Source organism: Nuphar pumila, chromosome 9, assembly GCF_984573655.1.
Source record: "Nuphar pumila chromosome 9, dmNupPumi1.hap1.1, whole genome shotgun sequence".
NCBI lineage: Eukaryota > Viridiplantae > Streptophyta > Magnoliopsida > Nymphaeales > Nymphaeaceae > Nuphar > Nuphar pumila.
The window spans coordinates 21,015,009-21,087,097 of NC_143257.1; positions in this window are offsets into that span (position 1 = coordinate 21,015,009).

The window sequence follows — 72,089 nt, forward strand, 5'->3', positions numbered from 1 at the left end:
ACTGTATAAAAATCAGAGGTTTTGAATCTCAGGAACCCTGTCAAAAAAATCAGACATCAAATCGGGTTTTTAAAGCTTTAAAATCGTGGTTAAAATCAAGAAGGTAACTTGCTGTTATGATATTTCTCTCATCTTATATCCGATTTTAGATCTGTAAAGTGCTATGGATTCACATTGAGTAGATCTGTCTGCTGTGAAATTTTCGGATTTTTTGATCACAGTTTGGTATTTTTCCTATTTCAGAGAATCTGTTTTTAAATTTAGAACTCGTTAGGGTTTACCAAAACCCTAATCAGACTTGTGTTAGTCATAAATCCCAAACCACAGATCCGATTCATGATCTGTAAAAAGTGAGTATTGCTAATTTTTTGTCTACTGTTTACTATTAAAATTTCAGAGATTTTGTTTAGGTTTGCTATTTATGTTTGTATTTGCAATCTGAAACAACTGTTTTAATCCCTGTTAAAAGTGATATATTTTAGCTCAGATTGCCGGAAGGGTTTCTCCCTAACCGGAGATGATTTTTCCGATATGTAAATTGGGAAATCTCTGTTTTTCTTCTTAGTTAGTTTTTGTAAAATTTCATAAATTTTTATGGAGATTTGACCCCTGGTTCGGGTCTTGGACTGAGACTGGTTGGTGAACTAGGTCAAAAATAGCATATTTTTAGGGTTTAATGCAATTTTCGGATTAATTTAATGTCAAAAAATTATTTTTATAATTCCAATTCGACATTAGGATTATAACAAGTGCAGGTAATGAATTTTATGAATTTTGGAATCCATTTGATGTCTGAATTAATAAAATTGCAAAACAGGGTACCCGAAGAATTCCAAAAACACTGTTAAAATCATATCTTTTGTGATATTATTGAATTTTCGTGCATAAGCATGTAGTTTTAAGGTTTTATTATGTTCATAAGCATCTTAGGATACTTTAGGTTTAATTTTGTAGTTATTTGATTTCATTTAGGTCATAAAACCCAAATTTTTACCAAAATCTATTTCATAAAACCCTGATTTCAAGGCCATAGTCTTGCTATCGGGGGCAATTTGGTCATTTGACCTCAATTTCGAAATTCCTAACCCTAATTTCCATATTTTTAATCATTTCACATCATATTTAGCTTAGTTTATTCCATTCAAATTTCAAAACTTGCATTTTATCAAAATATCTTTCTAAAAACCCTAATTTCAAGGCCATAGTCTTGTTATTAAGGGTATTTTGGTCATTTTGACCCCAATTTCGAAATTTCATATCTTCTCTTTCATATTTATTCAATTTTATTTCATATTTTATCAATTTTGATTTAAGGGAATCATGGCAAAAAGGCTTATATCTAGCAAAATCCAACAATTTCCTGATATTGCTGGATAAATCTAGAAAAGCCAACATATATTCAATAACAAAGTTTTCTAGTTTTGCAGGTACATTGAAGACTTTATTTTTCATGTATTTAATTTTCAATAGTGATGTAAACTAAATTAAACTTTGGAATAAGAATTTACATTTCCTGCTTAGCTTAGGCAGCATTGCATAGAGTTTATTTTTTTAAATAATGTTAATGTATGATGGATGATGATTCATGCATATTCAAACTCACTATGGTCTACACAAATGACACATACACTAGCTTCTATGAAGTTTATAAACTTGGTGGAATTTGTATTTATGGCCATAGTCAGAATACGAATGATACTTAGATTTATGATCTTCACATTAGCCACATTCAGCCTACACTCTTAGGCTAACTTCAAAATGCACTGCATTTCTCAAAATACAAAAAAGTATTTCTCAAATCCTCAAATTCATATTCATTCATTTCATGCATTTGCCCACTCCAATTCAAAATCCAAGTCAAGGAAATTGAATTCCTCAAAATCTCCTAAGTCTTATAGCGAAATCGATTTTCCCAAAAGCATTGAATTTCAAAGAATATTTCAAGTATTTCCCAAGCTCCAAATTCAATTTTTCTAAGTTAGAATTTCAATTTCAAAGTTTGAATTCAGAGAAACCAAGTCTCTCAGAATCGATTTTCACCAAATGTCAAGGATTCCTCAAAATCGATTTTTACTTCTCTCAGAAGTACATTTCAAATCCCATTTCACCATTTTTCATGTGATATCATTTCCAAGATTTACATTTTCTAAATATTTCAATCATTCAAAGCAAACATCATGTTTTCAAATATGCATTTTCTGAAAATTCATAGCACATGCCTGATTCTATGTGCATTTAGAAATTAGAATATGATTTAGACAAGTTGAATAGAGTAGAGCATAAGATTGATCCTTGGTTCAATTACCCCTGTTAAAGGTGGCAGGAACGGTTGAACCTCGTACCGACAGGCGAGTCCCATTCTATGGAATTTTCTCGCATTTTAAAAATGGAGGCGAGTTATTTTCAAAATCTTTTTCAAAGGTCAGTTTGACTTGCAAAAGTAAAAATTTTGTGATGATAACAGGTTTGGCGACCGTGATGGGACCTGTCTTTGCCTGATCAATCTAATGCTCTACTTAGTTCAAATTGTCAAAATCGATTTCCATGGAATGTCAGCTTTGCTTTATGATATCATGTGAACCTAGGAGCCTAGACTTGAACCCAGCTGACATGGAATGCATATAGACTAGGTATGATTTGGTAGGACCATATTGAGGAGAATTATTCATGCTCACATAGACTTAGGTCTAATACAACCCTCCTCAATCTAGGTTTGATTGAAAACAATGTTTACTTCTTCAAATATTTCAAAATTCTATCTCTTTAGGACTTAGAGCCCTCTGTTTTCTTGCATGTGCTCATGTTTTCAAAAACCACCCCCACCTATATTGTCCTGGTGTTCACGTTGCTGGGCTCTCTTCCAGAACCATAGTTCGGGACAGAGCCTCACAACTGGGCCACCTATTTGGGTGAAAACCCCCCTGCCACGTACCAAGGGCCATAGTCCAACGTATATCGGCAGGTGCTCAAGGATGTTGGAAAACTTGAACCTAGAACCGGAGGAATTGATTTTATGCCACGTACATCGAGCCTTGGCTTGAGTATATAGGCATAACTAGATTGGATACAGTTGATCTGAACCTTAGAGTTAGGATTAAGGTCCTACAACTATTTCAAAATTTGTGCATCTAGAGTCAGCTTTTAGGGAATGCTGTATGTGCATACTTGTTTATGCAGAATGTGATTGAATGTGTTATTTCCTTTTTATTTTCCATATTTTCCCAATTTTCTAAAATACTGGACGATTTTCTCAAAATTCCTCAATCTATGTCCATGTACTGTCCATGTTTTAAATCCTGGACGATTTTTAAAATACTTCATTTTATGAAGTACTTCCTTATATTTCATTAAACCCTGGACAATTTTCATAAAATTCTTCCATTTTCCTCAAAACTCCAGGTGATTTCCCATCCTTCCTGTCTTCTGGATCTCGAATTTCCTGCTTTATTTTTATCCTGCCTGCATTTTTTTCAAAGTCTCTATATTTTCCCAAGTCTTATTCCAATTTTCCATGTTTTCCAGTCTGATGGCATCCAGTCAGCTTGATTCAGTCTTCCCTGAGGGTCACATCTCCTACGAGGTGCGACAAAGTCTTCCCGAACATCGAGTCCTCAGCACCGGATCCTTCTTTCCCCAGTGGTACTATTTATGGTTCAAGAATTTCTCTCATATGTTTCCGAACCACTTGGACGATTGTGGGTTAGAAATGACATCCGCAGTGGGAAAGCAGACAGTCAACGGCAAATTGATCCATGCACTAGCATGGCGGTGGAATCCGAGCACTTCTACCTTCTGGTTCCCGTGGGGTGAGATGACAATACTGATGGATGAATTTTCAGAAATCATGAGATTGCTCGAGCCAGCCGGTCAGCCCGGAGATCCATTAGAGAAACAGTTTCTGATTAATGTTAAGGGTCTGGACCCTAAGGATGCCTTAGCTCGCATGACAGGACGCAAGTCTTGGCCATTGATAGAGGAGGATGGAAACAAATGTGTGGACCTGATCGAGATCTACAAACAGTGTGAGACATTCGTAGAAGTCAGCTTGTTGTCCAGGACAGCTCGAGAGAGAATTCAGCACGCGATGGTTCTGTGCACGGTGGGATTAGCTTTCTTTCCCGATGGACGGAATTACATGGATATCAGAATAGTTCAGCTTCTAAGGAGATAGAGAAGTCGACAGACCAGCCGCCTCTCGATAGCCATGGTCGCACTCGCCTTTCTATACCGAGGGTTGACTCGTTTCGCACTCGGAGAGTCGATCCTAGTCGAAGGGTGCACCTATGCCTTGCAATCTTGGTTCCTCCGGCATGTGCCCGCCCGAGCCAGTTCATTCAGATACAATGGAGAGAAGCTTCTTCCAGTTGCGCGATACCGGTTCTTGATGGACAACCTTCAGGAGGAAGAAGTCGTATGGGACTACTTCGATCGTCAGGAATCACCTCCCAGATATACTTACGCTTATGGCAAGCGGTTCAGGCTACTTGGCCCGTTCTTCTGCACATACTATCATCCAGAGCGGTGCGTCAGACAGTTCTCTCAGAGGCAGAAGCGCGTAGAGATTCGTCCACTATCAGGGGTTCTGCCAGAATTCGACCTCTCATCAGATCAGTGGTCCGGAGCATACCATTCTGCCAGACATGACTGGGATTCCTTTGTCAGTCTTACTATTTTTCCTGGTCCTCGTGTATCTTCTGATTATCCGGAGTGGTGGAAAATTGTCTGTCCCTCTCCCCTCTGTCAAGTGTATTATTGATAAAATCATGTTTTTCCCCTCAATAAAATTCCTTTATTTTACATTTCACTTTGGTTTGACGACCTCGCCTAGGTAACAAGGCATATTTCCAGTTGTTTATTTTGCAAAGAATAGCAGCGCAATTGTCGTAACTCTAGCGACGACTCAATCCCTAGTAATGGGATATTATTTCAATTGTCTACCAAAATTCTCAACAAATATTTTCCTCCAACCAAACTTCCTTCAGAAGCCTAACCATCAGTTCTACCTTGCAAAGAGCATCAGCAATATCCAAGAGAACATTTGTGATACCCGATGGTTCATACAAGATCCGAGAAGAAAACCTCATCAATCGAAGGTGTGGCATACTCGATCGCTTCAGAAGAAGAGATGGACTCCCCCCGATCAGCTAAAAATCAGGGACAGCAGGTTGAGGATGACATTGATCCTCAAATGTACGTCATGTTCAAGAAAATGATGACCAAGATGCTGGCAGAGCAAGCTGAGGCCAGTACTGAGCAAATTCAGACCAAACAGAAAGATAAGGGTCATGACGCCAAGAATGTGAAAAGTATCAAAAAGCAGAGTCGTCATGAGGACGTATCTGATGAATCAGAATCAGCAGATGATACTGACAAGGAATGTGAAAATAAACATGAATTCAAAAGGTCGACTCAGGGCCAGGGGTCGGCTTACAAATCCAAAAATCAGTCTGTTGACGACCCTACTCAGTCACAGCTAAAAGACATGATGAAAATGGTCAAAGATCTGCAGGCCCACGACAAGGGCAAGAAAGTCTTTACCAGCGAAGACTTCTATGATGGTTTAGATGGGGACGACAATCTGAATAATCTCCCCAGAAAATTTATCAAGTTTGATGGTTTTGGCGACCCTAAGGCTCATCTCGCCATGTTCTTCGCTGAATGCTCTAGATTCAAGCGAGATAATCGGGCACTCTTCCTTTGTTTCCCTCGCAGTCTGGAGGGAACAACAGCCAAGTGGTATTCAGAGCATGTCAACCCAATTGAGCTGAAAGAATTCGATAAGGTGGTGAACATGTTCATCAAGCGATTCCTCTTTAATGCCGAGGTGCTCCCGACCCTCAGTCATCTCTGCGGCCTAAAACAGAGAGAAAATGAAAAAGCTAGAGACTTCATCCACCGCTGGAGGTCGGCTTGTAATAAAATGAGAGATCCCATATCAGAGGGGCACGCTTTGTCCCTAATTCTGAGTAACTTCTCACAACCGCTGAAAGGCCTCATCTCCACCGCACCGTCCAGAACCTTTATTGAATTAACAGAGCGAGCCGAGTGGCTCGAATTGAGCATGGAGAATGGTTTTTATGAAGGTTTCACTTTCACCAAGAACAACGGCCAGAACGAGTCAAAGAAGAAGACTCATTTCACTAATTCTGTCAATAATAATAAATGGAATCATCACAAGGGGCAAAATAGAGACTTCTGTTATGGGGCAGAAAGTTCAAACAAGAATGATCAGAAAAGAAAGTCGATCCCACAATTTAGCAAGCCGCTTCAGCTAGAGCAGGGACCAAAACCCCGAGAGAAAGTGAAGCACGAAGGATAGAGCTATGAGAGGAAGTTCACTCCATTAGATTAATCACTCGAGACTGTGCTCGAGTACCTGTTGACCAAGGAGATGGTCAAATTGCCCAGGCTGGTCGATCCTTCCGCTCCTATGGGAAAATTCAAAGACCAATTCTGCAAATTTCATCGAACAGTGGGGCACAATACTGAGAATTGCTTCGTTCTGAAGAACATTGTTCAGGACCTTATTGATAAAAATCTTCTGGTAGAAGGTGCGGAAGATGAAAATATAGATATTCTAAAAGAGCCATTTCCTCGTCATTCTATAGTAGTCATCACCGAACAGTCGCTTCAACCACAGGAGCATATCAGGCCATGCTCTGAAAATGATATGCAAGCTCAGCATCGGGTCCTGGTATTGCAATAGGCTCAGTCCAAGGCCCAGAAGATGAACCTTATTTCAGCTTTCGGCAAAATGAAAGTATCTGACAAGCCCGCTGGGGTATCTCCCGAGGTGGCCAGAAGTATGTCATGGCTCCCTAAGCATCTCATTAAATCCGTCCCAAAGAAAAGTGAGACATCCACTCTAAAGCCTATTACAGCATTATCCAATGTCTCAATTTTGGACTTAACCCAAGCTTCCGCTAAACATCAGCAAGTATTAAATAATCTGTTGTAGAAAATCAAGGTGAAACCAAGCATAACTCCGGAAGACATGGCCCACATAGTCAATCAGGCCATGACTAATGCTCCAGTTACTTTCTCCGATGAGGATCTCCCTAAACCTCATGTATTTCACAACAATGCCTTGTATGTTGTGGTTCGAACCAGAGAGATGACAGTTCCTCATGTGCTGATCGATGGAGGCAGCAACCTCAATATATGTCCGGAAATGACCGCCAAAGCTTTGGGCATTAAAGAAGAAGAATACATTCCAGATCCAATCACCATTTATGGGTTCGACAATCATGGCCAAACAGCGAAAGAAAAAATCTTCCTAGAGATCTTCATTGACTACTCGGTCCATTCAATTCTCTTTCACGTGGTCAATGTGCCGCCCACTTATAATCTGCTTCTCGGGAGACCATGGATTCACAACGCAAATGCGATACCATCTACTTTGCATCAGTGCATCAAGTGGTCAAAAGGTGGTATGATCACGACAGTCTTGGGCGAGGATCCTGAGCAGAGGCTGGCACAACCCATGGTTCCCAGGCCCTCTTTCACTACTGATATCCCTAGCATTAGGGGTATTGAAGAGGTCAGCTTTGAAGAGAATTCGGGAATAATACAAATGACAAAGCAACCCGAGCATACGGTAGCTACGACCCGATGGGGAGGTCCACAGTTCTTCAAGATTGGAGGACGAATTGATTACAGCACACTTAAGGATCATCCTCTATTCTCCCAATTTATGAAAGCTAAAAAGGGATTTGATTTACTAGTAAAGCACGACTACCAGCCTTTTCAAGGCCTAGGCAAAAATGAAGATGGTCGTCTTGAACCAGTGATTCCTCAGCATTGCCCTAAAAGGGCCTGATTGGGCTTTAATGGCCGAAGATCTCGGAAGGGCACTGTTTTCATTAAGGGAACGCATTAGAAGAATTCATTTGTCTTTCCTTTTCTATTCTTTTGTCGGGATGATATCCCATTTCATTCTCATCATTGTCATTTTGATTAATTCTATCTTTCAATAAAGTTGCAAGTTTCCTTTGTCTATCTTGGTGCCATGTGTCTCTTTACTCCTCAATATTAAATCTTCACAAAATTGAAATCAGTTTGCTCTTTTATCTTTCCAATTATTTTCAATAAAAGCAATTTATTTCATGATGAGCAATTTCCCTAAATCAATTCATCCTCCAATTTTCAGAATGTCTTCCCGATCTATCAAGAAGCTCGTCTTTAATCCAAAAGCCTGTTCGAAATCAGCAATAATTCATCAGGTGAGAATAAGAACAAAATGTAGTCAGACTGCAAAGCAGTCAGAAGAATCCGCAGAGTTCGATTCAGCTCTTCAAGAACTGCCAGAATTTGCATCGGTGAGCCATCAACCTTAGTTCAAGATCCGACTGAGGATATCAATATCGGATCAGAAGACGATCCTAGAATCCTCAAGATTGGCAGTGGTTTGAATCCAGGAGAGAAAAAAAGGCTCACTAATTTCCTCAAGCAGCATGAAGAAGTATTCACATGAACTTATGAGGATATGCCAGGTTTAGATCCGAAATTGGTGGAACATCGCCTCGTTCTGAAGCCTGAGGCGATACCAGTCAAGCAGAAGTTGAGAAAATGGATCCTCGAATCGAGCAACAGGTCAAGGAAGGACTTGAGGATCTGCTTAAAGCAGGATTCATTCGAGCAATTGATTACCCGGATTGGTTGGCGAATATCGTAGCAGTTCCTAAGAAGAATGGTAAAGTGCGAATCTGTATTGACTTCCGTGATCTCAATAAAGCCACTCCGAAGGATGACTATCCGCTCCCAAACATTAATCTCCTAGTCGATATCACAACCGGGCATGCTATGTTCTCCTTTATGGACGGATACTCCGGATATAATCAAATCAAGTTGGCCGCTCGTGACCAATCCAAAACATCCTTTACCACGCCATGGGGCACTTTCTGTTACACGGTTATGCCTTTTGGGCTCAAGAATGCTGGAGCCACTTATCAGCGCGCTATGACCGTTATTTTCCATGATCAGATGCACAAGACTATGGATGCATATGTCGATGATATTCTGGTGAAGTCCAAAGAAGAGGAAGATCACATCGAAGCTCTTAATCAAGTCTTCAAACGACTCATTCTTTACAAGCTAAGACTCAATCCACAAAAATGTGTCTTTGGAGTCGAATCAGACAAGTTGCTAGGCTTCTTGGTCAGCAAGAAGGGGATAGAAATGGATCCCGCTAAGGCCAAAGCTATCATTGGCATGCCGCCCCCGACTAATCTCAAAGAATTGCGTAGTCTTCAAGGACGTATGCAATCAATTCGGCGATTCATTTCTAATTTGGCCATGAGATATGAGCCTTTCAATCATTTGCTCAGAAAAAGAGTGAGGTTAGAATGGGGACCAGAGTGTCAGCAGTCATTCGAACGCATCAAGAAATATCTTCTCAATCCTCCAGTGTTAAAGCCGCCAGAATTAGGGAAACCCCTATTGCTATACATTTTAGTTAATCAAGTTGCTTGCGGCAGATTCTTGGCGCAATACGAAGAAGACAGCTTGATAGAACATGCCATTTACTATGTGAGCAAGACCTTTATTGATTACGAGAAGAAATACTCTCAGATAGAGAAGACGTGTTTAGCTCTAGTATGAATGTGTCAAAAATTGAGACATTAACTATTGGCGTCTGAAGTCAAGATTCTATCTAAATTAAATCCTCTCAAGTACATTCTTGAACAACCATTTCTCAGCGGACGAATCGCCAAATGGCAAGTCCTATTAATGCAATACGACTTGGAATATGTCTCTCAGCAATCTATCAAATGCCAAGCAATTGCAGACCAATTAGCAGATTTTCCTCTAGCAGAGGATGTTAAAGCTGAGGATGATTTCCCCGATGAGCGGATCTGCAATATTCAACAATCCCCAATTTGGAATTTATTCTTCGACGGTTCCAAGAATATGGCAGGCATAGGAATCAGAATTATACTAATCACACCAGAGAAAGAGATGATTCCCTTTTCTCTCAAACTGGATTTTCAGTGCACTCACAATATGGCCGAGTATGAAGCTTTGATACAAGGTCTGAAAATTCTACAGGATTTTAATGTCAGAAGAGTGCATGCTTATGGCGATTCTTTGCTCGTCGTCAATCAAGTCCTAGTCGAATGGCAAGTAAAAGATCAGAAATTACTTCCTTACCAGAAGATTGTCTCAGCTCTTGCCAACAAATTCGAAGAATTCCAACTTTTTCATATCAAGAGAGACTTCAATCAAGTTGCAGACAACTTAGCTAATCTGGGATCCATCATGTCTTTCAAGGGTGGAGAATCTTGTCGCTCATTTGAAATTGGCAGACTTGATCAACCCGCTTTCGTCCCAGTAGAGCAGATAAACCAGGCTGAGCAAAAGAAGAAGCCCTGGTATCATGATATCAAAAATTTCATTAAAACTGGCGAATTTCCTCCAGAATTATCAAAGAGAGAGCAACAAGCAATTCAACGCATGTCTGCTCGATATTTTATTCTTGCTGACGTCCTTTATCGTCGTGGATTCAGTTCTGAGTATTCCAGATGTTTGGACGAAGAAGAAGCCAAAGAAGTTATGCAAGAAGCACATGAAGGCATTTGCGGTGGTCATGTTGGCTATCAGACTCTCGTCAAACAAATCATCCGAGCAGGATATTATTGGAGAACTATGCAACAAGATTGCTATCATTTTGTGAAGAAGTGCGTTCAATGTCAGATGCATGCGCCTTCCATTCATGCGCCAGCGACATACTTGCAATCTGTCATCTCGCCATGGCCATTTTCCATGTGGGCTTTCGATGTTGTAGGCCCCATCACTCCTTCAGCCTCCAATGGTCATAAATATTTTCTTGCTGCAACAGAATATTTTACTAAATGGGTAGAAGCAGTCACTCTACGCACAGTAGAAGGTCGACACATGGTTTCTTTCATCCATAAGAATATCCTTTGCCGTTTCGGTATACCGTATGATATTGTGTCGGATAATGACAATCATTTCAAAAATGAGAGAATGAGGACATTCTGCTCAAAATTCAGAATTCATCATCATTTTTCCGCTCCTTATTATCCTCAAGGGAATGGTCAGGCAGAGGCCACCAACAAGATTCTGATTCGAATCCTGGAGCGAACTTTAGAAACGGGCCGTGACTAGCATGAAAAGATTCATGATGCATTATGGGCATACAGAACCACCATTCGAACTCCAAAGAATGCTACTCCGTCAGAACTTGTCTACGAAACTGAAGTAGTACTGCCTCTACATGTTCAGAAACCTGCTCTGAAATTTGCATCACTTCTAGAATTACCTCTTGATCAGTATCAACAACAGCGACTGGTACAACTTGATTTGCTCGATGAAAGAAGGCTCAGAGCAGCAGAGCATGCTCAATCCTATCGCCAGAGGATAGCCCGACAATATGCAAAATCTGTCATTGAGAGAAAATTTCGGGTCAATGATCTAGTGCTCAGATCAACAGCTTATCTCAGGCACCGCCCAGGTGGCAAATGGTCGCCAAATTGAGAAGGTCCTTATGTTGTCAAAGAGGCACTACCTCGCAATTCATATCGGCTCATCAATGCTGATGGAATAGAATTATCAGATCCCATTAATGCTCGACATTTGAAAAAATTCTATACTTGAACAATTTCCTATTCTTTGTAATTCTTCCAAATTTTCTTCAATAATGATCAAAATTCTTTTTCCCAGTTACACTGGGGCATTTTAAAATTTTGTTTTTATCTACAAATACCCTGTATGCAGGCAGGATAAACAAATCTCTCATTTCACGCACTTGTGCATTCATGTGCATCAATTTGCATTCATTTGCATACAATCGCATTAATAACGATCTGGTCAGTATTGAGATTTCAACTATCAATCCCATCACAATTCCTAACGATTCAAGATTGAAAGACAATCACCAGAACTGAACCAAAATCCAATATCCAAACTGGTACATTTTTAAACCGGTATGCATACCGGTATCCTTTCAAAATCGAGCACTCGTGTTAGTGTTCCACTAAATGGTCATGTCAGTCGACCTCTTGAGTTCAGTCTTCGTGCTGATCACTCATCAAATTCCCAATTTCTAATTTCCAATTTCCAAATATCAATTTCCAAATTCCAAAATTCTAATTTCCAATTTCCAAATATCAGTCTCCAAAATTCCCAATTTCTAATTTCCAATTTCCGAATATCAAATTCCAAACTTCCAATTTCTAATTTCAAATATCAAAATTCCAATTTCAAAAATTCAAAATTCAAAATTCCAAATTTTGACCTTTTGGTCACCCAATACCCAATTCCAAAAAAAAATTTCTCTTGCGAGAGACCCTTTTTATAGGGAGAGTTCGAGGGAGCTCGCTCTTTTCACATGCTATCCAATTCGTTCACTTAGCCCCTTTTTAGGGAGAGTTTGAAGGGACTTGTGCCTTTGTGAACCGTTTGCAAAACAAAATTCCAATTTCATACAAGGAACCCTTAGGTCAGGGAGAGCTTTGACGGAAGTTCGTTTTTCTTGTAACCATAATTTCAGACTAGGCCATTTCATCATGAAGGACCCTCTTTTTAGGGAGAGTGTGATGAACTCGTTCCTTCATGACCAATTTACCAACCTCACCAATTCCGGCCCCCTTTTCATAAGAGAAGCCTAATATTAGGAAGTTTTGACGAAAGCTTAATTTCTCTTCGAAAGTTCGTTTTGCAAACACCTCCTCTTCAGGGAAGAGAGAAGTAATTCCCAAATTCCAATTTCTGAATCTTCTCCTTTGGGGAAAGGAGAAGAGAATTTCTGTCATGGATGTGTTGCGTTGTGCTTCAAATGCTCGCTTTCACAAAAGGATTTCAAGAAAATTTTGCCAATTTGTCATTAAATATTTGTAGATTTCAAAAATCTTTATTGCACAAAATTATTACTTCAGAATACCTCCACTATTACTTCCGAAAGGACAATGCTTTCGCGAAAAAGGATTCAAAATTCAAAATCTTTCTATTAGCCAACCAAAAGGATGAAGAATAAATCCGCGATATGGCCAACAAAGAAAATTCAATGTTGTTGCAAAGCCATGAGTGATTGATATTGATCGCAGTCAATGGCACATTTTTAAAGACCATTCTTGAAAAATAAAGCAGTCAAAATATCCTGGGTGATACAAAAAAATCCACTCAATTTTCATATCTCCTCAATCACCTAAGCTGCAATTAAATATCTGCAAAAGGGATCTCTCAATTGTCGTCAAGATGAAAGCGAATTAAGCGAGTCGACCCCCGGGGCCAAAGAAGATTTGGATCATCTCCAAGATGACGGAGTTTGTGACGGATCCTTCCAGGGAAAGTTTAGATCACCGTCGAGATGAAGGCGAGTGTGATGAGCCTACCGACAAACCCTAAAAGATATTTAATTCCAGCTATCATCAAGAGATTTCTTACCAAAGAGCTAATAATCATCATGATAACCCCTGAGAGAAAAGAAGGATTGGAACATCTCTGAGATGAAGGAGTTTGTGACGTACCCTTCCAAAAAAAAAGAAAGAGAGAGACAAGTCAGGATATCTCCAAAATGAAGGATGATGTAATTCCCGAAAAATCCAAGAGAGCTCCAATCTGCTAAAAAAAAAAAGAGTGCAGAAAGATCATCATGAGAAAAGAATCCCAGGATATCAAACTTCCAAATCTATCAAGAATCTTCTTTAATTTTGTGAAATTCTTTTATCAATATTCTTTCACCAATAGCTCTCACAATATCAAGAATACTTTCTTTTCCGTCCATATCAAGGAAATTGATAGCTTCCTTGAAAGAAAGTCAATCGCAAGCAATTTGAATTCGAATCTTGATTCTACGGAGTTAAGCTCAGACGGAGGTAATACTTCAGGTAGAAAAGAGGGAATACTTTCAAAACAATGTGCATCATTTTCAATTATTTTGAATCAACAACAATTTTCAACATTTTGACAATATTTTCTAGCTATCCTGGCATGAAGCGAGAGCTTGAGGTTCATCATTGGCGCATCTTGACACCATCCCTTTTTAAGGACTTGATAACGGGAGTTTTCAAGATTCTTTCCCTTCTTTGGTATAATCTGAGCGCACGGGCTCTCAGATTCGCACACTTTCCTGTGTCCCCACTGTCCCACCATAGACAGTCCAATTTCGGCTTGAGGTTAAGCCACCAATTCCAGCAAAAGGCAATTTCAAAAGTTAATTAGTCTCAGCAATAAGACGCCCAAAATCAATCACTTTTCAAACTTTAGGGACCCCAATTTCCTTCCTTTTGCAAAAACCCTATCGGATTCATTGTGCGGAAATCCGAAGGTTCCATCACGGTCTCTTCTTTCGAGGATTCCGTCCATTTTCATTGCCCAATCAGGTTAAGGGTACAAACCTAAGCCTCACGTGATGAGGTATTTCATTTTCCAATCAGGTTAAGGGTTAAGCCTGAACTTCGTTCCATACGAGGTATTTCCCGTCCCATCCAGGTTAAGGGCAAAACCTGAATCTCACTTCTTTTGAAATAAAATTCTCCATTTTATAACTACCATCATCATTTAAATTAATTCTTTCATACCCAGTCAGATTTATCTAACTGGGGCATTTTTATGGTTCAAATTTGGTATGTTTTCTTTGCCACTAAGCTTGGCTTCTAACCGGCTTAGCAACAAAGAGGGGCATCTGTAAAAAACCCAAATTTTCACCCTCATCCAGTGTTTGTCCATTTCATGTGTCATTGCATATCATTGCATGTATTCTGCATATCATTCCATGTCATTGCATGTCATTGCATTTCATTTTCGAGATCCAACACTCCTATTTCAAAACATTCAATCCAGATTTGAATTTTAAAGCTTTTATTTCAAAACTTGGGTTTTTATTCAATACTCTGTCATTTTCCAACCCCAGGACTTTATATTTCGAAATATTTTATCAAGGAAACAATCTAGATTCATTTCAAAGTCAAATTTTAATCGATTTCAATTCACAGATGAGACCCATTGAGGTGGTGTCGCTTCTGAATTCCTCTATTCATCAAATTTCTCAAAGTTTTGAAAGTTTCAGTCCGATCAGGACTCTGTGTCAGAGTCCTAATCCGGTCAGGAGTCTGTTTTAAAATCTGTTTTACTTCCATTTTCAGTCTTTTTCGATTATTGTCAAAATTTAGGTCATTTTACAGAGTCTAGTTAGTTCAAAACTCTATTTTAGAGTTCGGTCGAGTTAGGAGTCTAACCCTGACTGTGTTTTCTGACTTATTTCATCATTTCTTGGTAAAATCTTTCAAAAATTTTTACATTTGAATTCTAAAATTTAAAATCCCAGACTCATAAGAGTTCAGGACTCTAACTCGGAGTTCCAGTTCGCTTGAGACCCTATTTTCAAAGATCTTGAATTTCAAATGTCGATTTTAACCCTTTTTCAAAGCCATTTTCAGTGTTTATTTCAAAATTCTTCAAAATTCGATGTGGGCCCACTCAGTTGGCACCATATCCAGAGGAGTTTTGACTTGGTTAGAACCCTATGCCATTTCAAAAATTCTAATTTTAAGATTGCTTTTGAAAATCCTTTTGAAAACTCCTTCAATTTCAAGTTTTAAAATCGCTTTTTGAAAAACTCAAGTAGGGCCCACTCGGGGTGGTGCCATATTCGAGTCAGTCAGGGATAGACTAGGGTTAGTTGATGTCTTGGTTAGTGTTAGAGGTTTAGAAGAGTCAAAACCATTTTGAAAAACTCATTTTTGAAAGTTAGTTTTTAAAACTAGTGTTTTTAAAGGTTTTTAAAGGTGTTTTAAAAAGCCAAATGTAGAAAATGCCAAGTGGCATTACATTTGGGGATTTTTTAGGAAAGTCTAGGGGTTAATTAGGCACTAGTTTAGATAATTTAGGCTAGGGGTAGTTAGGTCTTTCCACCCAAAAATTGCCCCCCCTTGTTAGAGTCCAAAAAATTCAAAATTCCCAATTTTTAAACCTAAAAAAAATTCTATAAATAGTCTCCATAGGGGGGTCGATTTTTCCAACTTGCTTTCCTTGGGATTCTTGGAGCTTATCTCTCCTCTCCAGCCCTTCCTCCATTGCAGCAACCTCAAGATAATTATTTTGTTTAATTTTTGGCTTTTATTTCATGTTTTTAATAGTTTTAAATCAATTTTAGCCATTAATACGTCCTATTTCATGGATTCAACCATGGTTTCACCTCAAGAACCATCAAGAATCAGCAAGAACGATCCAAGAAGGTGATCTAACCCTGTTTTGGGTGATTTACATGGATTTTAATCCATTAGAATTAATTTTAATATGATTCTTTACATTATTAACCAATAAAATATATAATTTACCCTTTTAATGGGTTAAATCTATGTTTTAAAGGTGATATCAAATTCCAGCCATTGATTCCCTGTTTTTATTTTATTTTCATGGTTTATTCATGTTTTTTTTACGTTCTATAGCATAGAAATAATTTTTATTTACTGTTTTATGGTTTATTTTATTGATTTACATTAGTTAATGCATGGTTTTCCAAGTTTCTTAAATTTCTGTGTGTTTTAGGTTTAGAACAGTAAAGATAATGTTATTTCGGATTGAAGTACTCATTGTTTATTTCTGATTTTTTTATATGTGATGCATGCATGAGTTATTGAGTTACTGTATAAAAATCAGAGGTTTTGAATCTCAGGAACCCTGTCAAAAAAATCAGACATCAAATCGGGTTTTGAAAGCTTTAAAATCGTGGTTAAAATCAAGAAGGTAACTTGCTGTTATGATATTTCTCTCATCTTATATCCGATTTTAGATCTGTAAAATGCTATGGATTCACATTGAGTAGATCTGTCTGCTGTGAAATTTTCGGATTTTTTGATCACTGTTTGGTATTTTTCCTATTTCAGAGAATCTGTTTTTAAATTTAGAACTCGTTAGGGTTTACCAAAACCCTAATCAGACTTGTGTTAGTCATAAATCCCAAACCACAGATCCGATTCATGATCTGTAAAAAGTGAGTATTGCTAATTTTTTGTCTACTGTTTACTATTAAAATTTCAGAGATTTTTGTTTAGGTTTGCTATTTATGTTTGTATTTGAAATCTGAAACAACTGTTTTAATCCCTGTTAAAAGTGATATATTTTAGCTCAGATTGCCGGAAGGGTTTCTCCCTAACCGGAGATGATTTTTCCGATATGTAAATTGGGAAATCTCTGTTTTGCTTCTTAGTTAGTCTTTGTAAAATTTCATAAATTTTTATGGAGATTTGACCCCTGGTTCGGGTCTTGGACTGAGACTGGTTGGTGAACTAGGTCAAAAATAGCATATTTTTAGGGTTTAATGCAATTTTCGGATTAATTTAATGTCAAAAAATTATTTTTATAATTCCAATTCGACATTAGGGTTATAACAAGTGCAGGTACCAAATTTGATGAATTTTGGAATCCATTTGATGTCTGAATTAATAAAATTGCAAAACAGGGTACCCGAAGAATTCCAAAAACACTGTTAAAATCATATCTTTTGTGATATTATTGGATTTTAGTGCATAAGCATGTAGTTTTAGGGTTTTATTATGTTCATAAGAATATTAGGATACTTTAGGTTTAATTTTGTAGTTATTTGATTTCATTTAGGTCATAAAACCCAAATTTTTACCAAAATCTATTTCATAAAACCCTGATTTCAAGGCCATAGTCTTGCTATCGGGGGCAATTTGGTCATTTGACCTCAATTTCGAATTCCCTAACCCTAATTTCCATATTTTTAATTATTTCACATCATATTTAGCTTAGTTTATTCCATTCAAATTTCAAAACTTGCATTTTATCAAAATATCTTTCTAAAAACCCTAATTTCAAGGCCATAGTCTTGTTATTAGGGGTATTTTGGTCATTTTGACCCCAATTTCGAAATTTCATATCTTCTCTTTCATATTTATTCAATTTTATTTCATATTTTATCAATTTTGATTTAAGGGAATCATGGCAAAAAGGCTTATATCTAGCAAAATCCAACAATTTCCTGATATTGCTGGATAAATCTAGAAAAGCCAACATATATTCAATAACAAAGATTTCTAGTTTTGCAGGTACATTGAAGACTTTATTTTTCATGTATTTAATTTTCAATAGTGATGTAAACTAAATTAAACTTTGGAATAAGAATTTACATTTCCTGCTTAGCTTAGGCAGCATTGCATATAGTTTATTTTTTTAAATAATGTTAATGTATGATGGATGATGATTCATGCATATTCAAACTCACTATGGTCTACACGAATGGCACATACACTAGCTTCTATGAAGTTTATAAACTTGGTGGAATTTGTATTTATGGCCATAGTCAGAATACGAATGATACTTAGATTTATAATCTTCACATTAGCCACATTCAGCCTACACTCTTAGGCTAACTTCAAAATGCACTGCATTTCTCAAAATACAAAAAAGTATTTCTCAAATCCTCAAATTCATATTCATTCATTTCATGCATTTTCCCACTCCAATTCAAAATCCAAGTCAAGGAAATTGAATTCCTCAAAATCTCCTAAGTCTTATAGCAAAATCGATTTTCCCAAAAGCATTGAATTTCAAAGAATATTTCAAGTATTTCCCAAGCTCCAAATTCAAATTTTCTAAGTTAGAATTTCAATTTCAAAGTTTGAATTCAGAGAAACCAAGTCTCTCAGAATCGATTTTCACCAAATGTCAAGGATTCCTCAAAATCGATTTTTACTTCTCTCAGAAGTACATTTCAAATCCCATTTCACCATTTTTCATGTGATATCATTTCCAAGATTTACATTTTCTAAATATTTCAATCATTCAAAGCAAACATCATGTTTTCAAATATGCATTTTCTGAAAATTCATAGCACATGCCTGATTCTATATGCATTTAGAAATTAGAATATGATTTAGACAAGTTGAATAGAGTAGAGCATAAGATTGATCCTTGGTTCAATTACCCCTGTTAAAGGTGGCAGGAACGGTTGAACCTCGTACCGACAGGCGAGCCCCATTCTACGGAATTTTCTCGCATTTTAAAAACGGAGGTGAGTTATTTTCAAAATCTTTTTCAAAGGTCAGTTTGACTTGCAAAAGTAAAAATTTTACGATGATAACACATAGGAGGACCTTCAGAAAAGTAGGAGTTTGAATTTCAAACTCCAAGAGAACACCTTCTGAGGTGGCGCAATTTGGGAGCCTCCTGCAGAGAAAATCAAGCCACCATTTTGAAAATTTTCAAACTCCTCTGCTGAGGTGTCTCACCCACAAAATTCCTATTTTATTTTCTCAAAAAAATCAAAATAGCACCTCCTGAGATGGCGCCACATGGAGGGCTCAGATTGAGCCTGTTTAAAATTCGAAATTCTCAAAGAATTCTACAAATACAAGGGCTCACGCCCTGCCTAGAGGACTCCAATTTTAGACTCCAATTTTGATCTTGAATTTCAGCTTAGATCCTTTTTAGAACACAAGAGTGTCTCTTTGAATTCACGCCCCCCCCCCCCCTTGGGCTCAGTGGAGAAGGTGCAGTGAAGCACATATATTGCTCGTGCCGTGACCGATTTGACCTAAGCATAGGTCGATCTTCGTGAATCGTTTGAAGCCCGAATCGAAGGACGAAAGAAGCCATGTGTAGCCGTCTCTTTTGAGAGTTTCAAAGCTGCAAAACGACGCAAGGTGCACCTCATTTCCTCTTGATTTCATAATATCATGATTTGATTCACGTGTCGTTTGAAGAAAGAGCTCATCCGAGGGATAGATTGAGCTATTCTCATAAAACAACATATATAAAAAAAATACAATTATACTTCCTTGATGATTTCTAGCATTCATGCATCTAGTTAAATTTAATTTATATTTTATTTCGTTAATTTAGCATGTTTCATAAGTTAATTAGGTTTAATTTGGCATTTATTTCAATTCTGCTCAGTTTCAGTAACTCTCTATTTTTGTCAGTCATTCCACACGTCATTTCATGCATTTAATTTTTGTTAAAAATTCTAAAAACATCGTGGTATTCTCCCTTGGGTGTCCCTAGAAATGTGCCAAAAATTTGGAAGGATTTGAATTTTTTTACTGCGGTAAACATTCAAAATGATAAGTTGGGTTTTGTTACCCGGGATGCGTTTTAAAAACTCATTTCTGACTTGTAAAATCAAGATCTCTCTCATGTGAAGTCCGATTTTCAATTCGAAAGATGTTCTGAAGTCGAGAGAATGTCTAGCTTTTAATCTGATTTTTTGAGAGTTTTATGATTTTGTTTGATGTATGACAAAAATCTGAGAGTTCTGGACACGTGTCAGTGCCTGATTTGGGCCTCTGAAACTTTGGATCGACTAAAGGCGATGGGTTCTCTTTGGGTATTGCTTGAAATCCAAATCTTGAAAAGGTGAATGTCATGTTAGAGATGTTCTCGGTTTGCATCTGAAAGATTATGATTTTTAGAACAGTTTTGATATCTGTTTCAGATTTTTCTTGTCAGTCTCCTGTTTTGTCACATTTGTCTGTTCTGTCAATTTAGGCAAGTAATGTCATATTTGTATCTCTGTTTCTGTTGATCAAATGCCAAAATCATAAACATGAAAGTTGTCCCTGTATGTGTTGTGAGTTACTCAGTTAAATATCAGAAATTTCCATGGTTTTTTTCTATTTTCTTAGCATTTTTATATTAGATTAGGTTGATTTTGCCTCCGTTAGAACCAAATTCTCGTTACCGAACTCACCGTAGTTCAAATCCCGAGTCTGTAAAAGCCAAAAGTGTTTAATTTCGGGTCCTTTAGCAGTCTGAAAAATATCAGATGTTTCTATGGTGTAATTGTTGCATTATCATATTAAGTATTGCATTTGGTTCGGGTCTGTAGGCGAAATTCTTCCATTTTAGGATTTTCTTTAAATTTCAGTATTTAAACCATGTCATTTCTTGATTTTTAGAATTCTAGGTTGTTTGTCAAGATAGGTAGATGCTCCATACCGAATTTGACAGCATTTGGAATTCATTTGAGGCTCGGTTTAGCCGTATCATCAAAACAGGGCCCCGCGGGACCCTGATCCAAGCGAAAAACAAGCGAAATTCGTTATTTTGGATAAATTGCAAAATGTCAAATTCTGATTTTACAGTCCTAATGTGTTTATCAGCATGTCCTCATGTCTCATCATGCATTTCATCATCATTTGTTTCAATTTGAATTTTGAAATCTCAATTTTACCAAGTTTTCCTTCAAAAAACCCTGATTTTAAAGATATAACTTTAATATTAGGGGTATTTTGGTTATTTTGACCACAATTTTGAATTTCAAACTATTTTCTACTGAATTTCTTGCATTTTCATCATTTCAAATATCAAGGAAGCATGAAAATAGGGTTTATATCCGGTTAAGTCCAATAATTTCATGATATTATTAGAAAATCTTGGAAAACCCCACATATTTGAGCTAACCCCATTTCAAGTTTGGCAGGTACATTCAAAAGAAGTAACTGAAGTCTGCAATTTCCCTTTATTTCATTTACTTAGTGATGAAATAATGTAAATTTTGGAATAAGAGATTTAATTTTCTGCTTAGACTAGGATGCATATCATATAGTTTAAATTCCTGCAATATCTTGTTTATGTAATTCATGCATTTTATTTCAAAAGCACTATGGATATACATGAATGGCATGTGCACCAACTCTTAGGGAGTTAATGAACTCGGTGGAGTCCATATTTACGGCCCTAGTCGGAATATGGACGAGACCCAGATCCATTATCTCTCTACCAGTCACATTGAGCCTACACTCTTAGGCTATCTTAAAATGCACATCATATTTCCAATTTTACAAAAAAAAATATTGTGAATTAAATCAATTAAACTCTGAACATATTCATGGCCACAGTCAGAATATGTGAAGGATTTATTTTGACTTAATACACATTTTTCCAACAAATTTCTTAGAAAATCTTTCAAAGTGCATTCATTCACTCATATCATTTGCATCATGAAATCATCTGCTTTTCCCATGATTTCCTCAAGAAAAATCCATTCTCAAGAAAATCGATTTTTCATGAAACTCTAAGAATCTTTCAAAATCGGTTTTCCCAAGTCAAAATTTTCCACAATTTACCCTGGAAAATGTTATTTTCTTAAGATTTTCAAAAAGAGTTTTCCAATCTTCGTCAAGAATCAAAAATCAATTTTTAAGGGCTTCAAGGCTAAGATTCCTAGGATTTCAATTTCCCGAGTTTCAATTTTCCTTCCCCAAATGAGTTTTCTAATGAATTTTAATCATTTTCCAAAGAAAGTTTTCAAAACTTGAAGCTTTTCCTGACAAGCATTTTCCCTTCAAATGTTTACCCTTTTTTCAAGAATTCTTTCCATTTTCTCAGGATTTTCATCCATTCATGATTTTCCCACACCTTTATGAACTTTTTCGTGATTTCAAAACCCCTTTTATCTGAGTTTCCTGAGAAATTGATTTTCCTTGAGAAATATCTTTCAACTCCAAATATTTTCCAAGCATACATCATGTTTTTTCTGCTTCCATTTTCCAAAATCTTATAGCACATGCCTGAATTCTCTGTGCATTTAGGATAAAACACAATTTCGATGATTTAGCTAAGTCAAGCACAATTTTGGTCCTTGGTTCGATTACCCCTGTTAAAGGCGGCATGAACGGTCAAACCTCGTACCGACAGGTCGAGCCCCATCCCATGGATTTTCCTGCAATTTTCAAAAAATGGAGGCGAGTATTTCAAAACATTTTCCGAAATCCGGTCAAGTTTGAATCGCGAAAGCCATTTTCCTCTCTCTTCCGCAAGGAAGGGAAGATGGGAAAAATTTTGCGACGACAACAGTCAACCAGGCCATGACCAATGCTCCCATTACATTCTCGGATGAGGACTTGCCAAAGCCTCATGTATTTCATAACACTGCTTTATATATCGTGCTTCGAACTAGGGGAATGACTGTACCTCATGTACTCGTTGATGGAGGCAGTGGCCTCAACATTTGCCTTGAGATGACCGCCAAGGCTCTGGGTGTAAAAGAAGAAGAATATGTGTCAGATCCGATCACCATCTATGGGTTCGACAACCATGGACAAACCGTGAAAGGCAAGATCTTTCTAAAAATCTTCATCAACTACTCCGTCCATACGGTTCTTTTTCATGTTGTCAATGTGCCACCAACATATAATCTTTTATTAGGGCAAACGTGGATTCACAATGCAAATGTGGTGCCATCCACTCTACAACAGTGCATTAAGTGGTCCAAGTACAGTATGATCACTACTGTCCTGGTAGAAGATTCAGAAGAGAGGCTGCCACAGCCTATGATTCCCAAGCCAACCTATAATGCTGATATCCCTAGCATCAAGAAAAGTGAAGAGGTTATTCTCAGTGAAAGGCTCGAAATGCTAAAGCTAGAAGCAGCACCAAAGACAAAGCACACCACTGTAATGGTCTGATGGCAAGGACCACATTTCTTTAAGATCAGAGGCCATCTTGATTACAACACTTTTAGTGACCATCCTTTGTTCCCACAGTTTGTAAAAGCCAAGAAAAGATTTGATCTTTTACTGAAGCACAACTATCAGCCTTTCGAGGGCCTAGGCAAGAACAAAGATGGTCGGCTGGATCCAGTAGTCTGTGACCATCATCTGTGCAGGGCAGGATTGGGATTCATGGGTGAGAGATCTCATAAGGATACTGTCTTCATCAAGGAGATCCATTAAAATCATCTGCCATCATTCGTTTTCTCTTTCATTTCTTTGATTTCTGCAGTTTGTAGGGACATTGTCCTATTTCATTTTATTTCCTTTAATATCATCATTTCATTTAAGTCTTCAATAAAGTTATTGATTTTTCTCGTCTATCTGGATGCCATCCTTCTCTTCTCTTGCTACAATTTGTCTTTGAAATTCATTGTTATTATCTTTTCTATTTCGCGCAATTTGTTTTATGATGGGCAAATTTTTCTAAATACTATTCCTTTCCCAAAATTTCAGAATGTCTTCCAACTCGATAAAGAAGCTCATCATCAATCTTTCAATCCTGTCGAAGCACGCAAAGATCTATCAGGTTAAGGCAAGAGCAAAGAACACTATGGCAACAAAGCAGTCAGAGAAACTCGTAGAATTTGATTCGTCTCTTCAAGAATTTGCAGTGATTCAGAAACAAGACGAGCCATCGTCCTTAGTTCAGGATCTAACTGAAGACATCAATATTGGTTCAGAGGACAATCCAAAGATTCTCAAGATTGGTACCAGTCTGAGTACATATGAGAAGGAGAGGCTCATTGATTTTCTCAAGCAATACCAAGAAGTGTTTGTATGGACCTACGAGGATATGCCAGGTTTAGATCCCAAATTGGTGAAGCGTCGCCTCGTTTTGAAACCCGATGTTAAACCAGCTAAGCAAAAGTTGAGGAAGATGAATCCTCGAATTGAGCAGCAAGTCAAGGAAGAACTTGAGGATTTACTCAAAGTTTGATTCATTTGAGCAATAGATTATCCAAATTGGTTGGCAAATATTATAGTAGTTCTCAAGAAGAATGATAAAGTTTAAATTTGTATCGACTTTCGTGATCTCAACAAAGCCATTCCAAAGGATCACTATCCGCTCCCCAACATCGATCTCCTGATTGACAACATGGCTGGTCATGCCATATTCTCCTTTATAGACGGATATTTTGGATATAATCAGATCAACTTGGCCGCTCGTGACCAATCCAAAACATCCTTCACCACGCCATGAGGCACTTTCTGTTACACGGTTATGCCATTTGGACTAAAGAATGCTGGGGCAACCTATCAACGTGCAATGGATGTCATTTTCCATGACCAGATGCATAAGATTATGGATGCATATGTTGATGATATCCTGGTCAAATCCAAGGAGGAAAAAGACCATATTGATGCTCTAAGTCAAGTTTTCAAGCGACTCATTTTATTCAAACTGAGACTCAATCCTCAGAAATGTGTTTTCGAAGTAGAGTCAGGCAAGTTACTTGGCTTTATGGTTAGCAAAAGGGGAATAGAAGTAGATCTCACTAAAGCAAAAACTAGCATTGATATGCCACCCCCGACCAACCTCAAAGAGTTGCGTAGTCTTCAAGGACGTATACAGTCAATCCGACGATTCATATCCAATTTGGCCATGAGGTGTGAACCTTTCAATCATCTACTTAAAAAAGGAGTAAAGTTCAAATGGAGATCTGTAAACACCCAAATTTTCCACACTCATTTCAGACAACCCTCCTCGTGCAGTGCCAACCCTATTAGGTCCATGTAGGAGTCAAGCCCCAAGTCAGTTTAAGAAAATCACCATTTTGCCCACTTTTATTAGGAAAATTACCATTTTACCCCTAGGTCATCCCAGACCCCAGTCAGTCGGAGTCAACCAAGCTCATTGGTTAGTTCAAAACAGTTAGAATATCAGTCATTTCAAGCTCACCTGAGCTCACAGCGAGAAGGCCATTTTCATTTCTGACCATTCCTGCCAAAATGGGATCATTTCTTCAGAAATGAGCTCATTTCTCACTTAAATCTAAGCCAATTGTCTTTGAGTCAGTCATACTCCTCAAAGTCTAACTTGAGCTTATCAGGAGTTCAAGTGCTCCAGTTTTAGTTCAAAACCATCTCCAGGTGTCCATGAGCCCATTTTAGCCCATTTTAGCTCTTTCAGCTGAAATTGAATTGAATTCAGTCAGTTGAGCTAGTGTTCGAGCTTCGATTTTAGTTTATGCCAGTATTACTGATCTTTGTTTTAGCTCAAACCCAGCTTAGATTCATAATTCACTTCACTCTAGTGACCATTTCGTACCATTTCTCTAAAAATGACAGTTTTTCTTAAAAATTTAGTCGAAAAGGTCAGATGAGTCAGTGTCTTGTCAGTTCATTTGAGTTATGAAACTCTAAAACCTAGCTTATTTCAGTTCAATTCGGCTAAAACCCTAATTTTCAGTGTCACTCTAGCTCAGTAGGGCCTGAAAACCATTTCTTGAATCATTTTGCAAATTTTATCAATTTTAACACTTTTTAAACTAGTACAACTACCAATCGGGGTCTAACATCCAAAATTCTTCATTCAGGGATTGCATTTTGCATAGTATTTCATGTCATTTCTCATCATTTCATATTATTTCTCAGCATTCATAACATTTTATCACATTTCATTTCATTTTCGAAGTCCAGAACTCCAGTTTAATAAATTTCAATCCAGATCGAGTTTTAAAAGTTTTCAAAAATCAATTTCAAACCTCGGGTTTCCAAAATTGACAGTTTTACCCTCGGGAGTCTAAATTTAGAAATATTTTCTCAAGAAAAACAATCTGGATTTATTTCAAACTCAAATTTTCAAATTCTATACTAGATTTGCTTCGCAACGGGGTATTGAACTTCAAAATCCGAGCTCGTTTCAAAAACTGCCAAAAATAGCTCATTTCATCTAGAAATTTTCTGAAAAGACTATTTTACCCCTCTAATCGTCAAAATGCATTTCAAAAGTGGAATTGGGACCTGCTCTGAGATGGCCCATCAATTTACATTTGTCTTTTAATTTATATATTTAAAAAAAGAAGAAGAAAAGTTTATTTTATTTTATATTTTTTATTTTATTTTTATTTATTTATTTATTTTTTAGGTGGGACCCACAAGGGGGTCGACCCCCCTAGCCACTCTCTTCCTCTCCATTTCCTTTCTTTCTTCTTCTCCTTTCCTTTTTTTTTTCCTTTCTTTTCTTTCTTTCCTTCTTTCTTCTTTTCCTTCTTTTCTTCCTTTCTTCTTCTTCTTTCTTTTCTTTCTTTCTTTCTTTTTCTTCTTTCCTTTCTCCTTTCTTTCTTCTCCAGCCCACTCACGTACATCACCTCTCTCAGCCCTCGTTCTTTCTTTCTTTTTCCCTTTTCCTTCCCCTTTTCTTTCTTCTCTTCCTTTTCTTTCCTTTCTTTTCTTTCCTTTCTTTCCTTCTTCCCTTCCCTCCTTCCTTCCTTTCCCTCTTGCCCAGCCATTCACGTAAATGGTTATCTCCCTCTTTCATTGTCTCATTAAGCCCTAAGTTGATAATCTTTTTTTTTCTAAGTTCAATAAGAGAAAAAAAAGAAAGAAGAGGGAAACCTTGGGCTCTCACGGCTGCACCCCTTTTCACGCTTCTCTCTCTTCTCCCTAACTCCAGCTCTCTCTCTCTCTCTCTTCAACATCCTCCTTCTCTTGCACACCCAACCAACATGTACCAGCCATATTGCAGCACCATCTTCTGCTACCACAACCTCCAGCGGACCAGCTCCATTGCTGCAACCTCCAGCAGCAGCCCTCCATTCAACCTTAAATCAATTCATGTTAAATATGCATTTTAGGCATTTCATTAGTTTAGTTTTATTAATAGTTTATTTAATGTCATTAAGATTCGTATTAAGGTCTGTAGAAGTTAGTTTTAGCATAAGTTACAACCATTATTTTACGTAGATTTTTGTTCCAATAAATCCAAAAAAAATCATGGTGGTTAGGTCTGTTTGTCCATAATCTCACATTAAAATTCTGGATCAAATTGTATTTCAGAACCTTCTTTAATAAATTGAATCCAGAACTAGGATTTTATCCTTCTGGAAATCCCAGGTTCTGTTTTAGCAAACAAGAGCATCCGAGATCTCCCAGATGAAAGATCCGAATCTTTCCCTAAAAAATTCAGTAGATTCACGGTAGAATCTTCTAATTGTATTAAAATTTTTGGATCTTTATAGGTAGATTTTTTTCTGTAAAAAAATGATTTTTCCAGACCTCTTGGAAAATCTTGATTTTTCTTTGTCAGGGTATAGACCGACCCTAATGTGTTGTGTCCGTTCAATCCATGAGTCGTTTGTCAAAACTTTTAACATAAAAGTTGTTTCTAACCCATTATTCTGTCATTTCCCAAAATTTAGGATTTTTTAAGATTGTCCAAGTATTTTTCCTAAAATTATCTTTTCTGTCTGACAGATTCTTATATCCAAAATTTCCAGAGATTTAGGTCTCTGATAACAGTGTGCCCATTTCCAAACCGTAACCCAAATCTCAATTTTGTAAAAAGATTAAAACTTACTATGTTTGTCAAGGACATTTTCCCATAATTTCAGACATTTTACCATCTGTTTGCTATTTTTCCCACATTTTCTCCTAAAACCTGTCTGTTTGCCCTAAATCCTAGAGTCACCAGATTCCGATCCGACTTGCCGGAGCTGTACAGCTCCGACCATAGGTCAAAACCAGAATGTGTAAAAATAAAAAATCCCTTACTAACTGTCCTCTGTCACTCCATAAAACTTGGGAAATTTTTATGGAAGTTTGATATCCAAAATCTCATTTAGAATCAACATTTAAGGCAAAATTCTGATTTTTTAAGATTTTTAGCTATTTTCCATATTAATAAAATACAAAAAAATTAGATTTTCGAGCTCCATTCTGTTTTTAGGGTTAGTGTAGGTGTCCATGCAAAATTTTTCTCAATTCCAAGTTCATTTGCTTTGTATGTTAGTTTATTTTTAAATTCAGAAGCGAAAATCAGGCGAAAATCAAGTTAAATTTGATAATTTATGATATTTTCACCATTTTAGGGTTTTATTTCATGTAATTAAGCATGTCATGTCATATTAGGGTTAATTTCAATCTCATTTGCATTTCAATTTTCCCTTTTTGCAAAATTTATTTCAGAAAACCCTGGTTTCAAGGCCATAGTCTTGTTATCAGGGGCATTTTGGTCATTTTGACCATAATTTCGAAATTTCAATTTCTAATTCCATAAATTTTCATTCATATCATCATATTTCATCATATTGTGTTTGATTTATTTCATTTGATTTTCAAATTTCCAAATTTTACAAAAATTCTTTCAGAAAACCCTGATTTCAAGGTTATCAGGGACATTTTGATCATTTTGACCCCAATTTCAAAATTCCAAGCTTATTTTCAAAAATTTTTCATTATTTATCATGTTTATATCAAAGGGGATAGAGTAGTGAAGAAGGTGGTTCGGTTGGAGCAAAGGATGCTGGAAGCAAGAGTTGCTATTGAGGATGATAGTATCGATTGGAGATGTTGTGGCTGCAAGGCTAGTTTTGTTGTTGCCTTGGTTGTAGAGGAGCTACTTGGTGGAGGTGGTTGTAGCCAAAAGGATCGATTAGAGAGAAGCAGGATCATTGATGGGCTTGGAGCTAATAGAGGTAAGTGCTGGATCGAAACCTCAAAGGGGCGGATGAAGGTGGTGGTGTAGAGAAAGAGAGAGAGAATGAGAGAGATCAAGAGAGATGGGAAGAGGTGAGAGAGAAGGGCCAAAGTGCCCAGCCGTGTAATGCCCTCTCAATTAAAACCTAAAACTTAGGTTTTAATTGAGAGGTAGAGTTAGGTTGAGAGAGGCTAATGAGAAGGAGAATGCAATAGGCATGAATGGGAGAGCCTCCAGGGATCAACCATGTGATGTCTTTCTTTTTTTCTTCTTAGGAATGGAAAAAATGGGTAATAGTTAAGGTGGCTGGAACATGGAGAGGGGAAAGAAAGAAAGGAGGGAAAGAAGGAAGGAAAGAAGGAGAAGGAAGAAAGAAAGAAAGGGAAAGAGGAGAAAAGGAAAAAAGAGGAAGAAGAAAGGAAGATGGTTGTACGTGAATGAGAAGGAGAGGGAGGAAAGAGAAGGAAGAAAAAGAAAAGGAAAGAAAGAAAGAAAAAGAAAAAAGAAAAAGGGAAAGAAAGAAAAGAAGAAAAGAAAGAAGAAAAAGAGAGGAAAGGAAAGAAAAGAAGAAAGAAAAGGAAAGAGAAAGGGAGAAAGAAAAGGAAAGGAGGGAGAAAGAGGGGCCGACCCCTTTTTGGGTTCCACTTTTCAATAAATAAAATAAAATAATAAAAAATGGTAAAATAACGAAAAACATAGTAAAAGAAAAATGTTTATTTTTTTTTATTAAAAGGAAATACAAATAGGTAAGCCATCTTAGAGTGGGACCATTTTTAGTTTCGAAATTTAGTTTGAAGATCAAAGGGGTAGAATAGTCTTTTTAGAAAAGATTTTCGGACAAAATGAGGTATTTTTGGCTTTTTTTGAAACGAGCTTCGAATTTGAAATTTCATATCCCGTTGCAAAGCAAATCCAATTTAGAATTTGAAAAACCAAGTTTGAAAAGAATCCAGATTATTTTCTCAGAAAAATATTTCCAAATTTAGAATCCTGGGGGTAAAAATGTTAATTTTGGAAACCCAGGGTTTGAAATTGATTTTGAAAGCTTTAAAACTCAAATCTGGATTGAAAATTTCAAAAGTGGAGTTTTGGATCTCGAAAATGAAATGAAATGTGATGAAATGATGGAAAATGATATGAAATGTCATGCAAAATGCTAACCCTGAATGAAGAAATTTGGATACTAAACCCTGATTGACACTTGTACCAGTTCAAAAAGTGATAATTTTGACAAAAATGCGCAAAATGGTTCAAGAAATGATTGTTGTCTCTATTGGGCCAGAGTGACACTAAAAATTGAGGTTTGAGCTGGTTTGAACTGAAATAAACTAGATTAAGCTAGGTTTTAGGGTTTCAGAACTCAACTGGACTGACAAGACACTGAGTCAACTAAATTCCCGAACTGAATTATCTAGAAAAGTTGCCATTTTTAGAGAAATGGTTATTGGAGTGAAGTGAATTACAGACCAGAGCTGGGTTTGAGCTAGAACAAAGATCAGTAATACTGAGATGAACTAAAATTGAAGTTCGAACACTAGCTCAATTGACTGGACTCAGCTCAAATTCAGCTAAATGAGGTTAAATGGGGTCCTGGACACTTGAAAGTGGTTTTAAACTAAAATTGGAGCACTTAAACTCTTGTTGAGCTCAAGCTAGACTCAGAGAAATATGATTGACTGAGAATGACTGACTCAGAGACAATTGGCTTGGATTTGAGTGAGAAATGAGCTCATTTATGAAGAAATGATCCCATTTTGGCAGGAATGCTTAGGAATGAAAATGGCCTACTCACTGTGAGCTCAGATGAACTTGAAATGACTGATATTCTAACTGTTTTGAGCTTACAAATAAGCTTGGTTAACTCTGACTGACATGGGTCTAGGATGACCTAAAGGTAAAATGGTAATTTTCCTAATGAAAGTGGGTAAAATGGTAGTTTTCTAACACAAACTCGGGGTTGGACTCCTGTACTGACCTACTAGAGTTGGCATCTACACGAGGGGGGGTGTCTGAAAATGGATGAGGAAAATTTTGGGTGTTTACATCACCCTAGTTCTTGGTTGAGCCCTCTAGGATACTTTAGGGGTGGCAATTTCTGACACGACCCGCCAACCCGACCCGCCAACCCGCCTCTTAGGCGGGTTCGGGTTGGGCTTAAGCCAACCCGTTTAATAAACGGGTCGACCCGCGTAACCCGTTTATTAAACAGGTCGGGTTCGGGTTGGGGGTATGCCAACCCGCCAACCCGGCTGACCCGTTTAATAAACGGGTTAGGCGGGTGGGTCAACCCGCCAACCCGCCAACCCGACCCGCCAACCCGTCTGCCCGACCCGTCAACCCGCCAACCCATCAACCCGACCTGCCAACCTGCCTACCTACCAACCCGATCTGTCAACCCGCCAACCTGAAAACCCGTTTACCCGACCCAACCCATTTATTAAATGGGTTGGCGGGTCGTGTCGGGTTACCCGTTTATTAAACAGGTCGGGTTCGTGTTTGCCACAGCCGACCCGTTTAATAAACGGGTCGGGTTCGGGTTGAGGTATGCTGACACGCCAACCCGCCAACCCGCCAACCTGACCCGCGAACCTGAAAACCCGTTTACCCGACCCAACCCATTTATTAAATGGGTTGGCGGGTCGTGTCGGGTTACCCGTTTATTAAACGGGTCGGGTTCGGGTTGAGGTATGCTGACACGCCAACCCGCCAACCCGACCCGATTGCCACCCCTAGGATACTTCAGTGTTCATTTGCTCGCCTTATAACTATCGTTGGATGCCGATTCTCGCATATATTGTCTTGAGATTACTGTCGCGTCTTATATCGCCAAGGCTTCTGCTTAAATGTAATTTACCATTTGTCATCGCGTCGTATGATGCCAAGGCTCCTTGCTTTCTGCAATTACCAATTATGCCTTTAAATTATGCATTTTGTCTTGCCGTTGCGTCGAACGATGCTAAGGCTTCCCTACTTTTTGCAAATATATATGTAGAATATTTCATTCGGTTGCACACCTCGAAAAATAAGTATATACATTCCTTTACGCCACCGCTATATAAGACACAGACTTCTGCTTATACTAAATATATGGCGCGTAATTGAGCGTTCAAATAGAGATCAACTCCAAATTGTCAATGCGATTTTATTATCGCTCATTGATCAAGATTGTGCTTGACGAATGAAGCCTCTATTGGAAAGGCTTTGCCTTTGCGCAAAACTGTTTTTCGTAAAGACTAAGTCATTTGCGTATGGTCTGGCTATGGCCCAAGGTTCCAATCAACCTTGATTGATGCAAAGTACGTACAATGGTGCACATCCATTTTTGAGTTAAAGCGTAGGGATTTCCCCATCAAAGAGGGGAAGTGTTGCTAGAAATTTTGAAAAGATGCTCATCGAGCTTAAAGGAAACACACACTTTCTCAGTTAAAGAGAGGGAGTGCTGCAAAATTTTCTGAAGAAGCTCAACCAAGCTCAAAAAGATCATAGCATGTTACTCCATCATGCAGAGGAGGTGTTGCCCATGCCCTCAGTACTTTCTACAATGTAGAAAGGTTAGACTCACTTCTGCTGTCAAAGAGAATGAAGTGTTGTCGAAATGGTTGGCAGAAGAGCTGCTGGAACCAGTTGAATGGCATGAGGATGCCCTGTTGTTGAAACGCTGCCAGAATAGCCCGTTTCCATTATTTGCCTGTAAGAGCACTTCACTCGTAAGGGCCGCTAAGCCAAAGTGGTTGTTGTGCCTTGACTAGACCACTGCTCGTAAGGGCCGCAGAGCCAGAGTAGTCGTTGCACCTTGAATACGTCAACTGCTTGTTGTCGTGATTCATGTCGAGCAATCGATCCGTTTTGATCGAGTCATATGCATGCTCATGGATACTGTTATACAACTAGACTCGTAAGGGTCGTCGTGTCAGTGTATATTGTCCACCCAAAGAGGTGAGATGCTTGTGATGGCCGAAGAGCTGAGAGCTTAGTTAAGCATGCATATGAATAAAACTTAAATGTCTCATGAACCCCGTAACTGATGGTCATGTTAGGGGGGATTACTAAATGGGGTCAGGTACATATATCCTTAGTGCGGGAAGCACTGGCTTGTCTGAATGACAAGATCATATTTGACAAGTAACGGTTAGATCGACGAACCCCTTCAGGACTTGCTCATCGTGAAAGACGGTGATGGTACAACCCGAGTAACATATATTTGATACTGAACCTGACAGAGTTCAACGAGACCTCAGTCACTCAAGGGGTTTGAGGTCGTGGTTATCCTTAAGATCTAAGGATTGAACCCAACTACTGTAGTAGCAGGATGCATCTGAATTGGCATGTTAGGGTTCTCCTGGTACGAGAATACCGCCCTAACATGGATGGGGTCATCAGGCATCTGGGGTATCTAAAATACATAGAATAATCCACCCTCAAAACGTCGCGTTGATGCCTGAACAAAGAGTTCTCCCATGTACCAGGGAGTGAAATGTTAATATTGAAACAATGCATTAGCTCTAGGTTCAGCGATGTATTGAATGTATGAGTAAATAAACATTGTTGTGTCAAGTTCTGCATAACCTTATCAAAGGTATCATGGTCGGTATACTACTGAACCGATTGGGCAAGAATTCATATTGTATCCGCACGACTAAGCAAAGCTTGAGAAGCTTGTTCTTAGATTTGTGGGATACAGATGTACAAAGTATGAAGGCTTGAGTTTGACATCCCTTCGAGACCCAAAAGACGTCAATGCTAAGTCATGGAGACTTGAGCTAAAGATTCAAATCATAGCTCTGAAGAGGCTTGCGCTAAGTCATGAAGACTTGAGCGAGGTGTTCAACTTATAGCCCAAAGGAGGCTCTTGCAATATACACTAAGTCATGGAGACTTAAGCGTCGTTATTGCGAACTGTGACCTTGAGTGGTCAATGCATTTACTTGAGTTGAATGGATATATGATTGCTTGCTTACCAGACCATCAGTGGTTCTGACCCCATTTTATGGGGATTTTAGGTGTTGGACCTACGTTGCGATATGCAAAACAAGGCGGCATCGAGTTTGAGGGTTTCTCTAGACAAAGTTGTACTGCTTCTTTTTATTAAACAAATACTACTTTTCCAAGCAGTGATGTTTGTAATAAACAAGTGGTTTTGATAAATGGAACACCTTGGTGGTCAAGGGGTGCTTGGCCACATACCTGTGATGTGCCCGGAGTTTTCTAAAACTGATGACTCATTATCGTCTGATTCCGCTGCTAAAACCTTTTTGAAGTTCCGATGCAAAAAAAAAAAAAAAGAAATTCATGAAAAATTCAACTTAGCTTTGTTTTGGAAATCTGGTGTGTTACACAAACACTAGTCTCACATTAGGGTTCAGGCTCAATGCCAATCTTCAAGATCTACGAGGCAAACAATTTTTATCAGACCTTCGGGTCACTCTAGTCTATTAATCAGGCCTGCGGGTCACCCGTTTCATCAATTTTGTCAGTCAGACCTCTGGTCATCAATTTTTATCAAGCAAACCTTCGAGTTATCAAAGTTAATCACATTTTTCTGACCTTCGGGTCGCATCCAACAATCATGGTCTTTCAAGATTGGACCTTTGTGTCGAACTTGTCTGCCAATTAGCTCAAAATCAATTATCAATCTTTTTTCTTGCGAGGGACCCTTTTTACAGGGAGAGTTTGAGGGAGCTCATTCCTTTTGCATGTCTTTATTGTTCAATCGTTGAACCCCTTTTAGGGAGAGTTTGAAGGGATTCGTGCTTTACAAACAGTTTGCAAAATAATCTTTATTATTACACATGGAACCCTTTTTCCAGGGAGAGTTTCGACGGAAGCTCGTTCTCCTTGTGACCCCAATGTCTTTTGTTAGGCCATCTCGTCATCAAGGACCCTTTTTCTTGGGAGAGTGTGATGGACTCACTCCCTTATGATATCCTTTTCGACCTTTGTCATCGGCCACCTTTCCATAAGAGAAGTCTAGAGATGGGAGTTTTGATGAAAATTTTATTTCTCTTCGAAAGTTCATTTTGCAAACACCTCCTCTTCAGGGAAGAGAGGAGTATCTTTTATTACCCGTTCAGGTAAGGGTCAAACCTGAGTCTCTCCTTTAGGGAAAGGAGAGGAGAATCTAGCCACGTATATATCATTTAGACTTTGAGCGATTTCTTTCACCAAGGATTCTAAGAATATTTTGCCATTTTGTCATGAAAAACAGTTGTTAATCTTGAAATCTTTATTGCACAAATTTTACCTCGTATTACCTTCAATATTTCTTTCAAAAGGACAAGAGTTTTGCGAAGAAAGAAGAAAATTCAAGCTTTTCTGTTGGTCAACCAAAAGAATAAAGAAAAATCCTTGATATGACCGGTAAAAGAAAAATTCAATGAAGTTGAAAACCCATAAGTGAACTGATATTGATCATAACTATGGCACAGTTTTAAAGATGACTCTTCTAGTAATAAGGCAATGAAAATATTCTGGGCGATATAAAAGAATTCACTCAATCTCTTCAAATAGTCAAGCTACAATCAATTATCTGCAAAAGGGATCTCTCAATCATTGTCAAGTTGAAGACTGGTGGATGAGTTAGACCTCCGGGGGCAAAGAAGACTCAGATCATCTCCAAGTTTAAGGAGCTTGTGACGTATCTTTCCAGGAAAAGTTTAAATCATCGTCAAGTTGAAGGCTGATGTGATAAACCTCCCGACAATCCCTAAAAGATATTTTGATTACTGTTATCATAAAGAGATTTTCAATCCAACGAGACAACTCTAACAACATAATTTCCCGAACCAAAGAAGACTCGAATCATCTCCAAGTTGAAGGAGTATGTGATGTGTCCTTCCAGAGAAAATCAGAACATTACCAAGTTGAAGGTTGATGTGATGAAATTCTCGCCAAATCTCAAGGAAGCTCAATCTCTATGTCTCTAAAGAGTACAAAAGATCATCATGGATAAACCCCAGATATCAAAATGCCAAGAATCATCTTTATTTATGTAAAATTCTTTTATCAATATATTTTCATCAATTGCTTTCATGATACTGAGAACAAATTCCTTTCTTTTCATATCAAGAAAATTGATAGCTTCCTTGAAGAAACTCAAAAACAATAAATTTGATTTTGATTCTAGATTCTACAGAGTTAGCCTAGTTGGAAGTAATACTCTAGGTAGAAGAGGGAATATCTTTCAAACAAATGTGCTTACATTTCAATCAGTTCTGAATCAACTATAATTTTTATCTTATTGACAATCTTTTTAAGTTATCCCAACATGAAGTGAGAGTTTGATGTCCACTTTGATAAATTATGGCATTGTTTTTATCCTTCTTTAGGATTTGATAACAGGAGTTTTCAAGATCTTTCTCTTCTTGTTTTGATTTGAACGCCTGGGCTCTCAGATTCGCACACTTCCTTGTGTTCCCTGCTGTCCCATCATAGACAGTTCCCGTTCAGGGTAAGGGTTAAACCTGAATTGTTTCTGCAAAAGGTCATCTGTTTTAAAAGTCATTGAGTCTCAGCAATGAGACGCCCAAGATCAATCCCTTTTCAAGTTTTGGGGAACCCTATTTTCATCCTTTTGCAAACCCCTCTCGGATTTATTGTGCAAATTTGATGGTTCCATCATGGTTTCTCCTTTCGAGAATTATGTGTCCTCTTTAAGTTAAGGGTCAAACCTGAATCTCATTCTTCCACGAGGTATTTTTTGTCCCATCCAGGTTAAGGGCTAAGCCTTAGCCTCATTTTGGTGAGATGAATTTTCTTTTTCATTCTTCATTCCATATCTACCACTATCATCTGAGCTAATTCTTTCATACCCAGTCAGATTCTTCTAACCGAGGCATTTTTATAGTCCAAATTTGGTGTTCTTTTCTTTGCCACTAAGCTCGACTTTCAACCGGCTTAGTAGCAAAGAGGAGCATCTGTAAACACCCCAAATTTTCCTCATCCATTCTTAGACACCCCCCCCCCCCCCCTCTTACAAATGCCAACCCTGTAGATCAGTGTAGGAGTCTAATCCTAGGTTTGTCCCCTTTTAAGTGTCATTTCACCCCTATTTTGTCAGTAAAATTTCCATTTTACCCCTAGGACACCCTAGATCCCTACCAGTCAAAGTTGACCATTCTTATTTTAAAACTCAGAACAGTTAGAATGTCAGCCATTTCTAGCTCACCTAAGCTCACGATGAGCAAATCCTATTCATTTATGACCATTTTGACTAAAATGGGTTCATTTCCTCATAAATGAGCTCATTTCTAGCTCAAATCCAAGCCAATTGTCTTCGAGCCAGTTATTCCTAGTCAACCCTATTCCTCTGAGTCTAGCTTGAGCTCACCAGGAGTTTAAGTGCTCTGGTTTCAGTTCAAACCACTCTTCCATAGTGTCAGAGTCCATTTTAGCCCATTTCAGCTAAAATTGAGTTGAGTCAAGTCATTTGAGCTAGTGTTTGAGTTTCAGATTTAGTTCATCTAAGTATTTCTGACTTTTACTCCAGCTCAAACCTAATATATTTTATGGTCCATTTCACTCCAGTGTGCATTTCTCGCCATTTCTCTAAGAAATGATATCATTTCTCGATCGTTCAGTCTAGGAGTTTAGTTGAGCCAGTGTCTTGTCAGTTTATTTGAGTTCTGAAACCCTAGAATTCAGTTCATTCCAATTCAAACCAGTTAAAACCCCGATTTTTAGTGTCACTCTTGGCCCTATAGGGACAAAAAACCATTTTTTAAATCATTTTGTTCATTTTCATCAATTTTATCACTTTTTAAATTGGTACAATTGTCGAACAGGGTCCAATACCTAAAATCCTTTATCCAGGGTTTGCATTTTGCATGATATTTCATGTCATTTCTTATCATTTCTTATCATTTCTCATCATTTCATATCATTTCATTGCATTTCATTTCATTTTCGAGATCCAGCACTCTGGTTTTTCTAAACATCCAATCCAGATTCAAGTTTTAAAACCTTCTTTTTAAGATCAATTTCACAAACCTGGGTTTTGCATCAATATTTTTCATTTGTTAACCCCCCGGGTCTTATTTTCTTCAGAAAAACAATCTTGATTTGTTTTAAAACCAATTTTAACTGATTTCAATCCTCAAATGAGACCAGCTAGGTGGTGTCGCTTCTGGATTCATTCATTTATCAAATTTCTCAAAAATTTCAGAGTCCTAGTTGGATCAGGACTCTGTCTTTTCAACTTTTTAAACCTTTTCAAAACTTCATTTTGATTTTAAACCAGATGTAGTCATATCCCTTGCCCATTCTTTTTATTTTGGCCAAAATCTTAGAGTCTCAATCTAATTAGAACTCTTTTCCAGAGTCCTAATTGAATCAGAACTCTATCTTTCGTTGCTATTTTTACTTGTTTTCAACCAAATCTTTCAAAATCTTTTAAAAGAAGTCAGAAACTCAGATTTTTAGTTGGAACAGGACTCTATTCAAGACTCCTAGTTGGATCAGAACTCTGACCCTAACTTCAATTTTGAGAGAATATTTCAAAAAAATCTCCATTTATCTTTTTAAGAACCAAATTTCAAAATTATTACAATTTTATCACATAGTTTCAAAATTTCAGGACTCTATCCAAGAGTCCTAATCGAATCAGGACTCTATCCTGATTTCATTTTCACTTGTTTTCAAAAGTTCCTTTTTAAATCTCATCATTTGCTTCTCAGAAAACCAAAAATTCTCAGAGTTCTAGTCAAGTTAGGACTCTTCCTCAGAGCCCCAGTCGGATCAGGACTTTGAACCTGACTTCAATTCCTATTTCATTTTCACCTGTTTTCTAAAATCCTCTCATTTGTTTTCTCAGAAAACCCAAAACTTTAAGAGTTTTAGTCGAATTAGGACTCTGTCCCCAGAGTCCCAGTTGGATCAGAACTATGTTCTGATTTCACTGCTTGTTTCCATTTTCACTGATTTTCAAAAATTATTTCATCTGTTTTTCAGAAAATACCAAAAATCTAGAGTTTCAGTCCGATCAGGACTCTGACCCAGAGTCCTAATCTAGTTAGGACTCCATTTTGATTATTGTTTCTACCTCCATTTTCATTTTTTTTACTTGTTTTCCAAAAATTAGTTCATTTTGTAGAGTTCCAGCTGATTTAGGACTCTATTTCAGAGTTTCGGTTGAGTTAGGACTCTAACCCTGACTGCATTTTCCAACTTATTTTCACGGGTTTTGATAAAATCTTTCAAAAACTTCTTCGTTTGGCTTTCAAAAACCTAAACCTGAGAGTTTTAGTTGGTTTAGAACTCTGATCCAGAGTTTCATTCCGCTTAGGACTCTGTTTTCAAAACTTCTGATTTTCATCTGGTGATTTTAACTTTATTTTAAACCCATCTTCGGTCTTTATTTCAACTTTTTTAAAACCCTGGTGTGGGGCCCATTCAGTTGGCGCCATGTTTGGAGGAGTTCTGATCCAGTGAGAACTCTATTTGGTTTAAAAACCTTCAATTTCAATTCCAATTTTTTATTTTCTTTTTAAAACCTTCATTTTCAACTTTCAAAATCATTTTAAAAAATCAAGTGGGGCCCACTCTGGGTGGTGCCACATCTGAGAGTGTCTGGGCTAGATTAGAGTTAGTCAGTGTCCTAGTTAGATTAGAAGTTACAAGAGTCAAAATAGATTTTAAATTTTCATTTTGGTTTTAATTTTGATTTTTAAAGGTTTTAAATTCAAGTTTTAAGAACCAAATGTGGGCCCACAAGGGTTGGTGCCACATTTGGATAGGTTTTAGGGTTTTATTAGGATTTAAATTAGTTAGTTAGGGCTAGGGATAGTTTAGTAATCTTCCAAAAAAATTTCCCCCCCATGTGTTTATAAAAAAAAAAAAACAATTAGGAAAGTTTCCTTTCTTTCCAAAATTAGTTTTTGAAAATCTATTTAAAGGAGCCAAAGGGGGGGGGGTCGACCCCTAGGCTTTTCTTCCTCTATTTCTTGGAGCTTCTCTCTCCTTCCAGCACCCTCTTCTTTCTCCATTGAAGCTACAGCCCCAAGGTAAACTTCTTCTACTTAATTCCATTAATTTTATTAGTTTTTTTATGCTTTTTCCATAGTTTTCACCATTGCTGCCCCTTCTTCGTTGGATTCGAGCATAGTTTCCCTTCAAGAACCCTAAAATGAAATCAAGAACATGATTTAATGTTGTTCCATGGTTTATTTTCTATTTTTTATCCATTAGAATGTTTTAGAATAATTTTTTTATGTTTTTGACCAATAAAAGATGAGATTCGCCCGTTAAATGGGTCGAATATCTCTTTTCAAAGGTTAAATTGAAGCTAATCGTGTATTCCCTGGATTTTTTTTATTTTCTTATCATGTTAATGGTTATTTTACTTATTCCAGCAACAAATCCAATTTCGTTGTGTTCTTTCTTTATTTTTTCATGTTTAAATTAGGGGTTTTGATGTTTTATTGAGTATCCATATGTTTCAACCCTGGGCACTCAAAAATTGTATTATTTTATGGATAAATCTTTGTTGGAAAAATCACATTTTTTTAGGGTTAGTTCATAAATTTGTTAGTGACTTCATGTAAAAAATCAGATAGTTTTGGGTACGGAAACTCTGTCAAAAAAATAGGGAACTAAACCGTGATTTCTAACCCGTGAAATCGCTATTGAGATTCATGTACAACTTGAAGATGCAATATTTATGTCATCTGAGATCCGATTTATAATCCGTAAATTTCAGTGGCTTCTTCTTGATGTCTAGTATTTACTGTATTTGTTTTATATTTGTATGCATCGGTCTACTATTTTTCTTCTATCATAAAGTAGAATTGGTTTCTCACAGCTTGTTATACTTCGTTAAAACTCTAAGTCAACTTGTATCGATTGTATCTCCCTAACTCGAGATCTGACCGACAATCTGTAAAAAGGAAAATTCTACTCTGTGTGTCTTCTATTCACTTCTAAAATTTCATAATTTTTTAATGTGGTTTGCTATTTTTCTTTGTACCCAAAACTGGAAGTATCTATTTTAATATGTTTTATATTCGTTAAAATCAAGTGTATATTGCAGATGCAATATCTCCTTAACCGTAGGTCCGATCCATGATCTATAAAAAGGAAAATCTTTGTTTTCATGTGTCGTATTTCTCTGTAAAATTTTATGAATTTTTATGGTGATTTAATTCCTGATTCAGGTCTGACACTGTGACAGGTATGTGCCCGTGGGTAAAATTATATATTTTTGGGTTTTATTCAATTTTTGTGTTAAAATAATGTCAAAAATAACTTTTTTTATTTCAGTTTAATTTTAGGGTTATCAAAAGTGCATATGTTAATTTTTATTAATTTTGGAATTTGTTTGAGGCTTGGATTGATTAAATTGCAAAAATAGAGTGCCCGTAGAGTCCCGATTCGAGCGAAACACTGGCAAATTCATGATTTTTTTGATATTTCTGATTTTTTTGATATTTCTGATTTTTTTATAAAATTTTATGTTTTTAGGGTTTATTTATATTTATAATCATGTTAATATGCTACATATCTGATTTGTTTTTTATTTGAATTTTTTTTAGCCCTAAATCCAAAATTTTACCAAAATATTTTCTGAAAACCCTAATTTCAAGGCCATAGTCTTATTTTCAGGAGTATTTTTATCATTTTCTCCCAAATTCCGAATTTCAAAGTTATTTATTTTTATTATTTCTTTAATTTTACATTGTCTTTTATTATGTTTATCTCAGGGAAACATGGAAAAGGCTTATATCCGGATAAATCCAGTAATCTCTAGATATTACAAGATAAATCTAGAAAAGCCAACATATCTTCACTAACAAGTTTTCTATTTTTGCAGGGACATTCAAGGTTATATTTATTTTGTTTTCCATTGTTTAAATTCAATTAGTGATGTAAATTAATTATAAATTTGGAATAAGAATTTAAATTCCTGCTTAGATTAGGGTTTGCATGTGCATATAGTTTAATTTTTTTAATAAATGTTAATTGTGTGATGGATGATGATTCATGCATATTTTAATTTCACCATGGTCTATATGAATGTCACGTGCACTAGCTTCTAGGGAGTTGACAAACTCAATGGAGTTAGTATTTATGGCCATAGTGAGAACACGAACAAAATCAAGATTTATCATCTTCTTTTAAGTCACGATCAATCTACACTCTTAGGCTATCTTAAAAAAACATTACATATTTCAAAATTTTCTAAATATTTTTCTTCCTTTAGAATCAAATGAGATATATTCAATCCATATTTGTGGCCATAGTCAGAGATATGAGGCGAATTTACTTCATTAAAGTTCTATAAGGCACATAAACCCTCTTTTCCAAACAATTTTCTCAAAAATCTTCAGAAATCTTTTCTTAAAATCATATTCATATATCATTTAGGTTTAGATTTCATCATGAAAATAAAAGTTTCACAGGGCTACATGCCCCTGCTTCAGAATAAGGGATAATCCTGACATCATTCATGAGAGCGATAAGATTACCTATAGGGGTTTGTCCAAAATCATGAAATTTTGAAAATTTTTGCAAAATCTCCATCATGATCACCGAGAGCTTTTTTTAAAGCAATGGTCGTTTTCAAAATCAAGAGTTCAGTATTTTTGTCAAAGATAATTTTTACCAATCTTTTTCGAGATCAATCCTCGGGTTGAGTCTTTCTTCAAAAACTGGTTTCGAACCGGTCATTTTCAAATCAACCCTCATGTTGATCTTCTTTCTTCAAAACTAGTTTCGAACCTGTCATTTTCAAATAAACCCTCATGTTGATCTCCTTTTTTCAAAACTGGTTTCGAACCAGTCATTTTTAAATCAACCCTAGTGTTGATCATTCTTCAAAATCAACCCTCGTGTTGATCATTCTTCTAAATCAACCCATGTGTTGATCATTCTTCAAAATCAACCCTCGTGTTGATAATTTTCAAAATCAACCCTCATGTTGATCATTTTCAAAATCAACCCTCGTATTGATCATTCTTTAAAATCAACCCTCACATTGATCATTCTTCAAAATCAACCCTCGTGTTGATCATTCTTCAAAATTCATCCTTGTGTTGATCATTCTTCAAAATCAACCCTCGTGTTGATAATTTTCAAAATCAACCCTTGTGTTGATAATTTGTCAAAATCAACCTTCGTGTTGATCATTTTTTAAAAATCAACTCTCATGTTGACCATTTTTTAAAAATCAACTCTCATGTTGACCATTTTTCAAAATCAACCCTCGTGTTGATCATTTTTCAAAATCAACCCTCGTGTTGATCATTCTTCAAAATCAACCCTCGTGTTGATCTTTCTTTAAAATCAACTCTCATGTTGATAATTCTTCAAAATCAACCCTCGTGTTGATCATTTTTCAAAATCAACCCTCGTGTTGATCATTCTTCAAAATCAACCCTCGTGTTGATCATTCTTCAAAATCAACTCTCATGTTGATCATTCTTTAAAATCAATCCTCATGTTGATCATTCTTCAAAATCAACCCTCGTGTTGATCATTCTCCAAAATCAACCCTCGCATTGATCATTCTTCAAAATCAACCTTCGTGTTGATCTTTCTTCAAAATCAACTCTCATGTTGATCATTCTTCAAAATCAACCCTCGTGTTGATTATTTTTAAAACAAGTCTTGTGTTGATCATCATCTCAAAATCAATCCCTAGGTTGGTCCTTTCTGTCAAAAGAATTATATTCTACTGGTCTCTTTCAAAATCAATCTTTGGGTTGATCTTCTTCTCAACAATGAATTTTTACTAGTTTTCCTGAACATCTAACTTCAAAAATTCCATATACAGGCAGGATGAAGCAAAATCTTTTTCGTCAAGAATTCTTCATCAATTTCCAATAATTCTCATCAATCTTTTTCATTCTCATTCAAGATAAAGGATAATTCTGAGACCATTCATAGATGCAATGCATCCCTCTATAATGGTCTATTCAAATTGTGGATCTTCTTTAGCCCAAAATTTTCACAAAAATATCATCACAACCATAAAAATTTCTTAGAGCACCAATATTTCGCCGAATTCAGCTTACAAGTCAAAAGTCAGTTCTTGAATTGGTCATTTTCAAAAAAATTGACCATGGATCGACTCATTTTCTAAAAACAGGCCCAACACTAGTCATTCTCGAAATCTTCAATCTTAAATCAAATTATTCTTCTAAATATCCAGTCCTCGCATGGACGACTGTTTTAAAAACGAGTTTTGACTCAAACGATTGTTTTAAAAATGAGTTCTGACTTGAACGATTGTTTTAAAAATGAGTTCTGACTCAGACGATTGTGTCAAAATGAGTTCTGACTCGGGCGAATGTGTCAAAAACAAGTTTCGACTCAGGCGATTATTTCAAAAACAAGTTTTGACTCGGATGATTATTTCAAAAACGAGTTCCGACTCAGACGATTGTTTCAAAAACGAGTTCCGACTTGGAGGATTGTGTCAAAAATGAGTTTCGACTTGGATGATTGTTTCAAAAATAAGTTCTGACTCAGGCGATTGTTTCAAAAATGAGTTCCAACTCAGGCAATTGTTTTAAAAACAAGTTCTGACTCCGACAATTGTTTCAAAAATGAGTTCTAACTCGGACGATTGTCTCAAAAATGAGTTCTGACTAGGATGATTATTTCAAAAATGAGTTACAACTCAGACGATTGTTTCAAAAACAAGTTTTAACGCAGATGATTGTTTTAAAAACAAGTTCTGACTCAGACGAATGTTTCAAAAATGAGTTCTGACTCAGATGATTGTTTCAAAAATGAGTTCTGACTCGGATGATTATTTCAAAAATGAGTTCCGACTCGGGCGATCATTTCAAAAATGTGTTCTGACTCGGACGATTGTTTAAAACGACTCAGACGATTGTTTCAAAAATGAGTTTTGACTCAGATGATTGTGTCAAAAATGAGTTCTGACTCAGATGATTGTTTCAAAAAATGAGTTCTGACATGGGCGTTTGTTTCAAAAATGAGTTCTGACTCAGACGATTATTTCAAAAATGAGTTCTGACTCGGACAATTGTTTCAAAAATGAGTTCTAACTTGGACAATTGTTTCAAAAATGAGTTATGTCTCAAACAATTGTTTTAAAAATGAGTTTTGACTCGGTCGATTGTTTTAAAAACGAGTTCTGACTCGAATGATTATTTCAAAAATGAGTTCTGACTTGGATGATTGCTTCAAAAATGAGTTTCAACTCGGACGATTGTTTCCAAAATGAGTTCTGACTCAAACGATTGTGTTAAAAATGAGTTTCGACTCGGACGATTGTTTCAAAAATGACTTTCGACTCGGGTGATTGTTTCAAAAATGAGTTCTGACTGGGACGATTGTTTCAAAAGTGAGTTCTGACTCAGACGATTGTTTCAAAAATGAGTTCTGACTCGGACGATTATTTCAAAAATGAGTTTTGACTCGGACGATTGTTTCAAAAATGAGTTCTGACAAGGGTGATTGCTTTAAAAACAAGTTTCGACTCGAATGATCGTTTCAAAAATGAGTTCTGACTCGAACAATTGTTACAAAAATGAGTTCTGACTCGGACGATTGTTTCAAAAATGAGTTTTGACTCAGATGATTGTTTCAAAAATGAGTTCTGACTCAGACAACTATTTAAAAAATGAGTTCTGGCTCAGATGATTGTTTCAAAAACGAGTTCCGACTTGGAGGATTGTGTCAAAAATGAGTTTTGACTTGGATGATTGTTTCAAAAATGAGTTCTGACTTAGACGATTGTTTCAAAAATGAGTTCCAACTCAAGCAATTGTTTCCAAAACAAGTTATGACTCCGACAATTCTTTCAAAAATGAGTTCTGACTTGGACGATTGTCTCAAAAATGAGTTCTGACTAGGATGATTATTTCAAAAATGAGTTACGACTCGGACGATTGTTTAAAAAACAAGTTTTGACTCGGATGATTGTTTTAACAACAAGTTCTGACTCAGACGATTGTTTTAAAAATGAGTTCTGACTCAGATGATTATTTCAAAAATGACTTCTGACTCAGGCGATCATTTCAAAAATGAGTTCTGACTCGTTCGATTGTTTAAAAAATGAGTTTCGACTCGGACGATTGTTTCAAAAATGAGTTTTGACTCAAATGATTGTGTCAAAAATGAGTTCTGACTCGGATGACTGTTTCAAAAATGAGTTCTGACATGGGCGATTGTTTCAAAAATGAGTTCTGACTCAGACGATTATTTCAAAAATGAGTTCTGACTCAGACAATTGTTTTAAAAATGAGTTCTGACTTGGACTATTGTTTCAAAAATGAGTTTTGTCTCAAACGATTATTTTAAAAACGAGTTTCGACTCGGTCGATTGTTTTAAAAACGAGTTCTGACTCGGATGATTATTTCAAAAATGAGTTCTGACTCGGATGATTGTTTCAAAAATTAGTTTCAACTCGGACGATTGTTTCAAAAATGAGTTCTGACTCGGGCAATTGTGTTAAAAATGAGTTTCAACTTGGACGATTGTTTCAAAAATGAGTTTTGACTCGGGCGATTGTTTCAAAAATGAGTTCCGACTGGGTCGATTGTTTCAAAAATGAGTTTTGACTCGGACGATTGTTTCAAAAGTGAGTTCTGACTCAAACGATTGTTTCAAAAATGAGTTCTAATTCGAACGATTATTTCAAAAATGAGTTCTGACTCGGACGATTGTTTCAAAAATGAGTTCTGACTCAAGTGATTGTTTCAAAAACGAGTTTCGACTCGAACGATTGTTTCAAAAACGAGTTCTGACTCAAACGATTGTTTCAAAAATGAGTTCTGACTCGAACGATTGTTTCAGAAATGAGTTTTGACTCGAACGATTGTTTCAAAAATGAGTTTCGACTTGGACTTTCTTTTCAAAAAATTAAAATTTCAAAATTTCCAAAAAATAAACTCTCTTCAAAATCCAGCTCTCAAGCAGGTCAAACTCCCAAAATTCAACTTCATGCCATCCGACCTGCAGGTCAACCAATTTTATCAACTTCTTTCTTTCCCTTTCAGGTTAAGGGACAAATCTAAGCTTTATTTTAACGAGGCATTTCTTTCGTCCCCATTCAGGGTAAGGGGCAATCCTAAAGCATTATTTCAACCATAACATCCTGTGGACATACAGGATTGAGAGAGTTTTCTATCATCAATTTTTGTCATCTCTTAAACAGTTTTCTTCTACCCATTCAGGATAAGGGGATAATTCTGAAAGCGGGCCACATATAGTTAACTATGATGGTCTATTGAATTCAGATTTTTTTTATTAAGAATCTTTATTTTCCAAATTCAGCTTGCAAGTTGAATCATTTGCAAAATCCAGTCCTAGCACTTGTTATTTCTCAATCTTAAATCAAGCCTATTTCTTGAGGTCAGTCCTCGTACTGATCTCTTTTCTTGAAAATTGTTGGTCTTAGGATGAATCCCCTCTTGGACCATTTTCTTTTTCAAATTTGCGATTCTTGGGTTGAATTCCCTTTTGAACCAATTTCTTCCTCAAAAACATGATCTCTAAGTTGAATTCTTTCTGAACCCGGTCTTTCATTAAGATCCTAGTTCAATCAATCATTTTCAAATCTTTTGGTCAACCAATTTTTGCAATCAAACCTTCGGGTTATAATCTTGAAAAATATGAGTCCTAAATCCCACTTTTAAAGTTGGTTTGTTCTTCTTGAAAGCTTCGAATTCTAACTCGGGCTTCCTAAAAGTTTTGTGTTCCGGCTCAGACTTTCTTTCAAAAATTTCAAATGCGACATTCTTCAAAAGTCCCAGCTTTTGTTGGTCATTAAATCAAAGGTTCCATCTTTCACTGGTCAGTAAATCAAAAGTCCCAGCTCTTGCTAGTTAGTAAATCAAAGGTTTCAGCTCTCGCTGGTCATTAAATCAAAGGTCTCAGTTCTCGCTGGTCAGTAAATCAAACGTTCCAACTTTCGTTGGTCCGTAAATCAAAGGTTTCATCTTTCGCTGGTCATTAAATCAAAGGTCTCAGTTCTCACTGGTCGGTAAATCAAAAGTTTCAGCTTTCGCTGGTCAGTAAATCAAAGGTTCCAGCTTTCGCTGGTCATTAAGTCAAAGGTCCCAGTTCTCACTAGTCGGTAAATCAAAGGTTCTAGCTTTCGCTGGTCATTAAATCAAAGGTCTCAGTTCTCGCTGGTCAGTAAATCAAAAGTCTCAGTTCTCACTGGTCGGTAAATCAAAGGTTCCAGCTTTCGTTGGTCATTAAATCAAAGGTCCTAGTTCTCACTAGTCAGTAAATCAAAGGTTACAACTTTCGCTGGTCATTAAATCAAAGATCTTAGTTCTCACTGGTTGGTAAATCAAAGGTTCCAGCTTTCGCTGGTCATTAAATCAACGGTTCCAGCTTTCGCTGGTCATTAAGTCAAAGGTCTCAGTTCTCGCTGGTCATTAAATCAAAGGTCCTAGCTTTCGCTGGTCATTAAATCAAAGGTTCCAGTTTTTGGTGGTCACTAAATCAAAGGTCCCAACTTTCGTTGGTCATTAAATCAAAGGTTTCAGCTTTCGCTGGTCATTAAATCAAAGGTTCCAGCTTTCACTGGTCATTAAATCAAAAGGTTCCAATTTTCGAGCTGGACAGTAAATCAAAGATTCCAGCTTTCGCTGGTCAGTAAATCAAAAGGTTTCATCTATCGCTGGTCAGTAAATCAAAAGTTCCAGCACTCGCTGGTCAGTCTTTCAAAATCCAGTTTTTCACTGGTCTGGATTTCAAAATATATTTTTTTCACATTATTCCTTCCAAAATTTCAACCCAAGGTCCCATCAAAATTGATATTGAGTAATTGTTTCACAAGGAATTCTCAAATATTTTGCCAATTTGCTAAAAACATTTGTTGATTTCAATATTTTATTGCACAAAAGAATCACCTCAAATTATCTCTAGTATTCTTTCCTAAAAGGTGAAGCTTGGAGAAAAAGGGCAAAATTCAAACCTTTTTTATGTTGATCAACCAAAAGGATAAGAGAAATATCCTTGGTATGATAAGTGAATAAAATTTCAATGATTTTGAAAAACCAGAAGCGAATTGATATTGATTATAGCTATGGTGCATTTTAAAAGATGATTCTTTTGGCAAGAAAGCAGTAGAAATATCCTAAGCATTAAAAAATCCACTCAATTTCCCAATAAAGCAAGTATAATTGATTATCTGCAACAAGGATCTCTCAACTATTGTCAAGTTGAAGACTGATATGCGAGTTAGACCCCTAGGGATAAAGAAGGTTTGGATCATCTCCAAGTTGAAGGAGTGTGAAGTGTTCTTCTAGGAAAAATCAAAACATCTCCGAGTTGAAGGTTGATGTGATGAAATTCTCGCCAAACCCCAACAAAAGAATTCATTTTTATGTCAAAGTGCAAAAAGTATCTCAGATATCAAATTGCCAAAATTGCAAAAAATCATCTTTTCTCATGCAAAATTCTTTTATCAATATCTTTTCACTACTTGCTTTTATGAAATTGAGAATATTTATTTTCTTTTTATATCAAGGAAATGGATAGCTTCCTTGAAGAAAATTATCAACGTTAAAATTTGAATTTGACTCTTAAATCCATGGAGTTAACCTCGTTGGAGGAAATACTCTAGGTAAAAGAGGGAATATCTTTTGCACATACGTGCACATTTTCAAATATTTGAATCAACCATAATTTTATCTTATTGGCAAAATTTTCTGGCTATTCAAAAAATGAAATAAATACTCAATGTCTATCTTGATGCAACCTAGCATGATTTACATCTTCAAAAAGAGTTGCCCCATTCTGATGAGGTATTCCTCTCAGTCCCATCAAGGTTTCCCCATCCTAACGCGGAATCTATATTTTTTCATATCCATTCAGGTAAGGATTGTACCTAAGCCTCATCTCATGAGGTATTTTTCAAAAATATCCCCTCATGGTTTCCCCCATTCTGATGAGGAATCCATATATTTCTTTCCCATTAAGGTAAGGGTTAAACCTTAACCTCATTTTTAGAGGTATTTCTTTCTCATTCATGTAAGGGTTAAACCTGAACCTCAACTTTTGAGGTATTTCTTTCCCATTCAGGTAAGGGTTAAATCTGAATCTCAGCTTTTCGAGACATTTTCGTCCCATCCAGGTCAAGGGCTAAAACCTGAATATTTCTAAAAAGCTTATTTCGCTTTAGCCATGAGACTTCTTCAAAATCTCTTTTTGTCATAATTTTTTGGATCTTTATCCAAAAAGGTCCCATCAAGATTTCATCATTTCCTTTTATCCAATTATTTCATTCTCGAAGATTTTGTCTTTTACCAAGCCATTCAGGATAAGGTGCTAAACCTGAGAATCATTTTCACAAAACAATTCTTCCACACTCAGTTTAGATTTTCTGACTGGGGCATTTTAAAATTTGGCATATTTTTCTTCCCTACTAAGCTCGATTTTCAATCGGCTCAACAGCAAAGAGGGGTATCTGTGAACACCCTAAAATTTTTAAATTTTCAAAATTTCCCTTTTTTCCCCTAGCACCCACCTGTTGAGTCAGTCAGAAGAGCAATTGGGTCAATTTTTGGTTAATTCTTAGGTTCACTTCCTTGTTGAAGATCCAAAATCCAATTTCATTTTTTATATTTGACCCAATCTTGGATCCATATTAGATATCCAAATCCAATTCTGAGCCCGGATCTTCTATTTTCAAAAAAAAAATCCAAAATCAATTTTCTGTATTGGCTCAGGTATTTTATCCAGATCCAATCTCCATTTGGATCCATTTCGCTCATATTTCCTCAATTCGAGATCCAAACTCAATATTTGCTCAAAACCTCAAATCCAGATCCATTTTGAAACTCAATTTTTAAACTTTAACCCTGTTATTTCATTAAACCTCCTTTCAAAAAATCCTTAAATTTCAAAGCAAAATATTTTAGAAAACTCCTTAAAAACTTCATCTGGATCCCCTCCCTCATATTTTTAGGTTTTTCTTTCAAAAACATAAAAGAAAATTTTCAGAAAGTAGCTTTACCCTCTTCTTGAAAATCCTTGTAATTAAAGCCTCCTTTTTTAAAATCTTTAAAACTATGAGGGACCATTGTTGAAAAATCTGTAACGGCCTCCTCCGTTATAAACCAACGCAGGGGAAGGCAAGGGGGCATTCACCGAGTATTGCAAGGCATCAAACACTTGCAGCGGGCTCTGCCGACTTTTTTTCTCTCTCTTTCCTTTTCCCTTTCTTCTCTTCTTCTCTCTTTTCCCTTCTCTCTCTCTCTCCCTTCTAATTTTTCCTTTTCCTTCCCTCTTCCTTCTTCCTTTTCTCTCATTTTCTTCTCTCGATTGGTGAAGAAACTTGATCCCGCAACAGCATACAGGGAAATGCCTCTCTCCTCTCAGCCTGAGACAATCCACGGTAAGGATCATCCCCTATTCTTTCTTTGTTCTTTTCTATGAATTTGTGCTTCTCTTCTTCTTTCTTTCTGATTTTATATAGCACCAATTGTGTTTTCCTTTTCCTTCCATTCCCCATTGTCCATCGAAAGCACCCGATGCTGCATCGATCTGCACATGGCAACAAAGTATTGATTATGTTCTTACCTTCGTATTGCTTATGCTTTAGTTTTCCTTTGGCAATTTACTGTTATATTTCCATTATCGACTCACGCATTTGACTTTCGGTATCAATATAACTGCATCTATATCATAGCATCATCTGTACAACATCTGTATAAGATTTCATCCATTGAATTTTTTTTCTCCCTGTTACGTTTCTGCATTTTTACGATGAATCGTAGTAGCATGTAGTTCAATCTAGTATAATCTTGTATATTCTGCATCATCTGCATCCCATCCACCATCTAATTCATCATATTTTCGATCTGTCGTAAAGTATCCTTCAGACTTACCAAGAATGTATCTTTTGATTTACTGTAAAAAGCCTAAATCATCATTTGTTGTCGATTTAAAAACACTATCTACATTTCGATGTCATTATGAAATCTTTCTCTGCATCTGATTTCATCGTGAAATCTTCCTCTGCGTTTGATTTCACTATGAAATCCTGTCTTACAGTTGATTTCATCATAAAACCCTTTCTCTATATTTGATTTCATCATGGAATCCTAATCCATGTCGATTTCCCTGGGGAACCTGAGTTGCATTCACTATGAAAAGGCTCTATTCGGCTGTGAAACTGAGCTATATTTGGTTATGAGACCTTCTCTCACTTAATCTATTTATCTACACTCATGGCATAGCTCACAACAACAATATATAAATTCAGTCTGCAAGAGTCGATTGTTGAAATCGATGCGATTGCTGGAACCACCTTGTGAAACTAATTAGATTTATGAAATTAATCTACTGTGAAAGGTCAATTTGGAAAATCTGTTGTGTGAATTCAAGTTACTAAAGATGATTGCTAAAATCATCTGTGAGATCATCGTGTGTCTTACAGTAAAATCATGCGATGCTTCCCTCATATTCCTTATGCTTGCGTATAGCAAAACTTTTTCTGCGATTCTGAAGGATATCACCATTGCCACCCTGTTGTATGTGTGCAGTTAAGTCTGGGATGAGATAACATTAGATGAGATACCAGAATGGGTTTTCATTCCACTAATTAATTCAACCCCCTTTGTTAATTTTGTATCACAGCAATACCCATGTTTTATTTTTTGCAATATAGTTAGGTATTTCATTTCTCATGTTACATTGCATTGCATATCAGCATATGCATTCACCTGCATATCATCATTCATTGCATATGATTCATCTCCTGCACACCTGCACATTACCTGCATATCACCCAACACTTTTAGTCATTCACCTACATGTAAGCATAAGCACCTGCATCCTTTCAAAAGGGACATTGGTATACCAGTTGAGCTTTTGGAAAATCATCATGCAAATGATATCAAAGATGATGATAATGGAGATCTTTGGGCTGATGTGGACATAGCTATGGGATGTTCAATGACTTTTGCTCCTGATGATGTCTCAGTCTTGAAAATGAAAAGAAGACTTGTGAGCATTTTGTTACTCTGGAAGATGACCTGGGCCTACAGTTGGAGGACCCTTAAATGCCCCATTTGCTCATGTTTGGTCCTGTTTTTCACCGTCGATCAAAGCTGAAATTGCAATTTGTACTTGAATGATCCATCTGTGAGTTCAATTATGTGTAAACTGAAGCTTGTGCAGTGGGAGGAAGGATAAGACAGTGTACCATAAAGTGTTGGAGGCAGAGGATCGGTTGAGCACCTTCTTCATTTGGAATTACAGAGGCTCATAATGCTCTTGTTAAAGAACTTCATGTTGAAGCAAGATCTGGCGATGTATCTGCTCTGGCTGGGGCATCAATATTGGCACCTCTATCCAATCTTGGGAATGATTTGTCACTTCTTCCGCCACCCACCCAGAGCAAAGAAGATGTCCAACAAGGAATGGAGACACTTGCATTATCTTCTCCTTTTGAAGTACCAGACAACTCAATTCCTGTAATTGATATCAATAACAGTGTCAGGAAAGACATTTCTGATCAAAATTCTGGAACTAATGTACCTTTAAGATATATCTGCACCAGCTGAACATACATCTAGAATGGATCTTAATATTGGAAACATGGAATCTGATACTGGTATTAATGCAGATAATGGATGGTTTAACTTTAAGTCCATTTCCCATAGAAAAATTATGTGTATGATAAGGGATACAGCTGACATGGATCCGAGTGGGTCCTTCTTCAAACAAATACTTGAGGACAGAAGAGAAATGTTGAAGGATTTAGATCCATCAATGCTTTCGCCATTGACTGCTAAATGTCAAGCTTTTAAAGACAACCTGCGTGAAGCAATTCTTGATGGAATGAACATTCAAGTCTCGTTTGATAACTTCCCTTCTTATTTAAGAATCCCCATTTCTCTCAAGGTCAGATCCTTCATCACCTTCCCAAGGCAATAACATGGCTTTGCTTGGGAGTGCGTCTGCTGACAATAATTTTCTTGTTCCTGTTGTGTCCTTCATCTATCATTCGAGTATCAACATAGTGTAGGCATGTCAATTTTAACATTTGCATTTCCCATGTTGCATACATGTATGCATTTCCATCTTAACATACCATATGTGTTTGCAGTTATGCATATCATATGCATTTTCTACTTCGCATATATCATAGGCATTTCCACTTTACATATATATCACATGCATTTTTTGGTCCAGCATATCATATGCATTTTCTATTCCATTTCATCATATCATATGCATTTTTTTTCATTAGCATAAGCATTGCACTTAGGCAGATGCATATGCACTTTCTCATAAGCATAAGCATTGCACTTAGGCAAATGCATATGCACTTTCTCCATTAGCATAAACATTGCACTTAGGCAGATGCATATGTGTTTCTTCATTAGCATAGGCATTGCACTTAGACAAATACATATGCATCTCATTTATACATAAGCATTGCATCTTCACATATGCATATGCATTTCCATTATAGTATAAGCATAACCATATGTATGTTAGTTTAACATAGCATCTGCAAATTATTTCTATATTTTGTATTTTTGTTCCCTTGTGCTATCTTGTGTTTGCAGGGAAGCATGGGAGATCCTGATTTCCTTTCCTAGATTAGGAATTTCAATATTCAATTTCAATTCAAGATTGTAATAATTTCATATTAATGAGAATTTCTACTTTGCTGTTTAGAATAGAATGTATGAGCATATAGTTCTCATAATTGCTTGTGGCATTTTATTTTATTTTATTCTTCAAAATGCACTATAGAAAAACACGAATGGCACGTGTATCATTCTAATAAGAGGTAAATAACCCTAAGTAAATGATTTGCATTTATGACCATAGTCAAAATGCGAACAATACTTAGGATTTTTATCTTCTATAGAATAAAATTCGACCAACACTTTAGGTCCTTTCTAAAAAACATCATATTTTCAAAAATGCATTTTCTTCTTTTATCAGAATTAAAAGTGAAGATTAAATCAAAATATATTTGTGACCATAGTCATGAATATATGGAAATTTAATCTTGCTTTAATTCTATAAAAGCACAAAAATTTATTTTATTCTTTCTTGGAATTTAAATAAAGATTAAATTAAAATATATTTGTGACCATAGTCATGAATATATTAAAATTTAATCTTATTTCAATTCTATTAAAGAATAAAATTTGCTTTTAAAATTTCAATTTTAAACAAATTCTTTTTAAGCATTTCATCATTCAAGATAGAATTACACCATGATTTGTCATCTTTTTCAAATGATTTTAAGTTATTTTCGAAATTCCAAGTGATTTTTGAAATAATTTTTCAAAACACAGTTTTCATCTCTAAATTCAAAGATATTTTTTAATTTTCATTTTCATTTATGAATTCAGAATTCTCTTTTTATCTCATTTTTTTAAATTTCATTTTCAAATTCCACTCAGTTTTAGATCTCACTTCAAAATTCCAATTTTTGATCCTTATTTCTGAACTTCACCCTCTTGAATTTCATATTTTGACTTTGAATTTCATTTCAATTTCAAAATATTCAATTCTTTACTTCTTTTTCAAAAATTCAAATTTTGAATTCTATCTTCCATCTCAAATTCAATTTTGAATTTTATTTCAATATCCAATTTAATTCTTAATCAAAGTTTGGAATTCACTTTGAAATTCCAATTCAATTTCCAAATTCAATTCTAATTTCAAACATTAAATCAAATTTCAAAATCAACTCAAAGTCTCAATTTCAAATTCTAATTCGATTTTAAGTTCCATTTCAGAAGTGAACTTAATTTTCAAAACTCAATTCAATCTTTTATTTTCCAATTTCACTCTCTTCCAATTCCATTTTTGATTCAAGTTTCAAGTTCCAAATTTTAAAATTCTCAAAATCTCAAAATTCTATTTCAACTCTTGATTTCAATTACAATTTCAAAATCTCAAATTCCTAATTTCACTTTCAATTTCAAGTTCAAACTTGGATTCAAAATTCAATTTTCAAAAGCAAGTTCAATTTCTGAACCACTTCTTTAAGGATATTTTTCAAATCTATTTCAAAATCACTCAAAAATCCAAATTTTTGAAACATTTCCAAGAAAAGCATACACATTTCTCAAGTTCAGAAATTATAGCACAAGCCTGATTCCATGTGCATTTAGGATTTCAGAATAGTCACTTAGACAAATTTAGGCAAAGCAAAAGGCATTGATTCGATCCTTGGTTCAATTACCTCTGGTAAAAGCACCAGGAATGGTTGAACCTCATACCGATGAGCGAATCCCATCTCTCCATTTTTCCTGTAAAATTTCAAAACGGAGGCGAGTAAAGTTCAAAACATTTTTTTCAAAAGGTCAAGTGAAACCTTGCAAAGAGTTTCTCTTCTCTTCTTCTTTTTTCCCTAAAAAGGAAAAGGAAAAGAGAAATTTTTTTCAACGATCATAGTTACCACTTTAGAAATTAAATAACAGACTCCGGGTGCATGTCTCACAAAATACGAGGTTCCTTCATGTACCTGAAGGAGTAAGCAAGATGAACATAATCACTACCAAACACATGCTAACCTTGCCTTGTTAGATGTTTTGCTTCGTACCTTAGAACTGTATAATGTGTTTTATTTCTTGTGCTTTCCTTGTTGTACGTATTGTAGATGTCTTATCTTGGTCACATGTGTCTAACTGTCTCATCATGATAAACATGGCTTGTATGGTTATTTCTCTTAGTACTTAAACTTGTAACACGTTGCACATGTAAGCTCACATGCACATTTACTTTGGTTACATATTATTAAATGTTCCATCATGTTAGTCGTAGTTTTGCTACTTACTTTTGATTCATGTCGTAACTGTTATCATGCTTCATGCTTTCCTGAAAATGGTATATTGTGAATGGTTTGTCTCACCACCTCGTAAGAGGTCTAACCCCATTTTATGGGGATGCAGGTGATGATTAGTTTGAGCTGCGATGTGATGGCTGAACGATGGGAGGCTTGGGACCCACACTTAGACTCGTGGTCTTGGCTTTTGGTTTTGATAAAATTTCTCTAACTTTTTGGGAGACTTTGTATTTATGATGTATTCATAGTCTCATTTTGTAAAAGACTTTAATATAGTGACTTTTGGTAATTATTCATCTATAACTCTTCCAAACTTGTGACCATTGTTTCCCCTCATTTTTCGTTGTTTATTTAAAACCTTTCAAAAAAGAAAAATGTTAACTCTAATAATCTAAGGTTTTTCCTTGGTTGGGGTTTGGGGCATTACATCTATGATATGCCATTTCATCTCACAGTAGATGCATTCATAAAGTTCACGCGGACATATCTGTCCGGTGTGATCTATTTTGTATCATTGACATACGTGGGCTTCTTGTAACAGTAGTTGTATGCTATGTGTCACAGTGTTGATGGTTTGATTCAATTGATTGGCTCCTTGAGCCAGGTCATACATAGCCCCAATCATAATTTGACATTTCTCTTCCCACGACATCTATGTATAATATGCTACTGAGTTTTCTAGCAGTAATAATAATGCAACAATTATGAAGATACAAAATTCAGTAATACTTACAGTGCAATTGCTGATATCGATGAACCTTGAACCAATTTTCCCTAACTTTGGTTCTTATACCAATGTTGTAACGCCCCAAAATTTCCAACTTAAAAACTTAAAATTTTTAGCCCCAATTTTTTTTTTAAATAGCATAGCAAAAATAGTTTGGGTTTTGAAAGAGTCAGACAATTTTGGCAGTGTTACAGAGATGAGAAATATGTTTAAAACAAAGTTGCATAGTCTTAAGAAATCAAAACCATTTCATGCATTAAAACATAACAAGTCATCAAAGTTTATACATCATAAGAGTTTAATCAAAATATCCTATAAGAATGGGATAAATAAAAGTTGGTTCCAAGATTGAAACTTAGTTAGGGAGGTTTTGGATTCAGGGTCCTGCCGCGCATTCAACCCTTACACTACCTTATTCTTCATTATCTACACCCCATAACAAACGGGGTCAAACTCTTGCGAGTAGGTAAGTAAAATTAAACATCATGCATTATGATAAGGCATCAATATTCATTATGCAGTATGTAACATACTAGAGTCACACGAAATATAATGATCATGAATTGACAACAGTAGCAACATGATAATAAGACAGTAATAAGAATATCATGATTTCAACAATATAATCAAATAAGTTGCAGCTAGCTATGTCAGTATGTGAGCAATGTTAGTATTAAGTTTCAATAATTTTACTTCTTTGGGTACACAAAGGTGGTCATCGCGACAGTGAGAGTTACTACGATATTTATTATGCAAGGAGTGAATTTGCCGTGGCTTCTGTTGTCCAGATCCCTGATCCCATGTCGCGACCTCCTAAGACCGAGAGAGATAACCCATGGGCAAATTGAATTGCAATCCCTACTGTTGTAGCATCTAAGGTACACCCTCAGTTGACCAAACCTCCACGCCTTGAGTGACAGAGGTCAGAGGTCCTCATTTTTCAAGTCGGTATGACATGTAGTTATAAAACTCTACATGCGATATTTGTCACTCAAGGTGTACCATCCACCCTCTCTTGGTGAACTTGTTAGTGAATGGGTGACTTGAGCAGCTCAATCTTCATTATGGGTGTTAGTAGTCATGCTCTCATGTCATACGAGGTTTAAAAGCTCAACAGCCCCATACTCCCTGTAGTGTAGTATGTTATGACAAGGTATATGCCCAACCCAAATCACGTGCCCCCTTGGAAAAGGCACCTTGCCAGTGACAATAAAAATATCAGATTTAATGTGTGGGAGTTAGTACAAGTAGTGAGACTTTATCTCACGTGGTGCAGTCACCCAGCTCTCAATGGAGCACTATTGCCATTTACAATTTAATTTATTCCACACACATATGAGATGTTCATCATGTCTTAATGCAATAATAATTAGCATGCTATATTAAGTGCAACAATATTTCATCTTACAAAGGCATCATATATGAAAGTATGAACATCAATATCACTTGCCTATATGCAACATGTGCTACTTGTGCATTTCATGTGTCATGTACACGTATGTATGTTTTGTATGCAACATTGTTGTATTGGCCCTTAGGCTAAAGTTCATAGCGTATCTTTGCATATGGGAACTCCTTTTAACATTTGGCTATATTCTAAGTATGGACAAGCCTTAGCCTTCTCAAGGCAACGATATTCATGAATCGTATGGTGATTGAGATCATAATAACTTTCATGTAGGCTTCTTTCTAGCCTTAATGCTTTGAGTATTGCACCCTCAAGGTGGGTGGTATCGCACTAAATCCCTTCTAAGGATTTGCATAAGACTCATTTTTGGAAAGTATTTCTTTGGTAGAATATTTTTGATGTTTTTCCAAGGTGTGGTTGGGTGAATGCGAATTCCTTACAATACTTCTATGGTGTAAATCCAACTTCATTGGAGTTGATTCAAATCCAAGACCCATTTGAGAGGATCCAAAACTATTTGGATAAAGTCAAATCCTTTTGAGAAAATCCAATCCATTTTAGAAGGATCCAAGATCCAATTAATAAGATCCAAACCCAAATCCAATTGAAAAGGATCCAAGATCCAATTAAGAAGATCTAAAACCAAATACATTTGAGACGGATCCAAGATCCAAAACCACTCCCATTTGAGAAGGATCCAAAAACCAAATCCATTTAAGAAGGATCCAAGATCAAATTAAGAAGATCCAAAACCAAATCCATTTGAGAATGAGCCAAGATCCAACTAAAAAGATCCAAAACCAAATCCATTTGAGAAGGATCTAAGATCCAATTAAGAAGATCCAAAACCAAATCCAATTGAGAAGGATCCAAGATCCAATTAAGAAGATCCAAAAATCCAATGGGGTAAATCTAAATCCATTTGAATATATCCAAATCCATTTGGGTAAATTCAAATCCAAAAATCCTTTTGGGTAAATCCAATTCCAAAAATCCAATTGGTAAATCCAAATCCATTTGGGTAAATCCAAATTCAAAAATCCAATTAGGTAAATCCAAATCCAAAAAATCCAATTGGGTAAATCCAAATCCATTTAGGTAAATCAAAATTCAAAAATCCAAATCCATTTGGGTAAATCCAAATTTATCTTAAGAAGGGTCCAAATTCATTTTGAGAAGGATCAATATCCAAGATCCATTTTTTTTAAAATCAAATTGGATACAAAACTAATTAGGAAAGATCAATTAAAGAAGAAACCTAATTTAAAGGGAATTCAACTAGAGAAAATCAAGTAAAGAATTCAATTAGGAAAATCAATTAGAGAATTAAATTAGGAAGATCAATTAGACAATCATAATTGGACAATCTAACAATCCAAATCCAAAACTCTATTTGTTCAAAAACCCATAATCATTCCAAAAATCCGATTTATATAAAAAATCTTCCTTTTAATTAAGTGAACCACAACTATCCGATTTACTTGACTTTAGGCATGATTCTAGTTATCCTGTTTGCATGATTTTTCCAAAAGAAAATAGATTTGCACATCATATGAATTTTGAGCATTCATTCTCTTATATTCACATGAATCAAATTCAAAACATGATTTTTCCAAAAGAAAATAGATTTGTACATCATACGAATTTTGAGCATTCATTCTCTTATATTCACATGAATCAAATTCAAAACTTTAGTCAGGATTAAGACACATCCTTTCACACGATTTTTCAAGAGTATCATTTCCCTCTTGCCATTAGCACATGGATTCCACAAATCTTTTAAATTGGAATGGAGCATGACTAGCATAAATGAAAATGCATGAATGTAATATCAAGGAAAATTCTCCTTAATACCAACTAACTTTTCCATAACAATGATCTAGCATTAGGACATTAAAACCATTCTTCTTATCATAAGAATACAATAAGGAAAAATCATGTATCTTGAGAATGGATAAAACAAACTAGTAATGCAATTCTCGACACTACATATGAAAATGTTTTCTTATATGAATAAGAATAGGGATTAAGAAGAGAATAGAAATTGAATAATATTAAGATGTATAAGGGATAATTTTACTTACCTTGACTTGGAACCTAGGCTTAGACCTCTTCTTGCTTGGACTCTTTCAAAGCACTAAGAGATAGGGAAGAGTTCTTAGAAAGGCACCCTTCACTATTCTTAAGTAAAAAAAGAAGCAAAAACTCAAAAAATTTTAAAACTAAATGGAAAGAAGAAAACAAGAGAGAGAGGGAATAGAGAAGCTTTTGGATGCTTGAAACTCTCAATTTGATAGGGTATTTATAAGGGGGAGTCATGATTACTTTCTAAATGGAGGGTTGAGATGAATTTCAAGGAATCAAGTGTGGAGATTAAATCATCTTACTTTTCTGACATTTTCTCCCAAGCATAACCCTTGACCCTATTAAGAAGACCTATTAGGCTAGATATCTTAGCTTCTTTGGAAGATATTTTTAGATTTAATAAATATTTTATTGGTTTTAGAAAAATCAATCTAATCATTAGTGTACTTGCTTAGTTTGAATCTAATTGGTACTTCTTACCTGAAGTATACTTTTTAGTTACTTTCTAGTTACTTCAATTTTTCTATTATTTCTTGTAGTTAGATTCTAACTATTTAGTTTCCTTTCCATTTACTCTAACTATGTACTTTTTATTCCTTGGAATATTCTTATTTTATGAAAATCCTATATTGAATAACATATTTTCTAAAATTCAATTATAATGCTATACTTTTAAAAATTCATTTGCAAGGTCATACTTTTCAAAATTCAAATACATGGTTATATTTTTCCAAAATTCATATAAAAGGTTATATTCTTCCAAAATTCTAATATAAGGATATATTTTCCCAAAATTCAAATACAAGGCTATATTTTTCTAAAAATCCTATACAAGGTTATATTTTTCCAAAATTTATATCAAAGGTTATATTTTTTCTAAAATCCAAATACAAGATTTTATTTTTCCTAAATTCATTTTTGACTAATCATTTTAGGTTTAATTGGTCTTATCAGTTTTTCATTTTAGATCTTAGAAACATGAATTATAAATAAGAGAAATATAAGAAAAAATCCTGAAATTTTGTCGGTCTTACATCCAATAAATTCAAAATTTCTAATTTCCTTTTTGCATATGGCTAAGGTGGCAAACATTACTTGCCATATCTTGTTAATATCATGTAAAGAAGGAAGGAGGGGGGGCAAGATTTGCAAAGTCTCCCCCTTCCTTCTTTATCTCATGCTAAAGGAAAGAAGAAAAGGAGGGGGCAAGAATTTCAAAAACCTCCCCCTCCCTTTTTAGAAGCTTTGAAAATTAATAGAAAAAAGAGAGAGGGAAAGAAAGCAAAAGTCAAAGCTTCCTCTTTTCATCTTGCTTGCTTCCTTTCCCTTCTCCTTTCACGCATGAGATGAAGGGGGCAATTGGTGGACCAGATCCACCAAAATCACCCCTCCTAAATAAAAATCTCAAAGAAAGAGGAAACCTCATTCTTCCTCTTATAATTAATGATTTTCTCTATGCAGTCCTCCTCCTCCTCCTCTCCTTCAGGTAGAGTACCATCTCTATTCAACGAGCCTTTGTTTCTTATCCCATCTACTCTCTTCTCCAACCCTCTTCTATGTCTGAGGCTAAGTCAAAGATGTTGGCCGACCTAACCCCTCCAACGCTGCAATAAGGAAATCGCCACTGAGGTATAATCAACATCTTGTGTCTTCTTCTCTTGTTTGAAAAAATTCGGCAACATTATATAGCTTTAAAAATCCTTTAAAAATTATTTTCTATTTGAAAAGGTTGTTTTCAACATTCTATAGTTTTTTTTAGAAGAAAAGCATTTCGGATCAGATCAGAATCACCCAAATAAAAAATCGGGTTTCTGGGTCTGCAGCAGGCCTATCCAGTCGAAAATGGTCAGATTTAGGTAGTTGTCGATCTTCAATTAAGCTGAATTTTGGATATGTTGCAGAGCACACATCCAACAAGTCTGGGTTTAATTTTGGCATGATTTCATTTACGTAATTTTTATTTATAAAATCCAGAAGTTGAGAGTCATCTCTAATGCCTAGCGCAGTCAAGATCTGTCAGACCAATTTTGTGCAGCATGTATTTTCTTAAGTTTTTTGAGTTTTTCTGATTCTTTTCTTTCATATTGAAGTCTTGTGTGTCTATTTCATGTCCTAATTTTTCAGGAATTTTTTCAATATCAGAGCATGGAGTTTTAGGCATCACAAACCGATCAACTAGATTCTGTCAGGAATCCAACCAACTGACACTGTTGACATCATTTTATATTTGATTTTTTGTCATTTTGAGCCAAATTTGGGGTTGTAGTTCGCTAACGCACACAAAAACCTCCAATTTGAATTTCACTACCACCACTATTTAGAGTAGTCGGTAGTGGAGATTTGAACAGGTCGATTTTTCTGAGTTTGTCGCAGGATAGCATAGGTCTGACTAGGCTCGGTGTGCAGGCTCGAGTGTCGGTTGACCTGGGTCCACTTTAGTTAGTTTCTTTCAAATTTTTTCCTATTTCAGATGGGTTAAACTTAGGCAAGGGAATGGTAGAGGAGGTCAAGTCATCAGGACCAAGGGGTCTTGTCCCAACTGGGTTCGATCTAGGTCTAGACTCACTTCAAGTACGCTAAGTCTAGGTCAAGTAGGTTTGACCTAGTCTAGAACCAAGTCAAGAGAGGAGAGAGAAAAGCTAACCTGATTGGATAAGTGGATCGTGACCAACTGGTCTCAGCCTAGGCTAAGCAGGTCTAAGCTCACTATAAGTGGGCTAGGTCTAGGCTAGAACCAAGAGAGAGGAGAGAGGCTAGAGAGAGAGTAGGTTAGACAATTTTCTAAGAGGAGTCTACTCTAATTTATAGGCAATTTTATGGATCTTGAATCTATATATGGTGTGGATCTTATCCAAATCAACTTACTTGATCCAAGACCCAAATTTAGTGATAAAATAATAAAATAACTTTTATGTCCTTATGGGGCCCACCTCATGATTCCATGAGATATTTTAGTGGGGCCCACAGGATATTTTTGGTGAGATATTTTTGTGGGGTTCACTGGATATTTTTGTGAGTCCCACATATTTTCGGGATTTCACCGATATTTTTTATGAAAAAATATGAGTACACCATTTTCTTCATATCGATGAAACTAAGCAAGTTGGCTCGTTGAGATCTCCTAATTTTGTTCAGGGAGAAAGTTATGCCTCCCTGACTGTTTGAGCATATTTTTTCTAAGATACATATGTCATAAGATACACCCTCAAGGTTCATGGTATCACATTAAATTCATTCTAAGGATTTGCATAAGACTCATTTTTGGAAAGTATTTCTTTGGTAGAATATTTTTGACGTTTTCCCAAGGTGTGGTTGGGTGAATGTGAATTATTTACAATACTTCTATGGTGTAAATCCAACTTCATTGGAGTTGATTCAAATCCAAGACCCATTTGAGAGGATCCAAAACCATTTGGATAAAGTGTAACGCCCCAAAAATATCAACTTGAAATCCTTGGATTTTTAAAGATTTTTTTTGTTAATGGTTGCACAAAGCAGAAAAATTGAAACGGGAATTAGTTGGAAATCTTTGAGTGGGTTATAGGCCAAGAAGCTTAACAATTGCAAAACTACAAAATGAACTTCATAGTTACAAAATGAGACAAAGGATATACAATTCAATTTTATAAAATGTCTCTAAAAAATAACTGGGACATTCCCTCAAAATGACTGCCAGAATCGCAAGTTTAGAAGTGTGGGATCTAATCCTCGCAGCACATTGAGCCTCATCGCACCATCTATCATTCACCTACATACCCATGAAACGGGGTCAGTACTCTTGTGAGTTGGTGAGATAAAATCCATAACTTACCATTTTATGAAAAACATAAGCAAGCTAGCATGATGCAACTATCAATAATATTCCTTTGCAATAATTAAACAAGTACAACTATAAGCAAGTAAAGACAATGAGCATGTAAAAGCCAATTTAATCATAGGATTAGCATTGAGCAGTGAGTGACAACAACAAATAGCTAGCATGCTTGAGACAATGAAATTAAGTAAGTAAGCATCTCGTAATGAACATGCAATTAAGAACCACAACTAAGCAGTGAGCTACAACATAAAGTATTCAACATGCTCTTAAACCATAATCAAAAGCAATTAAGCATTTAATCAAGTAAACAATTAATCAATTAAGAAATGAACTATGACAGAAAACATCAAACTCATGAGTTAGTAGTTAGCAAGTTAGTTTAATTGTTCTGTCTTGATTACTCCTTCAGGTACGCGAAGAAACCTCGCATTCTTTGAAAAATACCGCCGGCGTTTGTTATTCTATTTTATATGATAACTAGGTACCTACAGACTGAGTAAACCTCATGCGAGCGCCCCGTGACTGAGAGAAAAACTTGCATAGGTACGGATTGCAATCCACACTACTGCAGTAGCTGAGGTACCTCAATAGGTAACCTTGACCTCCTTAACTCTGAGTGACTGGAGGCCAAAGGATGCCATTGCTCCTTAAATGTGTCGTAAAATCGATCAATCACTCAGGGATGTACCATTCACCTTCTCCAAGGTGAACCATTTTGTGAATGGGTAACATGGCAATTTATCTTTTTAGGGCTTTAGTTAGTACACATTTCCTCCTTTTGAGGTACTTAGGCACATTTGCCTTGTGTTTCCCACAGAGCAACACCAACACCATAACAAGGTCTAGCCCTCCTATTCACGTGCTCTAGCACAACAAATTTGAGAGGAGCACTTTGCTGGTGACGGCAACATCAACATGTTCTTTTTAAGGGTGTATGACATTCTTGAACAAGTGAGCTCAACTCATGAAGTGGGTCCATTGCCCAACATAACATGCCATGGAGTTTCAATATGCACAAGTCTCAAAATAACAATGTCATAACCCTATTGTGGTGCTCCAAGTCCCCATTTTGCATATATGTGATGAATCAAGTGTCAAGTGTATAACATGCATCATGTGTTATGTGAAATGTACATGACTCCATTTGAGCATACATAGCATGTTAAGAAACAACGATAAATTCAAGACACTTGATAAACAAAGCATGCTTAACTTAGCAAAATTTAGTTCAGTGACATGATGTGCCAACAGTGAATGTGGTTTTATCAGAACTTAACAAGCATGCTACCATAGTTCTAGAAATTCTAGATTTTGAACTATATCATTTTAACAAGGCATGCATCATTTCACACATGCTTCTTATAGGCAATTCGCACCATTATATTCCATGACCCGTCCACAAGTCCAAGACACTTGACAACAAGCATGCTTCCATAAATATTAAAAAATCATTTAAGCAAGTCACAACTGTTCTACACATGCTTCTCATGGTCAATTTGTATCCGTGTCAAAATGTGCAAGAAGTGCATGTGCCATGTGGCAATTCACTTATCATGTTGTAACATATTTTTAGAGTTTGAATATATGCAATTCATCGATGCATGCAAGCTACCATAAGTGTAAACAGAAAGAACAAGAGACATCAAACACTGCAGCCAATGGGATGCTGCCATGCTTGCCAAAACCGTAGGCTAAATGCCGCAAGCAGGGTGTTGCTACGAGACTTGTCATTGCTGGAATTTGCAGCAACCAATGTGCTGCCTTAGAACATCGCTTTTACAAAAATATGGCAGCAAGTGAGGTGCTGCCATATAGGGATTTTCTGCAGAAGATTGGCAACAAGTGAGGTGCGGCCAAGCATGCCAAAACCGTATATAAAATGCAGCAAGATAATGCTGCCTAATGGGTACTTTTAAGCGAAACAATGCATCTAGGCAAAATGTTGTCACATGCATCGAGTACGTGGAAAAAAATTGCAACAAGAAACATGCTGCCAGACATATGTCAAAAATGCAGAATTGTGCAGCTTGAAAGGCACTGCCATGAAGCGCCAAAACAGCAAGGAAAATGCAGCAGGAGGAATGATGCCACATCTGCAGGAGATTGCAGCCAATAACATGCTGCCATGTCGCACCATCACTGCAGAATTTTGCAGCCACATGGTGCTGCCAGCAAGTACATCTTGCTACAAAAAAATGCAGCACACAAAGTGTTGTTACAAGTGTCGTGAATGCAAAAAATATTGCAGTGATCATTCCGCCGTCGTGAGCGCCACAAGAAGGAGAAATTCAGCTTGCGTAATGCTGCCAAGAAATGCCTAAACTTGTAGGGTATTGGCAGCAATATAAGCACTACCGAGAGACAAAAAAGCATGGGTCCATTTAAGCATAAATCATGCTATAACAGAGCACACAAATGGCGAGAATTCCCAGCAACAAGTTGCTGCCAAGGGGGGTGCTCAAACTGTGAACAACAGAGCCATGAAGCATTGCCCGAAGAGTGCTGATGTTGTAGGAAATGCAGCAAGGAAAAAGGCTGCCAAGGCATGCATTTCGCAGCCCACATGGATGTGAAGCAACGTTTGCCATAACACAGCCGCAGCAGGAAAGTACAACATTCAAAACATTCAGGAGGATACCAGGCTTTTACCAGACTGGAGGGCCATTCCCCGCTCAAACTGATCAGGCCCCACATTAGCGAAGGCCGATCTGACTCAAGTCGGGTCTTGGTAGGATCAGATCAAGGTCTGGTCGCTGGGTACATCAGGCCTGGTCTGAACCAAATGGTTTAGACCTCGGTTGAGCCTCACAGACCGTTGCGTAGGTTTGTGCAAGAACGCACATGGACCATGTAGGTTAGTGAAAAACAAGGGATTCATAGGGGAGATCGGGCTAGACTAGGACCGATTCATCAGTAGCAAGCCGTTGCTACTGCTTGGCAGCAAGGCACCCGGATGCAAGGCAACACAAGTGGTTTGTCCAGATTGCGGGGCACCGAAGGTCAAAGGCAAAAAGGGAGGCTAGCTTTGGTGTCCGAGGGGTGATTGGTCTGATCAAGGTTCAGGCCCAGATCTACCACAACGTGAGCACACACATGCAGTAGGGTCTTGGCTCGGTCTGGCCTAGGTCCAGACTATAGCTTTTCAACTAACGCCGACACCCAAAGGGTTAGATGTGTAGGCTGCAGTCGACACCGGGTAAGGAAGGAGCACTCGGCAACATGGAGGGTCCAGGCTGCAACTGGTCTGGACCGAATGTGTCTAGACTTGTCATGCCCATAGGCATGCCACCTAAATCCTGATAGGCTCAGCTCGGTCCAGCCTTGGACAGCGCTGCAGCCATACGGCCTAAGCTGACCCAAAGAAAAAAATTTGGGCGTTCGCTGCAGGGCTGTAAACACCCCAAATTTTCACCCTCATCCAGTGTTTACATTTCATATATCATTACATATCACTGCATCCATTTTGCATATCATTTCATCACATTGCATAGCACTGCATGTCATTCCATCTCATTTTCGAGATCCAGCACTCATGTTTTTAAAATATTTAATCCAGATTTGAGTTTTAAAGCTTTTATTTCAAAATCAATTTCAAAACCTGGGTTTTTATTCAACATTTTGTCATTTTCCAACCCCCGGGACCTTATATTTTGAAATATTTTCTCAAGAAAACAATCTGGATTCATTTTAACTTCAAATTTTAATTGATTTCAATTCACAGATGAGGCCCATTGAGATGGTGTCGCTTCTGAATTCCTTTATTCATCAAATTTCTCAAATTTTTGAAAGTTTCAGTCCGATCAGGACTCTGTCCCAGAGTCCTAATCCAGTCAGGAGTCTGTTTTGAAATCTGTTTTACTTCCATTTTCAGTCTTTTTCGATTATTGTCAAAATTTAGGTCATTTTACAGAGTCTAGTTAGTTCAAAACTCTATTTTAGAGTTCGGTCGAGTTAGGAGTCTAACCCTGACTGTGTTTTCTGACTTATTTCATTATTTCTTGGTAAAATCTTTCAAAAATTTTTACATTTGAATTCTAAAATTTAAAATCTCAGAGTCCTAAGAGTTCAGGACTCTAACTCGGAGTTCCAGTTCGCTTGAGACCCTATTTTCAAAGATCTTGAATTTCAAATGTCGATTTTAACCCTTTTTCAAAGCTATTTTCAGTGTTTATTTCAAAAATTTCCAAAATTCGATGTGGGCCCACTCAGTTGGCACCATATTCAGAGGAGTTCTAACCTAGTTAGGACCCTATGCCATTTCAAAAATTATAACTTTGAAGTTTGTCTTTGAAAATCATTTTGAAAACTCCTTCAATTTCAAGTTTTAAAATCGCTTTTTTAAAAACTCAAGTAGGGCTCACTCGGGGTGGTGCCATATTCGAGTCAGTCAGGGCTAGACTAAGGTTAGTTGATGTCTTGGTTAGTGTTAGAGGTTTAGAAGAGTCAAAACCATTTTGAAAAACTCATTTTTGAAAGTTAGTTTTTAAAACTAGTGTTTTTAAAGGTTTTTAAAGGTGTTTTAAAAAGCCAAATATTAAAATTCCCAATTTTTAAACCTAAAAAAATTCTATAAATAGTCTCCATAGGGGGGTCGATTTTTCCAACTTGCTCTCCTTGGGATTCTTGGAGCTTCTCTCTCCTCTCCAGCCCTTCCTCCATTGCATCCACCTCAAGGTAATTATTTTGTTTAATTTTTGGCTTTTATTTCATGTTTTTAATAGTTTTAAATCAATTTTAGCCATTAATACCTCCTATTTCATGGATTCAACCATGGTTTCACCTCAAGAACCATCAAGAATCAGCAAGAACGATCCAAGAAGGTGATCTAACCCTGTTTTGGGTGATTTACAGGGATTTTAATCCATTAGAATTAATTTTAATATGATTCTTTACATTATTAACCAATAAAATATATGATTTACCCTTTTAATGGGTTAAATCTATGTTTTAAAGGTGATATCAAATTCCAGCCATTGATTCCCTATTTTTATTTTATTTTCATGATTTATTCATGTTTGTTTTACGTTATATAGCATAGAAATAATTTTTATTTACTGTTTTATGATTTATTTTATTGATTTACATTAGTTAATGCATGGTTTTCCAAGTTTCTTAAATTTCTGTGTGTTTTAGGTTTAGAACAGTAAAGATAATGTTATTTCAGATTGAAGTACTCATTGTTTATTTCTGATTTTTTATATGTGATGCATGCATGAGTTATTGAGTTACTGTAGAAAAATCAGAGGTTTTGGATCTCGGGAACCCTGTCAAAAAAAATTAGACATCAAATCGGGTTTTTAAAGCTTTAAAATCGTGGTTAAAATTAAGAAGGTAACTTGCTGTTATGATATTTCTCTCATCTTATATCCGATTTTAGATCTGTAAAGTGTTATGGATTCACATTGAGTAGATCTGTCTGCTGTGAAATTTTCGGATTTTTTTATCACTGTTTAGTATTTTTTCCCTTTCAGAGAATCTGTTTTTAAATTTAAAACTCATTAGGGTTTACCAAAACCCTAATCAGACTTGTGTTAGTCATAAATCCCAAACCACAGATCCGATTCATGATCTGTAAAAAGTGAGTATTGCTATTTTTCTATCTACTATTTACTATTAAAATTTCAGAGATTTTTGTTTAGGTTTGCTATTTATGTTTGTATTTTCAATCTGAAACAACTGTTTTAATCCCTGTTAAAAGTGATATATTTTAGCTCAGATTGCCGGAAAGGTTTCTCCCTAACCAGAGATGCTTTTTCCGATCTGTAAATTGGGAAATCTCTGTTTTTCTTTTTAGTTAGTCTCTATAAAATTTCATAAATTTTCATGGAGATTTGACTCCTGGTTCGGGTCTTGGACTGAGACTGGTTGGTGAACTAGGTCAAAAATAGCATATTTTTAGGGTTTAATGCAATTTTCGGATTAATTTAATGTCAAAAAATTATTTTTATAATTCCAATTCGACATTAGGGTTATAACAAGTGCAGGTACAGAATTTGATTAATTTTGAAATCAATTTGATGTCTGAATTAATAAAATTGCAAAACAGGGTACCCGAAGAATTCCAAAAACACTGTTAAAATCATATCTTTTGTGATATTATTGGATTTTCGTTCATAAGCATGTAGTTTTAGGGTTTTATTATGTTCATAAGCATCTTAGGATACTTTAGGTTTAATTTTGTAGTTATTTGATTTTATTTAGGTCATAAAACCCAAATTTTTACCAAAATCTATTTCAGAAAACCCTGATTTCAAGGCCGTAGTCTTGCTATCGGGGGCAATTTGGTCATTTGACCTCAATTTCAAAATCCCTAACCCTAATTTCCATATTTTTAATCATGTCACATCATATTTAGCTTAATTTATTCCATTCAAATTTCAAAACTTGTATTTTATCAAAATATCTTTCTAAAAACCCTAATTTCAAGGCCATAGTCTTGTTATTAGGGGTATTTTGGTCATTTTGACCCCAATTTCGAAATTTCATATCTTCTCTTCCTTATTTATTCCATTTTATTTCATACTTTATCATTTTGATTTAAGGGAATCATGGCAAAAAGGCTTATATCTAGCAAAATCCAACAATTTCCTGATATTGCTGGATAAACCTAGAAAAGCCAACATATATTCACTAACAAGTTTTCTAGTTTTGCATGTACATTGAAGACTTTAATTTCATGTATTTAAATTTCAATAGTGATGTAATTTGTAATTAAACTTTGGAATAAGAATTTACATTTCCTGCTTAGCTTAGGTTGCATTGCATATAGTTTATTTTTTTTTTATAATGTCAATGTGTGATGGATGATGATTCATGCATATTCAAACTCACCATGGTCTACACGGATGGCACATGCACTAGCTTTTATGAAGTTTATAAACTTGGTGGAATTTGTATTTATGGCCATAGTCAGAATATGAATGATACTTAGATTTATGATCTTCACATTAGCCACATTCAGCCTACACTCTTAGGCTAACTCCAAAATGCACTGCATTTCTCAAAAATACAAAAAAATATTTCTCAAATCCTCAAATTCATATTCATTCATTTCATGCATTTGCCCACTCCAATTCAAAATCCAAGTCAAGGAAATTGAATTCCTCAAAATCTTCTAAGTCTTATAGCAAAATCGATTTTCCCAAAAGCATTGAATTTCAAAAAATATTTCAAGTATTATCCAAGTTC